At 39.8% G+C, this 72089-nt stretch overlaps 4 protein-coding genes across 6 annotated transcripts; 3 read left to right on the top strand and 1 right to left on the bottom strand.

Annotated features, from left to right (window-relative positions):
• The first annotated feature begins 1154 nt into the window (after positions 1–1154).
• slc1a2b (solute carrier family 1 member 2b) lies at positions 1155–20463 on the top strand. Its single transcript, XM_048158730.1, is given in 12 exon segments — positions 1155–1175; positions 2992–3131; positions 3963–4115; positions 6167–6417; positions 6913–7060; positions 7155–7281; positions 7374–7509; positions 7511–7608; positions 7816–8010; positions 11986–12120; positions 12297–12531; positions 17034–20463. Coding segments are annotated over 11 exon segments (1683 nt in total). The 5' UTR covers positions 1155–1175; positions 2992–3001; the 3' UTR covers positions 17109–20463.
• A 15309-nt stretch (positions 20464–35772) lies between these two features.
• LOC125247279 (CD44 antigen-like) lies at positions 35773–53480 on the bottom strand. The gene is made up of 7 exons (XM_048158545.1): positions 52999–53480; positions 43694–43862; positions 43468–43604; positions 43333–43386; positions 36902–36928; positions 36371–36450; positions 35773–35995 (listed from the first exon to the last, which is right to left on the bottom strand). Exons 1-6 carry the CDS (start codon positions 53063–53065, stop codon positions 36383–36385), a joined length of 522 nt encoding a protein of 173 aa, XP_048014502.1. The 5' UTR covers positions 53066–53480; the 3' UTR covers positions 35773–35995; positions 36371–36382.
• A 1215-nt stretch (positions 53481–54695) lies between these two features.
• On the top strand, positions 54696–57913 carry LOC125247250. Of its 2 annotated transcripts, XR_007180049.1 has the most exons (11): positions 54696–54749; positions 54927–55070; positions 55162–55287; positions 55375–55413; positions 55508–56431; positions 56518–56657; positions 56734–56935; positions 57022–57138; positions 57230–57431; positions 57513–57660; positions 57776–57913. XR_007180049.1 is itself a non-coding variant. In XM_048158514.1 (9 exons), exons 1-9 carry the CDS (start codon positions 54743–54745, stop codon positions 57307–57309), a joined length of 1779 nt encoding a protein of 592 aa, XP_048014471.1. In that variant the 5' UTR covers positions 54696–54742; the 3' UTR covers positions 57310–57504. The 2 variants fall into 2 exon arrangements, 1 of the variants encoding a protein (XP_048014471.1); XM_048158514.1 differs by lacking the exons at positions 57513–57660; positions 57776–57913 and having other exon boundaries at positions 57230–57504.
• A 43-nt stretch (positions 57914–57956) lies between these two features.
• On the top strand, positions 57957–63533 carry LOC125247257. Of its 2 annotated transcripts, XM_048158527.1 has the most exons (14): positions 57957–58488; positions 58615–58638; positions 58833–58939; positions 59097–59216; positions 59345–59392; positions 59511–59594; positions 59818–59883; positions 60930–60980; positions 61188–61232; positions 61327–61391; positions 61463–61550; positions 61752–61905; positions 62039–62146; positions 62275–63533. In XM_048158527.1, exons 1-14 carry the CDS (start codon positions 58338–58340, stop codon positions 62376–62378), a joined length of 1215 nt encoding a protein of 404 aa, XP_048014484.1. In that variant the 5' UTR covers positions 57957–58337; the 3' UTR covers positions 62379–63533. The 2 variants fall into 2 exon arrangements, with proteins under 2 accessions (XP_048014484.1, XP_048014485.1); XM_048158528.1 differs by lacking the exon at positions 59345–59392.
• The last annotated feature ends 8556 nt before the right edge of the window (positions 63534–72089 follow it).

Here is a 72089-nt window from a genome sequence, read left to right as displayed (position 1 = left end):
GTAGGAGTGAATTGCGGTAGGGAGGAGCTGTTCCAGTGGCAGTCCTGAAAGCAGTGTTATCCTTCAGTTTGAAGTGAGATCAGGAGGGGTGTGATGTGGGTCCTCTTTGCTGATTGAAGACCAGACACGATGCCACATTCTCTATCATCTGATGGCAGAAGTCCATCTTGAAGTCTTCCTGCTTCTGAAATTATCCTGATGTTGTAAAGCATGATCCTACACAATCCAGGCTGATGTTGATATGTGGGTAGAAAAACTTAGTTGGTCATCAAACTCTACCTCCATGTTCCTTGCTGTCCTGTTGTAGACAGTGTTGCCAACGGAATTGGGCTAATTTACACTGTTGCCGTGGGTTGTTTTTGTAGTCTGTAGGTTGAAGCGAACCATAGAGAGGGCAGTCCACATGTGCTCAATGAAGTCTGCAGGAATCAAGATCTCCAGGAGTAGGTTTGGAGACCCCTGCCCTAGTTTCTGTAGTTTCAATGAGCATGCTCAGGTGCGATGCAAGTGTTTTTTGCTAGTTTCAGCCCGACAGAATTATAATAATCATGTCCAGCATTCACATTGTTTAAATAGCAAATGCACTCACACTCATCTGTTCGCCCATGGCCGTGCTGGTCAGAAAACGAGGTGTGTTCAAGTGCATTATTGGCGCGTTGCTATTTTGAGGCAACTGAAAACAATTGACATTGACTTTAGACCAGGTTTTTGTTGGTCAGTGGCGCAGCATTTATTTATTTATTTTTTGCCAAATTTTAAAAATAAATTCCTCTCTGGAGAAGCGTTCAGTCTTTCCGCTTGCAAATTCCGCCATGTAAATAGCGAATCCGCCATGGTGCAAACACAACTGGCTTATGAATGGTTTATTGCACGTTACGGCCAAAACACACCCATTAGTCATTAAGAGAGGTACAACCCTTTTGGACCATGCGCTGACCATTTTTTCTGTTGTTAAGCGAGAAAAAGTGGATTCAGACACGCCCTAAGTGCACCTGCGCCGCACGCTTCAGACCATGCACTTAGATCGTTAAAATAGGGCCAAATGTGTTTAAAATTCATGAATTAAAATGGTGTGTTCAAATTCAATTCATTATTTTTATATGAGTTTCAGTGGGTTCTTTGCTTGAGTTTCTGTTGTGGAATAGAAAAGGGCCTTCCCAAGCTGTTGAAACAAGGTAATAATAAATAAATAAATAAACATAATAGAATGTCATTGTATGGTGTAGCACTAGGATTTCACAGAAATGACTAAAATAACCAAACCCATGGAACAGAATAGGAATCATATATCAGTTAACAACACACTGAACTTGGAAAAGGTAGCACTGATGAGATGTTTGGATGATAAATGTTTACTTGGACGTCAAAAATAACAAAACTTCATGATCTCCATCTGTGTTCCTTGAAGCTGTCGATGAGATCTACCCGTAGGGAAACCAGCATTAACTCATTAAGACAGACACATGTGCCATGCTGCCAGTTCCTCCAAACACGCATCCAATTAAAAATGTGTAATTACATAAGATCGCACATGATCAGCCAACACGAACATCAGAGTGTCGCGTCTGTGAGAGGGAGCAGTGCTAATGCGTTTGCAAGGTGTTCATGTGCATTGCTTATTTTTATACCATTTTTTTCCTGACCTAATTTATTTATTTAAACAGGATTTTATGAGAGCTCATTTCAAACTGTGCTGATATCTGACGTAACCTGATAAAACTGTTTGATTCAAGAACCCTATTAAGCTAATACCAACAGTGTTTAGCTACAGTATTAATAACACATCTTTAAAGTGTATTATGAGAAAAATGATTTACATTTAATTTACTTTTAATGTTTTAACTGCTAACAAACTAACAAAACAAGCTCTCCAATATGCAGTATTTAGGCTTGGTTATGATTTTATACTAGTAAAATAAATTATGTTTATCATCGCTTGATTTGCTGGACAAAACTGTATAAATCTCATTCCTTTTTGATGAAGCTCAAACAAAGGGTGATGATGTAATAGGAATATGTCAGTGGTCACATGGTCTGAAGCTCTATAGAATCGTGCCAATTCATTGGCTAATGGCACTAAAACAAAGCTCATGAGGAGCTGTCATAGCCTCCTTATAAGCTCACACATGGTGCCATTGATTTTTCTTTCTTCAATGCACAGTTTGTCTCAGCCTGTTGTCCTACAACTCACCCCGAAGTGGAATAATTCCACTTTTGAGTGGCGATGATGATGGCTTTTAGAAGTGTTTGCCTACTATGAGTAGGGCTAAGCTTCTGTCTAAGCCATGTAGACTAGCCTCTTCCTTACTGATTTATATTTTTTTTTTTACATGGCTTTCTGTAATGTGGATTCTGCCTTGCACACTTTGACGATTTTGCAAGCCTATCAAGCTCATTTCAAGAGAGACTTGAATGAAGGCACAGCAGTGGATGCCGAGGCTGTTGGTGCTGTAGATTTGGCACTGAGGGCTACCAAGCTTGAAGAACAATCGAAGATCCTGTTCACTGCCTTGTTGATTCAGTACTGAGTTTTGCACAGGAGCATCTTGGAGCAGATGCACTTCGACACTTAAGGTGTATGTAGTTCTGTTGCAGCAGAATGTGCGACTGTAGGTGGCATGACATTCACTTCAGCTTTTAGAGTGGAGCACGATGGCATGAGCTTTGGTTTCAGAGGTGCTCTCATGTCCGTTTTGGCCCCATCATCTGTGTCAGATAGGAGTTAATCTCATAAAACTGCCCTGCTTTAAGATTTTAGAGTTAGTAGTTCATCAGCCAATGAAACAGCATGATTCTGTAGGGCTTCAGACAACATGACCACTGACGTACTCCCATTGCATCATTACGCAGCATCTCGAACCAGGGTTACCTCATTAACCTAGATGTTTTGTTGTTATTTGTATGTTTTTTTTTATGTAAATGCCAGCTGCCCCCTCACATGCTCATGCCATGATTCCACTAATTTACTCTTTTGTCTGTTTTTCTCTGCAGTTCTGGAAACATGCCGAAGCACGTGGAGGTAAGAATGCATGAAAGCCACCTGGAGCCCATTGAGGCGAGGCCGAGCTCCAAATGGGCCACAATATGCCAGAAGTTGCGGAAGAATCTGCTGCTCACGCTGACTGTTCTGGGTGAGTGTTCTTCAACATTTCACAGTGATGAAAGGGAACAGTTTCACAGCAAACACAGCATGATTACACACTGAGCTACTGCTGAATAACTGCTGTCTGGACAGTAGAGGGCCAGAACACCGCAGGAAACAGGTGACTGTAAATCCTAGTATTTATTAGAAATCTTTTCTGCAGAGAAGAGATGATTGATTTACTGCGACTGGCGCATTGTTGAACAGAGTGAATACAGAGAAAGTCATTTTGACACTGTATTTTTGAAATAGCTGAATAGGTGAATATACGGTTAGCATCTACAGGGTGTGTGTAGCAGTTAGTATCTCTGTGAAGAAATCCGGAGTGGGCGGGTGTGATACATGTGTGATATGTGTGTGTTTCAGGACATAACAAACTAACTTCTTTGTAGGATTATAAAGCCAGAAACTAATCTGCCTGAAAGAGTGCACAATTCCCAGGGATGGAGTGTCTCTGTTCCAGAGCCTTCACTACACACAGATATGGATTATGACGCCTAATACAGTATAGTTCATCAACACGATATCAGAAAACATCCCATATGTCATGGTACATATGACTACCCTGACCTGAATTTACTTTTTTGACTAAGACTAAGACGTTGTTGTTGTGGTTGACTTCAGTCCACTTCTCATGCTGTCATTTTTTCACATTTATTTAACATCTGCCTTTGGTTCCCTGCCTAAGACCAAGAGGACCTTAACTGCGTGGTGTTGTATATTTGTTTGAAATCACGTATTTGAATAGACATTTAAAGTATGTTCAGGAATATTTTGTCCAAATTATCCAAAAGAAGAAATTCTCTTCCTTCCATCACAGGTGTGATTTTGGGAGCGGTTTTTGGGATGCTGCTGCGTGTTGCTTCTCCGATCGATGACAACATTGTCATGGTAATTGCCTTCCCTGGAGACATTCTAATGAGGATGCTAAAAATGCTCATCCTTCCCTTGATCATCTCCAGCTTAATCACAGGTAACACAGACCTCGTCTTTTAACAAGCTGTCAATGAGTTTGGAAATGTTAAATTCATTGGTGAATCCACAAACTACAAATTTCACTGAGAAATAATGCCTGACTGTGTTATATTACACTAACAAACAAAGAGAAATCCTTAACCCTCATGCCTTTTGCTTGTGTCTTTGATTTAATAAAGCCAAAATCCACTGATGCAGAGTGGCGTGAAAAGAACTGTGCTCTGTCTTTTTAAATGGCACTGTTCTCACACATGATGTTTGCTGTTGCTTCTGCTACATTGTTTACTGTATTTAAGATGTTATTTGGTTATTCTCTGTGGGGTTATTTACACTTGGTCACTTCATGCGCCTGAGTGATTGGATTGCTATCCAATTTGCACATTCCATTTTACACTTGGCCATATAAGTCTTCACAAAATCCAATCTTCAATTCCTATGTTTTCACTATATGAGAATCAACTGCTCACTTCCTGAAGTGAATATTGCAGTCTGTCTCAAATACATTTACACCTGCTCTCTTCATGATTATATATATTCCTGTAGTTCAAATAGTAAAGCATGGCGCTAGCAACGCCAAGATTATACGTTTGATTCCCAGGGAATGCATGAACTGATCAAATGTTTGGCTGTGAAGTAGTCAAGTGTAAACAGAAATCTTCAATTTGAATTCCTAATACTGGTAGGAAATGTTAACAAAAACTGTCCCTCAATGTCTGGGTACTCATTCAATTTATGTAAGAGATAAATCGTTGAAAGCAGCGTGAGAAAATGAGTCTCTCCTGTAGAAAAAGGCAGAGGAAAAATTAATTTTCTCAGATAGAGAAGTGTTAAGAAAGCACCATATTGTAACGAGGCAAGACTCAAGGTACAGTAAGATCCATCTGCAGGCTTTATTAAACAGAGTGTGTAGTAAGACAGGCAATGGTCAAACAGTGGCAAACAGGTATGGCAGAGAACAGGCAGAATCGTAGTCGAGGAACAGGCAATGAATCAGGGCAGGCAGGTATCGAAACAATAAACAGTCCAAAAGGTCCAAAGGGCAGGCGGCAGAGATTCGAACATGGGGAACAGACAGGATCCGAAACAGGCAGACAGACAGGGTAAATAACGCTCAGAAATTCTACAGAGTAAACAAGACCTCGCAATGTGTGTGTGTGAGTGAGAGTCCTTTATAGTCCAGATAATGAGCTTCAGCTGTATGTGGCAATTGATGATTGGTGGAGTGAGTGACGGTGATAGGCAAGGAGGATGCTGGGAAGTGTAGTCCGGAACTGACTGGATTCGTGACACCTATATATTTCTTATGGCTGTTTAAATATGATGAACATTTGGTTTTATAACTCATTTTTCATGCCCTCTGTTTTACCATCAATGGCCAACAGACATTCACTTTAATATATTTTTATTTAATGTAACAATATAAGTTTTATATAATCATTTTTATATAATTAAACCTCTCTAAACTTTAATTTTCCCTCATGCCAATTCAGATTAACACAAAATTATAAAAAAAAGGGTCAAGATTCACTTTAGTAGAGCGTTGGCATGTCTTTTTGGATAGTAAGGGTCAGACTATCATTCTGGCTATTTAAACCATGCATTATGCTGATATATATACTTGTATATTTATTATTTATAAGTATTATTAAATATATAAATAAACAAAGTTAGCATCCAGTAAATGAATAATTCTAACATTTTTAACCACATTTTTTCATTTGAGCATTACGTTTCAGAGCCCAAACTTAGGAAGGTGCTTTTACACAGACCTTCCAGAGGAGGTATAAATGGATTTACAATGGAATCACAATCACAGGATTCTTGTGCACAGCCAACAGAAATAAGATGTGTGCTGATTGTCATAATAGGAATGTTTAAATATGTTTAATCGATGGTTTCATACCCAATGCAGTGTTGACTGATTGAGCTAGAGTGATAAAAGCTATATATCAAAATAGATAATTGCGCTGAGAAATGAAAAAAGGCTTGAGCCTGTGAATATGAAACCATAACAATGTTAAAATAATATTCCACATTTCCCTAACCGAGGTCTGGCTGGTCTGGATGCGAAGTCAAGTGGTCGTCTGGGCTCCAGAGCCATGGTCTATTACATGACCACTACTGTCATCGCTGCTGTGCTGGGAGTCATCCTGGTGCTCCTCATCCACCCTGGAAACCCAAAACTCAAGGAGAATCTCGGAGAAGGAGCTAAGAACGATGAGGTTTCCAGTCTTGATGCCTTTTTTGACCTCATCAGAAACCTCTTCCCTGAGAACTTGGTTCAGGCTTGCTTCCAGCAGGTACGACACTGCGTCCCATGAGCTTCCACAAGAAACTACTCTGTGCTTGGACACAAAACTAATACAGCATACGTATTGTGTAAATATGGCTGGGGAAAATAAGGCATTCATTTCTATGAATGTTAATAGTTGCTGTTTAAGATGTTAAAAATAATTAATGCAGCATCTGCACAGCTAATTAAGTCATTTAGGCCTACTATAATGGATTCATGTGAGTACACTTAAATTAAATGTTATAATATAGTTATAAAAAAGATATTAAGATATAATTTATAAAAAGTTTTTATATATATTTTTTTTAATGTTCTATAATTGTTAATAAATGATACATAAAAAAAAAGGTTTATCAGTTTTTGAATGGCCATAGTTACTCTTTTAATCATTTCACTCTTATCCTAGTAGTTAGTAAAAAGATGCCATAACATATGTGCAACCACATTAAGAAGGCTGTTTTAAATGCTGAATGGTTTAAGTGGGTGATGTTCAAATGCACAGATCCAGACCGTTGTGAAGAAGGTAGAAGTTCAACCTGACTTCGATGACACCAACAGCACATCTGACTATCTCTCTAATGCCACCAAGCCACCGCCCATTTTCATAGACAAGAAATCTCTACAGTTCAAGAGTGGAATGAATGTGCTGGGTAGGGCCATCACACTGTCAAATATCTTTAGATGAATCCTTCCCTTTTCATTTATTTATTTCTTTTTTTATCTTTGTCTTTCAATGTGTTCCAGGTCTAATTGGATTCTTCATTGCCTTTGGAATTTGTATGGGAAAGATGGGAGAGAAAGCTAGGCTTATGATTGAGTTCTTCAACATTCTCAATGAGATTGTGATGAAGCTTGTCATCATGATTATGTGGTCAGTTGGACTTTTAATGTCCTCTAGCTGATTAAGAAGACTAGTGATGATGTTTTATACTGATGGACTCACTTTATGGACTGACTTTCTAGGTACTCACCCTTTGGCATTGCCTGCTTGATCTGTGGAAAGATCATCTCTATTAAAGATCTGGAGGTGGTGGCCAGGCAGCTGGGGATGTACATGGTGACCGTTATTATTGGTCTGATCATCCATGGTGCCATATTCCTTGCCATGTATCTACTTTGCAATTGTGAGGAAAAACCCCTTCTCGTTCTTCATGGGAATCTTCCAGGCCTGGATCACGGCTCTGGGCACAGCTTCTAGGTGTGAAATTACACTACGTGATCTTTGCCTAGATTATATATAAATTCGATGTAGTTTTATATCGATGTGAGAACAAATAAACCAACAAATCCACTGTTTTCTTTAAAAATGACATTCCATCTTGTAACTCAACTATATTAAAAAAATGCTAATTATTGCAACATAACCACAAGCATTATTTATTACCTTTTCTTCTTCTTCTTCTAGTGCTGGCACTCTACCTGTAACTTTCCGTTGTCTTGAAGAAAACCTTGGTATTGACAAGAGAGTTACACGTTTTGTGCTTCCAGTTGGAGCAACAATTAACATGGATGGAACAGCCCTCTATGAGGCTGTAGCTGCCATTTTTATTGCCCAGATGAATGGAATTGATTTAGATCCTGGTCAGATTGTCACTGTCAGGTAAGAATAGACAACTCACCATAATTATATTATGAACCAACATCCACCTATTTAATTCATCTACTGTGCACCAACGAAATGTTACAACTATTCAGTATACAAATAGGTGGAGCTGAGCATGAATCGTATTTTAAGTGTTTTTTTTTTTTTTTTTTTTTTTTTTTGGTGAATATGTTCAAAAATATGCATTTGTTCCACTTCCAGAGGTAGTCGAAAATGCATTAATTACTTTCCTTCTTTACTGGCACATATACTTATGTTCAGAATAAAAGTGAAATGATACTATGTGTTTTTTTTTAAAAATAACCCAGTTGGAAGCATAACTAATGAAAACAAAATTCTATTATATTGCTGAATATTAAGTGAACCACATAAATGACACATAATTTGCCACATAAATGAAAGAGCCAGTGGTCATTATGTTGCTGGAAAAAAATATACTATTACCCTCACTCATGAGCAATGGAGCAATTCACATCAAAGACTACTAAAATTTCACATTTTTACCCTCACTCATGAGGTCCACTCAATGCTGCGTCAGTAGCTGACACTATGGGAACACCCTCCAGGTGTGATGATTTTCTGAACCCGTACAGAATCACACTTAACCACACCATCTCTGTTTATTATCGCTGCAACTCATTTGGCACTTTTGGTGACCAAACTACAGTTGTCAAAAGTACCAACTTGGGTACCTAGTCGGTACTGAAATTTAAAAAATGTGACGCTTTGAGCGCTGTTGAGTGGATTCGTAAACATCTCTGATTGGCCATTGTGTTGACGCACTCATCAGGTATGTCTGTGATTGGCTTCAATGATCAACGCTGTATAAACGTAGTAAAAAGTCATCAATGACTCTCTTCACCAAGCGCTTACGCAGATACACACGGGAGCATTTGACAGCTGGCGTCTATCGCTAATAGACGCATGCTTTCATGCGTTCCTGCTCATGCTTTTAAAACGCTTTCAAATTCAAACACTTCCGTGTGCTTTCAAATGTTGCCGCACGTTGATCATTGAAGCCAATCACAGACATATCCGATGAGCCGCGTCAACACAATGGCCAATCAGAGGAATCCGCTCATCAGCGCTCAAAGTGTCACATTTTTTAAAATTTCAGTACCAGCGTCGGTACTTTTAACAACTCTAGGTCAAATATTCTGCTCACATGATCTGTCACTCCATGACTGATTTTGCATAGTCAGGTTATGTTGTGTTTCAGATTTCTGAACGTGATTACAAATAATGTCCTTGGAGCATGGGAGCAGTTCTCACGACCACAACGTGATTACAACAGAGTGTAATACTCTCATTTTGGGATGGGCTAGTCAGAGAATCGTGTCAGACTGTCTACACATATCTGTCTTTCTCTTCGCTGTACTTGGGATTCTGCTTTGTCAGTTCGGTTTTCAGAGGTTTCAGTAGTACCACGCATAACACAACTCTTGATTTCTCTGTCTCCATCGCCTTTGTGGAGAGACGCTCTGGTGCAGGAGTGTCCAAAGGCCTATCTGTTTGCTTTCCCGAAAGTATGCCTGTTTCCAAAGGCTGATGAGAATTCAAGAAGACCCCATGCAACTTCAGTTGGTGGTCCATTTTGGCCATCCCATGTGTGGTTCTTGATCTCTCCTGGAGGAGCCTCCTTGGGAGATTCTGATCAGATCAGCCTTTCTCAGGTTCATGGCACCATGTGGCACTCCCATTCAGAGATGTTGAATCTGAGTTTGACCTCTGAAAAAGCACTTTGATTAAATCTGGTCTTTGAACTGAGATGACCATTTTGAGGCATATTTACGTATTTGCTTGGTCAATAATTTATGAAGGTCCAGACTTTAATGCTCTTGATTTTACTGTCTGTGTTGTGATAGGAGCTGTTTTTGCAAATATTATCTCACTTTTGGAGTGTAGCAGTGGCATGTTGAGTGGAGAAGACAACACTGCTGTATAGCTGGAAGGCACGGTGGGGCTCTGATAGGTTGGCTGTTTAGTAATTGGTAATGGCACAGTCTCTACTGTTGTCACATACTGATGTGGAACAGAAGGTAATGTCCCAGTTGAAACTGATGAGTGCAAAGGGAGTGTACTAGCTGGAGGTATTTTAATAAATCCATGTTCAACCTGCTCTACCTCTGCAGTTACTGTACTTGCTTTCATTTGGGTGACGCCCACACGACCCAGAATTGTGGGATTAGCACACTGTCCTTTGGAATGTAACTCAATGTCAGGTGGACACAGTTTACTGGAGGTGAACAGGATGGAGGTGTAGCAGTCTTTACACTTTGATCATCCTGTTTGTCCTCTTCTTCCCTTTGGAATTATGCTATGTGTTCCACCTGTCATTTTTCACACTGTGTGTTTGCCGTGAAGCTGGGCCATGTCAGCAGCCTCATCTTTCTTCTTGTCAGATATAGACTTGAATAGTTTCCTCAGTGAACTGTCTGTGGAACTTGGGCTGTGAGTAGCTGAATGCTTACCCTGGCTGGAAGCTGGCTGTGCTTGACTAGTTATACCCCAGCAGGTGCTCCTCCTTTCTGCTCCTCTGACTCTCTTCCGATAAGGTGGGAAGAAAGGGCAGGTAACTGATGGCTATAGTCAGGGATGTACTCCTACAGGTGCTTGGGCATGCAACAATGCCTTAAGGGTCTATCTAAGTCTCAGTATGAGTGCAGCGGATTTATCTTCTGATGACAGTAGTTGCTTTGCCTTATGAGAATATAGGCTTATTCTACTAACTAAAATGGGTCTGGGCTGAGGAGAGGACCTTAAAGCAGCATCTGCCACTTAAATGTTGTGATTCTATATGGACTAGTCATTTCTGGGGGAGTTCCCCAAATGTTAGCTACTACTGCAGCATCTTGTCTCATGAAATGTCCCATAATGACATATTGAAAATACATAAAGTAAGTTTATTCACATATATGACTCTGTCTCTGAACTTTGTCAATACTAATTTTATATTCAGGCATTTGACTAAAAATACATTCAGTCGTTGCTCCCAAAATTAATTCAACGAGTCATCTTGTTAATGTTATAAATGAATTACGTCTCTGTTTGTCATTACCGATTAAAGAGTATCTGGCGCCACCGCATGGGTAAAATAAACACATTTGCCGAGTACATCGGTATTAAAAAGGGCTTTTAAAAACTGTTCATGATTCAGTTTTGGGGAGCGTGACAGAAGTTTGATGCTGTCGTGGAACAAGCACCAGCCGGCATTTTTCCTTCTCCCGACTTGAGTGCCTCATCTTCTTAATCTCCTCACGTAAATGATTACATTTCGATGACTTTCTTCCCCACCGCAGAAACCACCACAGGTTCATCAATGCCGTCAAAAGTATTCATTTTTCTGTTTTTGTTGATCGCAATGTACAAAGTAGAAAATCTAGGATGCCGGCTGTATTCAGAGCGCCGCCATTACTGTTTGCAGTGCGAGGAATGGTGCGCTGTGATTGGTTGAGAGGATATATCACGTTCTGCAGAAAAAGGAGACTGGCGTTTGTCGCATTTGGAAAGAAAGGGAGAAAACATGACGGAATAACACGACGGATATCACATTTTGTGCAAAATTAATAAATGTCTTTTCAATACCGACCAGATACAATACTGATTTTGGCAGAAACTCAGCTTTTTTGAAAATGCCGTTTATCGCGTTTTGGAACCAAACTCTTCATATATATATATATATATATATATATATATATATATATATATATATATATATATATATATACACAATTTAAATAATGCATAATACCTAAAAAAAGGCTCTTTTACCACATATTGAAGAATATATGGTTGCTTCTCCAGTCTTTATGGTTAGGTTGTTAAGCAAAATTCTGAACACCTTTGTCCAGGGGGCCATATTTTGTACATAAGCAGTCATGCCTTTTGCCATTTTGCTCTGGACAAGAACATCTACTAAACGTTTTGTATGTAAATATAATTGAAACAAGTGCTTGTATTCCCAAAATTTAGTCTTACAGCAACACTGGCCAGTGTTGGAGCGGCAAGTATCCCTAGTGCTGGACTGGTCACCATGTTACTCATTCTGACGGCCGTTGGGCTTCCTACTCAAGACATCAGTCTGCTGGTGGCTGTTGACTGGCTTCTGTGAGTATCTAGGTTTATTTTATCCTGACTGGGACTTTTTAATATTGACTGAAGGTATTTCCTGGAACTGTAAGTGTCATTTTTAAGCTTATCCTACTCTTGTTCTGAAAATTCCTTGTGATTGCTGAGTGAAGCTTTTTGTTTAGTGTTTTCTTTTTTTTTTTTTTTTTTATCAGGGATCGTTTCCGTACCTCAGTTAATGTGGTTGGAGACTCATATGGGGCTGGCATTGTCTACCACCTGTCCAAGGCAGAGCTGGACGCTCTGGACGCCCAACATGGGAAGACTGATGACATAGAGTTGATGACCAAGACCCAGTCCTACTATGATGACCTCAAAAACCATCATGAAAACAACTCCAACCAGTGCGTCTATGCTGCTCAAAATTCAGTCTTATTAGATGAATGCAAGGTACAAGTCACGCTTATGGACGTAGAGACATCTATTTAACACATGCCTGCATGCTCTGCACATCTCTTTACAGATATCTTTTGCATGTTAGCGTATATGTATATGCACACATATATATGTGTGCATGTTGCATATATGGTATGTACAGTATAATTGTGTTTGTGCTAATATTTATTTGCTTCTTTTCTTGGAGCATATTTTCAGCATTTTACAACATAATATTGTATGTTGTGAATGTGTTTATGTTGTGAAGTACATCAGAATCCATAAAAATCCAAAAAATTAAATACCATAAACTCTGCAGTTAGTATCAAAAATGCAATTCCAATTGAGGATGGTACAATTGCAAACTGTTGGCAAACCATGCTGTGTTACACCTGTAGTGATGTGTTAATGGGTGTCTGGTATAGTACAGTATTATTCTCAAATATCAAAAACTCAAATATCAATATATCACTCATATAATATTGTGTCAACAGTTGTTGCTTTTTCCTAGTCAGAAACTCTTAATTATGCTAATTCTGACATGAGGTGAACACAGCTTTATTTTATGTAGTAGATAGTTAAACACATTTGGCTCATGGATTCTGTTATTAAGTATTGTCTAACAGACAGAAAATCTGCTCCTGTTATGCTGCTTTCTGTTGTGCTTTCATGCTCTGGATGCAAATCTATAAATTAACAAAAACTAACAAAGTTGATCAAAAATGCAATCCATTGTAGAAGCCTTGCAAAGTAACCACTCATAAATGCTTGTAAGAACATTGTACCTTGTTTGTTTGTTTGTTTGTTTGTAAATTTTAATGAAAGATTTTGTGTTTTGTTGAATATTATAGAATATTCTGTGTATTTGTAATTGAATATTCTCACACAGGTAAAGCAGTCAAATGGTTTAAGTGTCAGACTGCATGTCATTGTTAAATGTGGAGACTTTAATATTGGAGCACAGAATTCTGAATGACAGAAACAACAGTATGACATGCAATGTTTTATTGTAAAACTTAAACACTGGATTTACATTTCCTGAATGAAATTAAAAAGTTTTATCTAAAATGAGACAAAAAAAGAGAAGAAAATCAGAGGAAACTAAGGCCTGGTTTCACAGACAGGGCTTAGATTAAGCCAGGATTAGGTGTGCATCTTGAGACAAAACAATGGCAGAAGCATATTTTAAGACATGTAAGTCCAAGTTCCTTTCAGTCAAAAAAGCTCAAACATGCATTTTATTCTGGGACTAGGCTTTAGTTCCCTTTCGAGTGGAACCTGACTGCTTCATGGCATTGACGCTATGCTTCTGTGTGAGCCAGTGTCTGGAGTACATGTCTAAACGCGCCAATCTTATTGGCTGAACATATGGATGTCATGATGTAGCATAGAGCATCACAAATTCCATAAAAAGACACCAGACATTTTCGTCGACAGCTTCTTTGTCTTCAGAGGCCACATGTTTTTTTGAAAAGTTGTATAGTGTGTGTGGATAATCTTTAGACCAGGAGTTAATCTGTAAAAAGTAAAGTCTAAAGTATAGAAGGTGTGTGATGCCATGCCCCCTCATTTTATGGCAGAATATGTGCAATATGTGCTTGTTTGTATGTAAGGTTAAGGTTCAATATCCGAACCTGTCTGGCTCTCTTCTCGAATATAAATGATGCACAGTGGCTTTGATCAAGGGATTGCAGTTTGAGTTGGTTAAGTGGAGTTTGAGATGGGTGACCCCTTTCTCTTGTTCTGTCTTCCGACTCCATGTCCCATTTTAAACTGGATGCTCTCTCCGTGAAAACTTTTTGAGGGAAGAAAGTCAGCAGATGCATGGCTTGGGTCTTGCGCTTGCCGGGGCAGCAATAAATGCAGTCGGAGAGAACAATGAGCAGACGGGTTTCCCCTTTCTCTCTCTTTTTTCTCCGATTGCGTGTATACAGATTATGAATGTGTTTGCACACGATGATCTCATGTTACCTGAAAAGCTTGCTTGATTACTTGATACTGGTTTTCTGATGGTATCTAACTCTGAGGATGGTATCTAACTCTCAGTCTATCATCCAGACCATATTATACTTGTCTGGTTGATTTTATGGCTGCATTTAGCTCTGGGAGTAACTCCTCAGAGCGTACCTCCCGGAGGAATCTATGCACTCCATGACATTGTGTGCCCAGCTTCCTTTGGGGCTTTCAGGGGGCTACTTCACTTATCACCTCTGGTGACTGTGCTCGCACCCCCTGTTCAGGTTGGTGCAGCAGATCCTGCTCTGGGCAGAGAAGAAACTGCTCACACTGGGGAAAGTTTATATTCCAGGGCACTCGAACTTTAGAGCAGATATCCTGTTGAGGCAGGGGCTACGGCCCGGGGAATGAAGACTCCACCCTCAAGTGGTGAAGTCCATATGGCACGACAAAGCGGAAGTGGAACTGTTTGCCTCCGAGAAGACAACCCACTGTCCCCTCTGGTTCACCCTCACACCTCCAGCTCCACTGGGTCTGGATGCCATGGTGCAGGCATAGCCGAGGTTGCACCTGTATGCCTTCCCACCAATAGCTCTGCTCCCAGCAGTTCGTGCAAGGGTTTGCCTCCTTCTAGTGGCTCCGTTCTGGCCAGCCTAAGTTTAGTTTGCTCTCTCAAGTTCAGGGGATGATATTTCATCCCTAGCCTGAGATCTGGAAGCTTTGAGTCTGGTAGCAGCTCATGGATTCTGGTCTTTCGGCTGAGGCCACTGAGACAATCCTCAATTCTATAGCTCCTTCTACTAGAAAGTTGTTTGCCCTGAAATAGAAATTATTTGTAATATGTGTGGACAGCATAAGGTGAACCCAGATAACTGCCTGGTTGGTCCAGTTGTGGAGTTCCTTCAAGAGCATCTGCCAGCAGGGCTGACCCTGGTTACCTTAAAGGTAGATGTGGCTGTTATTTCCAGTAGCCACATGCCTTTGGACAGAGCCTTGGTTGAGAGGCACCCCTTGGTGTCTCGGTTTTTGCACAGTGCCTGATGGTTGAGGCCTGTCTGCTAGTTGAGAGTTCCCTCCTGGGACCTAACATTGGTCCTAAGGAGCCTTAACAGAAGCCCCATTTGAGCCCTTGGAGTCAGTCTCAGAAGTGTCTCTCAAAGTGTCTCTGTTATTAGCATTAACATCACTCAAGAGAGTAGGAGACCTCCAGGCCCTTTCAGTAGCCTCCTCCTGCTTAGACTTTGCAGCAGGTGATGTCAGAGTTATTTTGCACCCCAGACCTGTCTTCCAAAGCTCTGGCGAAGGGTGCAACTTTATAGGATGTTGTGCTGTGGCAGGTTGGTCCTCTCCACACAAATTCATCAGGTTCTCCAGTTTGGATATGGATTCAATCCCAGGATCCCAAGTCCTTCAGGGTTGACCCAAGTCCAGTCCTGTTGACCCAAGTCCAGGGTTGACCCAAGTCCATGCCTGTACACAGGCTCTGTTACCTTGGACATGGTGACATTGGAATTAAAGTTCTCATAGTGTCAATGCCATGACACAGCATTCCACTCAAAAGGGGAATGTCTCAGGTTATGGGAACTAGAAGCTACGTCAAATTGACACACCCTGGTTACACCTGTGCATCTTCTTCAGACAAATTTAATCTGTAAACATGCATTTTTGGCATCTATTTATGCACTCAATGACATGCTATGTCACAACATCCAAACGTTTAGCCAATCAGATTGCCGTGCTTAGACACACTTTAGGTGGCTGATGCAGAAGCCATCGCCATGATGCAACATCTTGTTACTCTCTCGGGGAATCAGGTTACATAGGTAACCTTAGATGTTATAAAAATCATTCAAAAGAATCTGGTTAAGGATCTTCCAAACCTTCAGATCCGGATTCTTCAGATCCCAAAAGTAAACAGCTCACGGTGTGCTTTAGAACTACTGAAAAACCTACATACCAAAATCTCACTTGGTCAGACAGTGATTCATATTTTCTGAATCGTCAAAGAATATTGATGTCCAGAACTTAAAGTTTGCTATAAATTAATAGTGCTCATAAACAGCAGTTGAAATAGTATTCTAACTTAAAATGGAGTAGAAGCTTGCACCCAGAATCAATATTATTGGTTGATTATAGGTTGATTCATCACGACAATAGCAGAGTCCATATCTTAACAATAAGATAATGACACAATCCCTATGCTATTGGGATCACTTTCAGATAACTGAATGATAAAAACAATGGCAGCCAGTCATTCTTTTAATAGAGCAATAGCTGAAGCAAAGCCATTCAAAATCCATCGGACTTTAACATTTATATTTTTGAACTGCCACCTTGCAAAGACAGTATAAATCGGGGGTGGGGTGGGGAGTGTTACATTTGTTTTCTGAAAGGAGTCTATTTTAGAAGAAACCCCATACATTGAAAACTTGCAAAAACAGAGTGTTAACAATTTTGCTAGAAGACCCAGAATTCTTTGCTCCAAAGCTTCAAAGAGAACTCACATTTTTTGTTGAACATACACATGGATGTGCTCACAAATTTGTTGATAACTGTTTCAGGTAACCTTGGCAACCACAAATGGCTCAACTGCGGAGTGCACGCTTGTTGAGGAAGAACCTTGGAAAAACAATTAATGCAAGCACACAGACCCCGGCACCCAAAATGAGAGAAAAACCAACCTATATTCATGCACATAGAACAAATGGGTTTTGTAGTTTATTCCTATGGTTTCTATTCTTTTCTAACATGTTTAACAATACATATGTTCTCATGTAACACAAGAATGTGAGGCCAAAAGCTCACACATGCAGCTGAGGCAGTTACGTAAATTATTTGTGATGCTAATAAATATACATACACTTCCAAACCTATGAATTTTGAGGAGAAGGGGTGAATAATGAGGGTTTTTCAGAGGGATAACAAAGATTCTTCCAGAGCCATTATCACCCACTGCAGTTTCTATGAGAATATAACAGAAACCTGCCTCTAGTTCCTATGCCTCAACTGAACTACGTTGCACAACACTGTAGCACCTCTTTGTCCGAACAGATCTTAAACCACTTCTCAAAAGGGTAATTTGGTGTTGCTAGGATACAAAAGTAGGGACAGAGGCGACTGCACACAGATTGAACATAAAGCACATGCCGCGTTTATTTTGAGCCCCTCCTCCTCTGTATCGCTCACAGGGGAGGGATTTTTTTCTCTGTTCTGTCAAGGAAACGGATGAGAGGGTGTTGCTCGTATGTATGTTGGTGAGTCTGTGGCACAATAGCACAAAAACCTTTCAGGCACATTGCCATTACATTTACCATTCAGGTCTTACGAGAGCCCTTTGCATTACGAAATACTCTGAAATATGCAATGCACGCCTTATGTTTAGTTCATTTTAAAGCACAAATTGTCTATTTATGTTGTACAACCAAAACAAGGCCTGAACATGTGTCAGTCATACAATGAACGTACAGCTGATGGCACCTGTGTGAAAAATCACAAATTCCAAAAGTGCATCTTTTAAAATGACAAGGCTCTTTTTCAATGCTTTGGTGTGGTGATTGCTAAACCTGGTTTGGCATTATTAACAATTCCATTTAGATTCATGTCAAGCACAAACCATCTAAAAGATCTACATACCTTTGCCCAGATATACTATATATCCCATTTGTATTCTATTTGCTCTAAATTTTGGCTGTTTTTCCTTCCTCTGATGAGATGGAGAGATATACTCAGGCATATAAAACATAAAAATAGGCATTTTGTCCGGGAAAAAAACATTCCTAATGCAGACAGAGATGATTTGTATGAAGGCCCTGTTAGCATGCTGGAGAGAACTTTTTACCTGTTTTTATAATCCAAGTAGGTTTACACGTTTAAATACCTAATGCCTTCGTCTTTCACTTCTGATGTTTCACAGGTTTTGTTTTTTTATTTTTATTCATAGTTATCGTTTTCTATTTTTTTTAACGCCCCTTTTAAATGAGCTAAAGTTCTTACCTCAAAAATACATTGCCAAGGCTATTGTAAGTATTTTTACGCAATTTTTGTTTTGAGCTTTGTAAAAACAAAAAACAAGTAGTATTACAATGGAATGGTTTAATCGTAATAAAAAGGAGGCTTTTATAACTAAGCTGTTATAAACACTACCTCTGGATGTACCATCCTCTTCTCTATCTCTGACAGCGTCCTTCCCTCATACTGCAAATGACTGTTTCTAAGCCCCGCCATGCTGCAAACCCCTCACAGGCCCAACTTTCCATCACTTCCTGTCAGACATACCTCACTATGCCAATCAGAGATTCCGACAAAAAAAATTACTTTTTCTTTCAAATGAGTGATAAATCCAGACACCCTTTCTTTCTTCCCTGTGTGTGATATTTATCACAGGATGCTACAAACTGATGTTTTTTAATGTCTTTTACCAAGCTAAACACAGATATTGATAGAACTCTACCCCTAATATATATCTAATTAGTTTAAGACACCTTGCTAAGATGTTTTGCAAACTAAACAGCTCAGTGTTATAACCTTTGCCAAGAGAATAAATGCCATATGAACACAAGTTCTTGGTGCCACATTATATATTGTGTGGAATCATAATGTGAATTTTCGATGTTGTGAGTGTTGCCCATTAAAAGGCAGACATCTTGACACTTGAGATTGTTTGGTCATTGAGCGTTGAGCCACTGTTGTGTTTTATCTCACTGTTAGATGCATGGACATTTAGTGTTTTTGCGCCAGTTTCTTAAAAAGCATGACTTTTAAAGTGCCTCCCTGCACTTGGTGTATATATAGAAGGCAGGGGCGTCGCTAGTGGGGGAAAGTGGGACTGCGTACAGGGGGCCCTGATCTATTGGGGGGCCCTCAGCGTTCCCCCTTGAGGGGCCCCACAAATTCTACCATGGGAGAAACCCCAAATCCTACTGAGGGATATTGACCCAATGAAATGTACTGTACAGGGGGCCTATAGAAAACCTAGCGACGCCACTGATTGTTGGTGACATTGGTATTTTATTTTTCAGTTATAGAAATATTGAGATAGTGTTTAATTGATGTGACAGTTTTAATTGAAGTGTTTTTGTAATCCTGTAGAAACATATACCCTCTTTGTGCTGCTTAAGATAAAATACTATAGTGAAATGTATAGAAATGTAGGACATTGATTGATTTTAATTCAGACTAGCTCTCTCAGCAAATTCATATCCATTATTATATCTGATCTATGTTTGGAATGTTTTTCCCTACATAAATTTATGTGTCCCTGCATTTCTATGTGAGAGATTAAAATTTAAATCTAACATCAGACTCAAAAAAGGATATTTGTATATTATATATAGCATCTCAAAATATTCAAACTATATTTTTGAAGATGGTATACAATAATCATATTGTCTTTATGTGATAGTCTTATATATGATTCTGTGTTATATGTACAACAAAAATATGTAACATCTTAAATATATGATAAGATATGCTGAGATATGATCTTGACGATATAAAGCACACTGTATTAAGTCACATCCACAGTATCTGTAAAAGTTCATTTCTCAGTTTCATGCTCAGTTTCTCTTCTGTTTTGCACTTGACTTTCCATATTTCTTTCCTGATATATTTTGTACACGCACACAGACACACAAAGAAATTTACAGGCACAATTTTCATGTGAAACATTATTTCTAGAATAACCCAGGTGTATTATTCTTACTTAATTAAGTACATCTGAAACCATCTTTAGTAGATGGTTTACGTTTCTTACATTGGTCTTATATGTAAAACCCACAAGTTCTGCTCCATTTTTCTCTCATCCTTTTTGTGATGTGATTTTTTTTTTTTATGTAAAGGGAGGGGAAACTATAGTCAAAAAGAAAAGTGGTAAAATAAATGATTTCCTATGTCATAGCTGTGAAATAAAAGTGTGTTCATGCATATCAATTTGTGTTGTACCATTGGTGTACATACAGTTATTATAACTAATAAATGTTGATTCATAACTAATTAAAGTCTTTTTTTATTGACCTGACATATTATTAACACAGGCAAATAAGATGAGGAGGTAATTCAGCTGGGCTGAATATGTAGTGTGCACCAGATTATGTAGTGAGTTTTGGTCGCACATGTAACTTAAAGTGCTGTATGTAATTTTTATGACTGTACTAAAGCACAAAAATACCATAACATGTTTGTGAAGGTCAAAATTACAGTTTCAGTGCAGCTTCAAAGGGCTTTAAACGATACCAGGCAAGGAATAAGGGTCTTATCTAGCGAAACGATCGGCCATTTTCGGAAAAAAAATGTAAATGTATATGCTTTATATAAACAAATGATCACGTGCTTCCGCCAAAACCGCACTTGTATTCTTGAAAAAGCTTACGCTGTATGTCCTACGCGTTCCCTATTCTACTTACGGAAAAAACAGAACTGGTGCTGCGTTTGTTCCGTAAGTAGAACAGGGAAGGTGTAGGACATAGGTAACTAAATACATTTTTTAAATATAGAAATAGAATATTAAAAGCACATTTTAGTTCATATTTCATGGTGTCTCAAAATAGCACAGTTGAGTACACTTAGATGTTCTTAAGATTATCTTAAGTAGTACTAAAGAATTTTGTAGTATATTAAGTACAAAATTAGTGCACGACAATAGAGCACTTTAAGAACATTAAGTGTACTTTTTTTTTCACCTGGGTTAGGAAACATGCAAAGTTCACATACTTGTTTCTCTGAGAAACAATGCCACAGCCAGTTATTCTATCATGTCGAAATGTCTGTTTTGTTTTGGTCTGTGTGATCCCTCCCGCTGCCAGTATTTCAACACCCCAGGTTGCCATTTGATGGAAAACACAGCGTATTGTAGCCATGGAAGCCAGCAAACAAACTAGGTCAGATATCACAGATTCTACTCAACCTAAAAAGCCTCAGCATCCATCTATAAAGCCCTAGGTCCAGAGGCATATTAAAATGCAGATAAATCGACTCATCAACTTACAGTTTAAAGCCCCGTTCACACCGCCAGCAACTTTTTCGCTGCATGTCACTAGTCTCCTACTGTGAAGTCGTTTGTGGGCGTTCCTAGTGCTGTCGCTCTAATATCATTGGTAGACTGCACTTCTGATCATATCTATAGAAAATGCAATCATAAATGATAAATAAAACTAAGAAATCATTGTAATTTGACAAGGAATTAGGTTTAAAATAATTAAAAGTAACAATCTGCTGTTGTAGAGTGTTGTGACTGCAGAGCTCAGTGCATTAAATCATTAACTAGATTAACAATCGGTCTATCAACAAATTAAACTCACTCATACTGTCAAAAATACTAAAATTCGAATTTGAAAAATAATCAATTTTCTTGTCCCTAATAATCAACACAATGCAGGGGAAACTGTAATATGAACTGCAGCAGTGCTAAACTGCTCACAGCATCATATAATTAACAACACAAAATGTATGAATGAAACTCACAAGACTGCCAACAGTTTCTTTTCCACGCATTGTTTTATTATATCCATGTATGTACAGCCAAATCAGTGAAATCGCTCCGAAACTATTCCTGTCTGTCTTGCCTGCACTCAAGACGGTGACGTGAGCTCCAGAGAGCCTTCACTCCTATTGGTTGTCGCTCGCGAAATTCGCTCCTGATTGCATAAAGTTGAAATATCTGAACTTTTGTCGCTTGTCTCCCGTCGCTTGACATGCCTACATTCTGTCGCCGGAAGTCGCCAGCGCTCCATTGAAATGAATAGGATCCTGTCGCTTTGTCGCTGGCGGTGTGAACGGGGCTTAAGGCTTGATTGTCTTCCATAGTAGTTAAATACTATTTGCACCTCAATGTTTTAGTACAATATAAAACAGTATGCAACAATAACATATTGAGTGTAAATGATTATATTTATTAAATAAATGCTACCTTATTACCTCCCTACACCAACCCCTAACCCTACCCGATTTACACTTTATTATTAAATAACAGTAGGCACTTTAATTCTACTTTTCACATATTTTCATCATATTTATTAAAAATAAATGTGTTTCTAATCTGATATGCAATGAGAAATGGGAGAAGAACAAGTTTGGCAAAAGGCTGACTCAGTCGCATCAAAAGTATCTGCAACGCACCTTTACTCCATATGTCACTGATGCTGACAGGTTTCAGACATTTTTTGTACATTTGTCTGGCCCAACCAGACATTGGTGGGTGGAAATAGTGTAAATATCCTCTGCCAACAAGGCGGGCTATTTGCATTTAGTGTAAATAGACACTCCAAATTAGAAAATCATACACTGGAATTATACAACAATGTCAAGGTCTCTGGAAAGAGGTTTGGTTAAGTGATATTTACATTCCATGTGGTCGAGTGAGCAGTCCAATGGCGGTGACGTCTGGTTGTGTTGGGTGACAATGCATTGGAGAAAGGAGCCGGAATCCATTTCAACAGCCATAAACATAAAGCTCTGGGGATGCTGAACTCCTGGAGCACCAAGGAGCACCAAGAACCAGGCCAGTTAATTGGCCAATGGCTCCAGTCTCAGTCCCAATTATGGGCTGTCACGATATCAGATTTTCCACTTGTGGCCTTTCTGCGTGAGGGCGCCCTCCTGCGTAGAGTATGAATGAATGAAACAAGAATGAAACATGAATTGCATGTGAGAGTTTAGCACTCCATAAAGCTCACATCGTCCTATTTTGGGTGAAAAATAATGCTCTCTTAACATTTGAAGTAAACATCCATATGTTTTTAAACCGAATGAGGACACTTTTGGACTAAAAGCCCAGAGGGAAGTAAATATAACAAAACAAAAAGATGTCAGCAGTTAACAGGTTAATGTAACAATTCCCATTTCAAGACTAGCAAAATAACTTACTCTCTGTGCAGTGTAAATCTGCTAGATAACAGAGGCCGAGGTGGGTGAACAGGTTGGTGGTTTTTCCACCTTTTGCGCTCACTGTTGATTGGCATGTCATGTAGACTGAGCTGATTAACAAGTCGTTTTTACAGAATCCTATAAGTGTCCACGCTGGCGAGTGTATGTAGAGTGTCTCGTCTGTCATATCTGACAACATAGTTTTACACGTCAGTAACAGCTGCATGCTGTGTCTGCTTGTATTTTATGACAGGTGGTAACCAGCATTAAGGTGCAATACCGGCACCAACTGCCATACTGGCGCTGGATTATTTACGTGTCATATTATCATATGTGTACTGTTCATTTTTAAATATTACGGTTATCGCCAATACCAGTACATTGTGACAACCCTAAATTAACACAATAACAGCATCGATCCTCGCCACACACATACACAAATATATACACTATATTGCCAAACGTATTTAGACACCCCTCCAAATCATTGAATTCAGGTGTTCCAATCACTTCCATGGTCACAGGTGTATAAAATAAAGCACTAGGCATGCAGACTGCTTCTACAAACATTTGCGAAAGAACGGGTCGCTCTCAGGAGCTCAGTGAATTCAAGTGTGGTACCGTGACAGGTTGCCACCTGTGCAATAAGTCCATTCGTGAAATTTCCTCACTACTAAATATTTCATGCTCAGCTGTTAGTGGTATTATAACAAAGTGGAAGCAATTAGGAACAACAGCAACCTAGCCACTAAGTGGTAGGCCACATAAAATCACAGGTCAACGCATGCTGAGGCACACAGAAGTCGCCAACTAGTCAATAGCTACAGACCTCCAAACTTCATGTGACCTTCAGATTAGCTCAAGAACAGTGCCTAGAGAGCTTCATGGAATGGGTTTCCATGGCTGAGCAGCTGCATCCAAGCCTTACATCACCAAATGCAATGCAAAGCGTTGGATGCAGTGGTGTAAACCACACCACCACTGGACTCTAGAGCAGTGAAGATGTGTTCTCTGGAGTGACCAATCACACTTCTCTGTCTGGCAATCGGATGGACGAGTCTGGGTTTGGCGGTTGCCAGGAGAACGGTACTTGCCTGACTGCATTGTGCCAAGTGTAAAGTTTTGTGGACGGGGGATTATGGTGTGGGGTTGTTTTTCAGCGGTTGGGCTTGGTGTGGAGGAACTTGACTGGCCTGCACAGAGTCCTGACCTCAACCTGACAGAACACCTTTGGGATGAATTAGAGCGGAGACTGTGAGCCAGGCCTTCTCGCCATCATCACTGCCTGACCTCACAAATGAGCTTCTAGAAGAATGGTCAAAAATTCCCATAAACACACCCCTGAACCTTGTGGAAAGCGTTCCCCGAAGAGTTAAACTGTTATAGCTGCAAAGGGTGGGACAACTCCATATTAAATCCTACGGATTAAGAATGGGATGTCATTAAAGTTCATGTGCACGTAAAGGCAGGTGAGGGAATTTTGATGTCCTATTCGAAAGAGGCAAACAATATTTTATTTTGCTATACATTTACAAAGTAATGCCTTCCCTTAAGGCTTAATGTTACTGTAACAAAAAATGTCTGAATAGACTTGAATAGTCCTATATTGTTTCTTTTAGAAAAAAAGAAAAGTCTTTTCTTTTAGTCCCGGTTCATGGGACAAGGACGAGGGAGCCTACACCTTATCCCACACCTGGGATGTGGTCCTGGAGAAGGCGTCAGACAGTAGGGGGCGCAAGCTCTCCCTACTGTCTGGCAAAACAACATAAGCAGCCTATAAGACACGTCACAGCAACATCACGTGACGCTTCTGACGAAGGCTACAGGAAGTAGCCGAAACTAGTCAAGCAGGTAAACAAAAAACGTTCCTGTCTATCTAAAAGAAACAATATAGTACTTAACGTAAAGAAGACAATATGAATCTACTTGAAAGACTTGAATAGTCATTACTGTTTTATATATAAAAAGTTTGGAGAAGTGTGTCCAGTCATGTCTGTTTACATTTTTAATTTAAGTGTTAGAGATATAGAATCATAAAACATTATACGACACGTCATCATTTTCAGGAAGACATGAATGATGTCCTCCCATCTTCCATAACTGATCTGGGGTTAGATTTCCTTTTGTACTTAGAGGATGATTGTCCCATTCATCACGGAAAGTGTCCAGATGACTTTGAAGTCGTGGAACAAACACATACTGGCAACATAAGAGGTGCATACGGTTAAGACATATCCAGCTGTCCTTAACAGCTGGATATGTCTTAATGTATTAATTCTGTTACAATATTGAAAGTTGTATTTTGAATTAACATTTGAAATAGGTATAACAATAGACCATGTAACAACTTTGGTTGTGTACACTCTTCCCTGCAATGAAGCCACTTCTTCCCATACCTCGAACAGAGATCATATGGGCTGACCCTTAAAAAAGATTAGTTTAACTTCAAATTTTAATCGAACACACTTGGACCAGCTAATGCAGGATAAAGAACTGGAGCAGGCTTTCATACCCCTGCTCTAGAGCAAAAGCAAATGAATCAAAGCCAATATTCACCAAATCTCCCAACTGAGCACTGAAAGAAATAAAGGGTTTTTGAAGCCAGATTGTTGATTGTAACACCAAGGTACATTCGACCGAAGATCACAATTTAGTAGCTGTTTTGGAGAAAAGTAAAAAACAATGAAAATAAAAGGCTCAGCTAATAACATTTCTTTGACTAATTTAGGATGAGTATATATACCGATTGAGCTTATGATTTGTGCATCAGTGCTCTTGGGCTGGGCACGGAGTATGTTTGGCGAACTACACATCCCAACTGTGTCAGCCGGGAGATGATACCTGTGCTGTCAACTCTGTGCATGGAGGCTTGGATCCTTTCCCACTGCACTATATGTCCCTCAGCCTGCAGCAAACCCTTGACCATTTTATATCCTGCATAAGGATGTCTGGATTTCACTGCTGAGACTAATGTGTCCAGCTCCTCATCCAGAACCCTACCATATGTGTCTTTCACTGACAGCCCTATTTCTGACATTCTCCACCGTATGGTTCTTGTGCTCACTTCCAGCAATTTTGCAACACAGGGAACTGCTAGAGACATGGCTATCAGTTCCTCAATACGTTCCTCAGATAAAATTACTCAAGGCCGCCCAAGCTTGCCAGATTCAAATTCTTGTTTATTGTTCATTCACTGGTGATTTTGGTTGATCTCACTTATCAGATGGGATAGTCATGCATGGAGCCTATCTAATAGAGTATTCATCAACAGTTTCTTAAGAGAAGCATTATAACAATTAGCATCATACACATTAAGGCAGGAACACACCAAGGTCGGCCGTCGGGCAGTTTTTGTTCATCGGCCGACTAAGTTTTCTCAGTGTGTTCCACACTGTCGGCTGAAGTTGATCCTCGTCGTCTTTTTTCAAAATGTTGAATCGGCGTCGGAGCTCGTTGGTCCGTTGGGCCATCTGATCATTCTGATTGGCTGTTCAGATACTGCCATCTGCCGGTTTGAAAAGGCATTTCATCTCATGCAGGCGCAGAACGGACGTGCTACTTGGCCGTTGGCTGTCGAGCATTGGTTTGGTGTGTCAGACCAACTTTGGACACAGACGCTGACGACGTGAGCAAACCCCGCACTCTGCGTTCATCACCACTAGTTCGTCAGCATTTGCTTGGTGTGTACTGGCCTTTACAAGTTTTAATTGTCAAAGTTTGGGTATCAAAGGTTTTAATTATACAGTTTAGCATCAGCTCAATGGTCTAAGCAGATTATATGATATATATAATTTCAATGAAAGTGCCAAACCAATCCAATTTCTTAACACCAGCTCGAAAATAAGTATGAACACATGGGAATGGTACACAACTTATAAAGGATTTAAAAATATATAGGGTATAATATATTTATATATTTGTGTATGTGTGTGCATTAAAAGTACCATTTTGGCGGAGAGAAGGATGCTGAGCCAAATCAGAATCAGGATATCTTCTGGCGCCTGGTAGGTTTATTGAACCAATCAGATAAGAGTAAATCAAGTGTCAACGGGATCCTCGTTTGATTGGCTATGAGAAGAAGGTCCTGCCTTCACCCTCATGCTTGCAAAACTCAAGTAAGTGAAAGAGAGAATCGCACCAAACTATAAGCCCAGCTAATAGAGAGGTGGAACTGTACATATTGGGTTATTTCGGGAGCATTTACCCTACGCTCACAAGTCATTTAGACATTTGCAACAGTTAATTTTTATGCATACAGATTGGTTTTACACTTTCAATCCTTTTTGCAGCTCTTTAAACTCTTGCAAATCACTGTTCACAGGCTTGCAATGCTCTTGGCCATATTTCAGCAAAAAAAAAAAAAAACGTGCCAAAAGTGCTAGTGTTGAAGTCGGAAGAATACAGATCATATTTTTTTTTGCCTTAGCATGAAACTGCAGTTTCACAATACATGAATTATACTTCAAACAAATAGTAAAATGCTGCAAATCTTTTTTTTTCTACACTCGAAATTCAATTTACACCTTTACAAAGCGTCTCTTGTTCATGCAAATTTCATTTACGCTTGCAATCTTATTTACACTTCCACCAATCTCAACCTGTGCTTGTGATTCTTCATGGCATAATTTTACCTTCATAGCTGGCTCCCGCTTAGAATGCTCTGCTCCAGCTGGTCACTTTTTGAGGAGGGCAACCTGGCAAGCGTTCCTCGCAGTTCTGGTCCCACTGCTACTGAGGCACAGTGGCGGCTGCAATCGTGGGGTGCATATGGATCAAGCATAGGGGTTTTAAGATGGGTCCTGCCCCAATCTGTGCCTTCACCTGCTGGATCCAGTGCTTTTTCTTGGAATTTAGAAGCACACATTGTGGTTTCTTCCATCCCAGGGGAAGCACCTGTGCTTTAATTGTCTGGTTCTGAGGAGCTGGAAGTTGTAAGCATGGATCCTGGAGATGTTAAGGACTCGCTACCTCACACCCCAGCTTATGAGGCATTTATGGAGGTTATTACTCGTGATGTTGCCAAGTTAAACATTGAATGGCCAGCAGAGAAACAAGAAGTGCAGCAGAAAAGTTTATTTAATGAAAGATTTCTCCCATCTCGTGCACAACCTCAACGTTGGGGCTTGCCGTTTTTTTAAGTTTTCACTGAGATGTCGAGGTCGTGGAAGAAACCAGTTTCCAATAGAGTATATTCACCGCAGACTTCGATTACTCAAATATCTCAGGAGTTAAAAGTCATGGTTATGGTGCGATGCCGAGAGTTGAAGAAACGCTATCTAGCTATCTCTCCCCTGAATTCAGAATCATCCCTTAAAGCCCTGACATTGCCCACCAACCAGTCAGAACTACAACAGCGCTGGTGGGCAAAGAGTATTCGGTGGCTGGTCAGGCCACAACATGTCTGCATACCATGTCAATCTTGCAGGCATTCCAGGCTGAACAGCACAGAGACCTAGATGAAGGTGGGGGAGTGGGCTCTGAAGCTGTTAAAGAGCTGTGCATAGATACCGATTTGTCTCTTCTGGCCACCAAGGAGACGGCCAAATCCATCAGCCGGTCTATGGCAGCCTTGGTGGCCACGGCGAGGCACTTATGGTTAAACTTTTCAGGCATCAAAGAGCTCAATAAAGGATTCCTCCTCAATGCCCCTATCTCCCCCACTGGCCTCTTCAGCGATGCAGTTACAACTGTCATTGAGAGGTTCCAAGAGTCAAGGAAGCAAGCTGCAGTATTGTCAAAGTTTCTTCCATTAAGAAGCCCTCAGGTACATTGTGTTACATTTTAGGACATCCTCAGACCTCAGTCATACAACGAAAAAGTGTCATGCATCAGACTAAAAGGCTTCAGTAATTGGACAAAACAGCATTGCGCCACTGACTGAAAGGCTTCAGGTCTCAGTAAAAACAATGTCAGGTCTCATACAATTAGGCATCGGACAAAACAGCCTCAGATTAAAAGGCATCAGACAAAAAGGCATCGGACAAAACGGCCTAAGACTAAAAGGCATCAGACACAAAGGCATTGGATGAAACAGACTCAAAAGGAAGTGATTTGCCCACCTCAATGTGATTTCATATGCACATAGCTTTTTTAACTCTTAAATGTTATACTTAAAACATGTCCCACTGAGATTATTTTGTAAATTTGTATTATTTGCTAGTTTTATTTGCATGTTTAAAACATTAGTTTAAAAAAAAAAAAAAAACACAGCTTGCAATTTGTGTTACAAACTATTGTGAAAATTAACCATTGTTTTATTATAGTAAAAGTGTGGTAAAACAACTTGTTTTATTAGCTATCATGGAGAGCTGGAATCACTGGAATCATTTGTATGACATGTACATAAACTTTCCTGGCCACAAGGGGGCATTTCAACACAGGAAAATACCATATAAGAACATAGCTTCCTAAACACACCCCAAGTACATCTTAAGTAACTAGATGTCACATCATCAGTTATCTACATCCCCTTTCCTTAGTTCTATTCTTCTTCCAATCAAAAGTACTATAATTTCACAAACATCTTTGTAACATTATGTAATGCAAACTAAAATCACAACTGAAATAAAGTATCAGAATTACTCCTTACAATAACACATTCTTACATCAGATTTTCATGTCTAGTTAATCAGTGTACTTAGGATTGGGCTTGGAAATCCGACCATATCTAGTACGATATGGTAACTTTTGAGCAGTTGGCTCAGCTGGAATTCAGAATTTTCTTCAGCATGCAGTGCATCTTTAGACACATTGCTGTTGTCTGGCACAGATTTGAGTTGTGACAATAAGTCCTCCAGATCAACTTGTGTGCAGCGAGGGAGTGGTTCTTTTACAGGAAGTTGATGTTGACGATTCCTCCTGTAGTCTTTACCATCTGATTCCACAACATAAGATCTGGGCTCGGTGAGGGTGCTCCTAACAACTCCAATCTTGTCGTGTCCTTTTGCTGTTTGCATTCGTACCACTTGGGATTCATGCAGTGTAGAGAGTGGTTTGCTCCTTTTATTGAAGTACGCTTTTTGCATCTTTCTCTTCTTGAAGAGTTGAGCTTTGACTTTCACAGTGTCCTTTGACCTTGGCTTTAACATCTGCTTGCTGATGGGCATGTTGGTATGTGTTACCCTGGACATCAATCTTTGTGCCAGTGAACCCAGTATTGTATCTCAAGGAATGATGCGGATGTTTAACAAATTCAGATACAAGTCTGTCCCATCCCTCTTAGTGGTTTCGAGCAGGTGCTTTGCACTACGAACGGCTCTTTCTGCAAGACCGTTCGCCTGGGGATACTCAGGACTGCTAGTGATGTGACAGAAGTCCCATGAACTTGCAAAGTCTCTGAAGACCTGACTCGTGAACTGGGTGCCATTGTCAGTGATTAGTTTCTGGGGAATACCGTGCACAGAAAAGTGCCTCTTCAGTTTGTTGATGACTTTTTGCGATGTCAGGGTTCTAAGTGGGTTTATCTCAAACCACCCAGAGTAGGAATCTACCAGCACTAGGTACTGTTGGCTGTTCCAGTCAAATATGTCAGTGGCAACGACGGACCAAGGCAATTCTGGGATCTTATGGAGGTGCAATGGCTTCTTTTGTTGATGAGGTTTTAAAGCATTGCATATGCTGCAAGACTGGACGACGTTGTCAATGTCCTGTGTCATAGTTAACCATAAAATGACGTCACATGCTCTGCGTTTGGTCGCTTCGGCTCCTGCATGTCCTTTGTGCAAGATTTGTAGATATTCATGCTGTATTCACATTTCCTGTTGTTGCTGGGACCAGCACCAAGCTACATCCCTGTGGAGCAGCTGCCAAAGTTGTGCCGCCAATTCACTGAAATTTGGGATGAATTTACCCAGGTAGTTGGCCATGCCCAAGAATCGTTGCAAGGCAGCTTTGTCATTCAGCGGTGGCATCTCTGTAATGGCCTGTATCTTGTCTGGGTCTGGTTTTAGTCTATGTTCTGTGAACAGATGTCCCACATAACCAACTTCTTTGAGCCTGAACTTGCATTATTGTGGGTTTAATTTCAGATTTTTAGATTTCAGATTTTTACTTGTCGTGCTCTGTTTAGAACCATCCTCAAGTTCGCATCATGTTTTTTCTCCCCTTTTCCTTGTCTCCGGGTTGCATACTTCTCTGAATTTACGCTTTAAACATTCTGGATCTTCTCTTGAGTCCGCTGGTGTAATCACATCTTGCCCACTGGCATCCAGTATTGCTGGAGCATATGTGAATGAATGCTCCCTTTCAAGCTTTTTCATACCATATAAGAGCATAGCTTCCTTAACACACACCACAAGTATATCTTAAGTAACTAGATGGCACATCATCAGTTATCTACAGGCCGTATTCACAAAACATTTTATCTTACCACTAAGAGTTCTCCTAATAGCAATAAAAGTTCTTAGTTAAGAGTTTTCTCTTAAAGGTGCCATCGAACGTTTTTTTTTACAAGATGTAATATAAGTCTAAGGTGTCCCCTGAATGTGTCTGTGAAGTTTCAGCTCAAAAACAAAGTGCATAAAGTGTATAAACAAAGTTTACACAGCTAATATAACCCTCAAAATGGATCTTTACAAATTGTTCATCATGCATACTGCATGCATGCGCCAGATTATGTGAGTATTGTTTTTATTTGGATGCTTACATTTGATTCTGAATGAGTTTGAGGTTTTGCTCTGTGGCTAAAGCTAACATTACACACTGTTGGAGAGATTTATAAAGAATGAATTTGTGTTTATGAATTATACAGACTGCAAGTGTTTAAAAATGAAAATAGCGACGGCTCTTGTCTCCTTGAATACAGTAAGAAACAATGGTAACTTTAACCACATTTAACAGTACATTAGCAACATGCTAACGAAACATTTAGAAAGACAATTTACAAATATCACTAAAAATATCATGTTATCATGGATCATGGATCATGTCAGTTATTATTGCTCCATCTGCCATTTTTCGCTATTGTTCTTGCTTGCTTACCTAGTCTGATGATTCAGCTGTGCACAGATCCAGACGTTAATACTGGCTGCCCTTGTGTAATGCCTCATCATGGGCTGGCATATGCAAATATTGGGGGCGTACACCCCGACTGTTACATAACAGTCGGTGTTGTGTTGAGATTCGCCTGTTCTTCGGAGGTCTTTTAAACAAATGAGATTTACATAAGAAGGAGGAAACAATGGAGTTTGAGACTCACTGTATGTCATTTCCATGTGCTGAAATCTTGTTATTTAACTATGCCAATATAAATTCAATTTTTAATTCTAGGGCACCTTTAAAACCACAAAGCTGCTGAGACCAACTTTTAGTAAGGAATAGACTGAAGTCTTAAGCTAAAAGTAAGGGCGGGGTTGACCTTGTTGCTATGGATGATGTCAACATGCTTACTAACTATGCCCACAGTGATTGGCTGATGGGGGAGGGGTTTCTGTCAGTGATTTATTCATAGAAATATTGCAGAAAGTGGTATCATGTTGCCATATTCAAATAAAGATTTTGAAATAAAAAAAGTTGTCATTCAAATAAAGATTTTAAAATGTATGGTAATTGTCATTAATTAAACTAGTATATGTTCATCTAATTGTCAGCCTCTTACATGTCTGCATTTCGAGAGATTGCAGAATTCAAGCGACAAATTATGTTTTATAATCAAAGTGTGGGAGGAGCGCGTTCAAGAGGTCTATCTAATCAGCTTGAGAGGAGGCATAAATATGTACACAGCCGACTCACAGTTACCTCCCTTAGTAGATTTTCTGGCAGAGTGGAAAATTCTGCCAAATGTTTCTCAATGGGTCCTGCATACTTTAGAAAAGGGATAAAGAATTCAGTTTGGTTCTTGTCCGCCCATTTTCAATGGGGTCCTATTCACAGTAGTAGGCCCCAAGCAGGCTCTGGTAATGGAACAAGAAGTGAAAGCTTTGGTAGAGAAAGAGGCAATAGAACATGTTCCTCTTCCCAACAGAGAATCAGGGTTTTACAGCAGTTATTTCATTGTTCCAAAAAAGGATGGGGGATTACGTAAGATTTTAGATCTGCATTTATTAAATCGTTCAGTGAGCAGAATAAAGATCATGATGCTAACACTAAAGCAGATCATGTCTCAAATCAGGTCCGAGGACTGGTTTGTCACAATAGATCTGAAGGATGCTTACACATTTCCATCCTTCCACAACACAAGAAGTTCCTGAGGTTGGCTTTCAAGGGCGAAGCGTACCAATATTGTATTCTTCCCTTCGACCTAGCTTTATCACTCCACACATTCAGGAAATGCATGGATGCAGCTCTGGGTCCACTGCAACTCCAGGGCATTTGCGTATTGAACTATATAATGACTGGCTCATTGTGACTCAGTGAGAACAAATGGTGGTTCTACATCAAGATGTCACTCTCAACCACATGAAGAAATTGAGGTTAAGGCTCAGTTCCAAGAAAAGTATGCTTATCCAGCTCAAAGGACCACATTCTTAGGAGTAGTTTGGGACTCAACATCGATGCAGGCACGTCTTTCCCCTGTTTTTCTGTCGATTCTAGTAGACATTGTTCAGTAAAATTCTTCAATTTTACTGAAGAATAGTTTGCACTATAAACAAGTTAAAGCTAGGCCAGTCCATCACTGTAAAACAGTTTCAGAGACTGTTGGGTCTCATGGGAGTTGCGTCCAATGTGATACCTTTTGGCCTGCTATACATGAGGCCTTTACAGTGGTGGCTCAGGATCAAAGGGTTTTCCCCCAAGGGTCAACCCATTTCGGATGATCATGGTCATGTGGCAATGCCTTTGTGTCTTGGACGTGTGGAAGACATGTTAGTTTCTGTCCCAAGGTCCAGTGTTGGGAGCTCCTTGTCGTTGTTTAGTGCTAACCATGGATGCTTCCCTCATGGACTGGGGAGCGATCCTGGACGGACGCTCAGTACAAGGCTGGTGAAGGGGCCATCATCTCACATAGCACGTAAATTGTTTGGAAATGATAGCAGTGTTTTTTTTTTTTTTTTGCATTAAAACACTTCCTCCCAGACCTCAGGGGCCAGCATATTCTAGTTCATACAAACAATACATTGGTGGTCGCCTACATAAATCATCAAGGGGGTCTGCGCTCATGCCCGCTTTACAAACTGGCACACCAGGTCTGCTTGTGGGCTCAGCGAAAGCTCCTCTCTCTGAGGGCCATGCATATCCCTGGGTCGATGAATCAGGGGGCAAACGTCCTATAGAGGCAGGGGCTAGGTCCGGGGAATGGAGTCTTTACCCCGAGTTGGTGAAATTTCTAAGGGAGAAATTTGGCCAGGCAGAAGTGGATCTCTTTCCATTTTGAGAGACGACTCACTGTCCGCTCTGGTTCTGACTGACACAGCCAGCCCCCCTGTTGTTGGATGAAATGGTACAGACGTGGCCAAGGCTACTGGTTTGGTTTGAACTTTATGGTTTGAAGTGGAAACTGTTCACTTCATGGTGCGGGGGTCATCAGCAGGACCCAGATAATTTCTGACTCCTTGCTATCATGTCTCTCAAGAGAATTGGAGACCTGCAAGCCCTTTCAGTACCTTCTTCAAGTTTAAACTTTGCACCAGGCATGGTCAAAGCTTTTCTTCATTCTAGACCAGGATATATTCCTAAGGTTCCCTCTAATGTGGCTAGAACTATTACACTGCAGGCCTTCTTTCCTCCTCCTTTCAGTACTCCGCACCAGGAAAAACTATATCTACCTCGCCCTGTTTTGGCCCTAGATGCCTATGTCCACAGAGCTGCCCTGTGGCAATTCTTTGTCTGTTTCATGCCACCCAAGAAAGGGTGCCTAGCATCTAAGCAGAGGATGAGCGAGTGGATAGTCAAGGCTATTTCTCTTGCATTCGATTAAGCCAGCCATCCTTCACCTTTGGTGAATTGAGCACATTCGACTAGAAGTATGGCTGCTTCAAAACCAGAAGTTTCTTTCCAGGATGTATGTGATGCTGTGGGGTGGTCTCCACCACACACCATGAAGACTCAGACACAGTGTGAGTTTCCTTGAAAGGGAATGTCTCAGGTTACTCATGTAACCATGGTTCCCTGAGAAGGGAACAAGACGCTGTGTCGTGTTGTCATACTTCTTGCATGCCTGTGATCGTCTTGCTTCATCCTATTAGACCCCATTTCTTTTCCCAGGGCATCTGTCACCACAAAATGATCATGACAGATGCCTCATTGATATAGGCTATGGGAGCCTATATTGATTGCCATATAAACTGCCTAGAGATGCTGCTGGTGAATTTTGGCTTCAAACAATCATCACACCTGGAAGTCTTTACAAGACTTCTCTCTCTCTCTCTCTCTCTCTCTCTCTCTGTCTAAAAATATCATGTTTTGCCAATATCTGGCATTCAAAGTCAACACATTGTCATGTTAACTCTGTCTTATCTTGCGTTTGCAGAAGAGGCAGGGAATAGCAGAAAGCAGGAGACCAAGTGACAGAAACAACTGAGTTTATTGAACAATCTTAGTTGTGTCTTTCATCTGACAAGCACTGATTTCACCAGTGTTATATACCAAGCAAAGCCAAATAACTTCACTTTCTCTGGTCATGTTTTATAATGTTTTCTCTGTTGACTCATCCAGATTTTCTTCACTGTTGTTCTTTTTTTGTTTGTTTGTTTTTGCAATAATCAGAGTCCATTTCTTGCCACACCATCTGAGGGTAAATAAAATATGCACATTCAGTAAAACCCAGTAACACTGTTAACTTAAAAAAATAAATTACTGGCAACTATTTTCATAAGAAATCCAATAGTTTGCCAAAGTCAAACATTTTCTTGTTTATTTAACTATTTAGTTATTTCAAATCAAGTTCTTGATGTGCTCTGTTTTTTTCTTTTAGAAAACAGATATTTAAGTGCACTTGATTTAAATACATTTAGGCTGACAAAAAGTTACTATTAAGTTTTTATGACCACTCAAAAGTTATATAGTATTTAAATATTTTATATATATATATATATATATATATATATATATATATATATATATATATATATATATATATACTTAAGCATCATGAAAGACATACCTTTTTTGGTTGCTACAATAACACAGAGAAGCATAATGAGAAGAACTGCCAAAACACTGCCATTAAAATGACCAGCCAGCCTGTAAAAGGATTATAACAATGTTATTACCAATCCCATGTTATTTCAAACAAACTGATAAAAATCATTCAGTACAGTTGTGTAAGTCAGAGTGCAATCCCAGAAGGTGCTCTTTGGTTGGGTTTCATAAGGACAATCCCACATACAATTCCACTTCCACAATTATGAGTCTCTTCTTGACTAGTACTGTGTTCCATTTTCTGTAAATGCCTTTGGTTTTGCATGCAATACTAAGCCTGCTTATGTCAATAATATAGAGTATTTCAGGGGTGGTTTAAATTATATGTTAATTCAGACACAGCTGTTATCAATGTGGGTAGTATTAAGACTGCACATGTACTTTGACAATACCACAACCATACACTTTTACCATCACTTAGGGATGAGGATCAGACCCCCAATCCTGACAATTGATTTGGGTATGATTTATATTATAAAAGAGGCTTTCTAACCTGATGATATGGCCGTATCTGAGTGTCCTGGAGTAACAAAAACAGAAGCACACATACAGCACAGTTTAAATGAGATGTCAGATGTCATATCCTATAATAATTCTTAAAAAATAAAGGTTCCAATAGGTTTTCATAGTGATGACATTGAAGAACCATTTTAGTTTCCCCAAAGAACCTTCCAGTTGTCAGTTCTTAGGAACCATCTTTTCTTTGTTTGAAGAACATTTTAATAATCTAAAGATCCCTTTTCCACTATAAAGAACCTGTAGTGGTTCCATGGATTTTAAAGTTTCTTCATAGAACCATCAATGCCAATAAATAACCTTGTGTACACTCCACCTAGATAATGAACTGGTTCCGGTGGGGTCAAAGAGTGAATAGCTGCAGTGAGTGAGTGCTCTGTGAGAAAAGTATATTGTATTGATTGTATAACCATCCTATGGACTGATATTGATATGTGTGTTTAAATGTATATTGTATGATTTGTGTTCAACATCAAGTTTGTTCAACTCATTATACAAGGGTGATTTGCGAATCTGATCACTGCTGTTTAATGTGTTGTCAGCAGGTACATACTTCTCAATTGTGTTGTTATATAACTGTTTATATAAATGTTAGTAATTTAGATTCACTCCAGCCAAGAGAGTGAATGGCTGCGAACATGCACAAGGGTGATTTGCGAATTTGATCACCGCTCTTTAATGTGTTGAATAAAAGTATCTTCAAGTGTGAATTGTTGTCCATCCTGATGTTTACACAACACAACGCAGAGACTACCCCATTACACATACAATCCAAATATGGCAGGATAAAACAGTATATTACTTATTAACCTTTTGTCAAACATTACGGATAAACTGAGATTTGGCTAATATTCCTATAATGAAATGTCACCTGTTTTATTGGCTGGTGTTTCATGACTTTGTCACGCCCATTGCTTAGCCTGAGGTGTCTGTATTTGGTTGTAAAGTTGTGGACTCCAACTGTCAGTATATGATTATGTAATTTGCATTAGATCTTGCATAGCTGATATCAGTTAATAACAATATAATCTCTCAGTTTATTTGTTGATGTAGTGAACCGCAGACGTGATGGCACCGGAGCTTCACAACAGACATCCTTTTGTCCCACTTTGATTACAAAAGAGTGTGATAGGACCCTCAATGACAACTAAATGACTATTGAAATCAGGACTGCCAAAGGTGGAGGACAGGAAAGATGACATCAACGGCCCATTAATCATAGGCTAATCTCATCACGAGTTGCCTTTGTTCACCTCAGCCCTCCATGCCTGAGTCCAAGGTGTGAATGGCCATGGACTCCTAGGGCTGCTCCAAAAGAAAGACAATTTCTATACATATTGTCTGGAAACATATACATTTTTTACTCATCCAGGAAACTGTACACACACAGTGGAAACCGCATCTGGAATAAAAAGCCAATGCAGTCGCACCCACTGAGACAGAAATGTGATACTTCAACCAATTCACATCAAGTCTGGACTTTACAACAACTTTGAGAAAGGTTTAAAAAAGAAATAGAACCTGTCCAAGGTCCTAAAGACATTGTTTTATTTTGGGACAATACAACAAATTCCACAGGATGAAAGGTGGGCGTGTTAAGGGACAGACATCTGGAATGCTGTGACCCAATCACATCACCACATCAGGAAAGACTGGGATTTGTAATCCCCTCCCGAACAGGAAGGAATAAAAGCTTTCCTAATTGAACAAACCCTAGTTCTGAGTTTCTGACCTGACGAGGGAAGAACAATTGCACGACCAAGGTGATACTCTTGCGAGTAAACCTTTCACCGCACGTACCTTCAAGCAGCCCAACTGCTTCTGCAGAGGACTTTGGCTCCTGTCCTGCATAACCCAAGTACCTCCAAACTACAGAAGATCCTAAGGACTGACCACCATCTGACCTACAGTTCTCTGGATTACACAAAGACCTCCAGCACTCAGTGCAGCTCTGCAACTGTTGGAAAGCAATCCAGTCTCCTATTGCATATGGAAGAATACCTGTGGACAACGTTTCCCATTCCCGAACTGATCAACCAACTAAGTGAAATGTAAACATAAGTTAACCAAACCATTTCCCAAAGGCCTTGGCATTAGGTTGTTGCTAAATGAGATTGCTGTTTGTGTAGAGACCATTTATGTAGGGTCAGCGTACACAGATAGATACATTAGACATATTATCTGTATTCATAGTAAATGCTTATTTACTATTTCATACCAGCATCCAGAAAGACTACATTTGACTCCCTCATAGACTGCTATTTATCCATCGTCCATCGTTTGCTCATCTACTTGGCATTCAATTTTGTTAACATCCATTTGTGTAGTAGTTTGTAGTTTCTGTTTGATTATTTATTCCATTTTGTTAGTAGCATAGTCATGATTCCTTAGTAGTTTAGTCATTTTCCTTTGTAGTATTTAGTGAGTGTGATATTTTACTCTTGTATATCTTTTTGTTAATAAAATCATTTTATTGAAAACTGTGTCATGTGTTGATAATGTGAGGCTCTACAAGCTCGCCCGAATCTCACTAAATCCTTCAGATTGGTCAGATGATGAACTTCCTCTAGTTTATATAATTGTAATAAAGTCAACAATGTTCCATGATTTTTCTTTATTTTCAAGGTGAGAGTCCTTGGCTGGTGCCCCGAAATATGGGAAGGAATCACCTGACTCAATATTTATATTAATACAAAATATTAATATTAATATTTAACACCATAAATAACTACACATGTGGTGCCCTCGAGTGAGGCTAGTCCAAAATCACTACAGGTATCCAAAAATTGTACTCAAGTAAAAGTACAAATATTTCCTCAAGTAAAAGTAATAATCTTGATTCTGTCTTGACAGTTCTTGGGATATTGGTATGATAATGGTAATGGATATGACAATGTTAATGTATTTGGTCTTGGCAGAATAGATCTGCTACGCTGCTGCTCCTGCAGCAGAGCAAGTACAGAGACTTGTTACTGCCAATACATTCACTGACATTGCTGTGAGCATGTAAGACCAATGAATTGTCTGTAGACCTCAGAGACAGGATTGTTTCGAGGCACAGATCTGGGGAGGGGTACAGAAAATTTTCTGCAGCATTGAAGGTCCCAATGAGCACAGTGGCCTCCAGGTGTGTCACTGTGCTAGGTGTGCCAAGCTTGTAGCATCATACTCGAAAAGACTTGAGGCTGTAATTGGTGCCAAAAGTGCTTCAACAAAGTATTGAGCAAAGGCTGTGAATACTTATGTACATGTGATTTGTTCCTTTTTATTTTTTAATAAATTTGCAAAGATTTCAAACAAACTTCTTTCATTTTTTTATGGGGTATTGTTTGTAGAATTAATAATATAATAAAAATAATAAGATAATATTTCACAGTATTGCTGTTATATTTCTGTATTTTTGATCAAATAAATGCCGGCTTGATGATCATGAGACTTCTTTCAGAAACATAAATAGTAATGTGTCCAATCTTTTGACTGGTACTGTAATTTTAAATTTATGCCTATACAACATTTTGATGTGCAAAAATATGTGCATGCATAAGATCACAAAAATCATGTTTTCTGTTAAGAGTGGACACTATATTAACATTAATACAATAGCTCATATGATCCTGTTATCAGCATGCTCACTGAGGGTTATTTCTTTTATCTCACAGATTTAAGAATCATAGTGACCAGATATTGGCCCACACTGGACATGAATGAATATAATGGTGAGATCACTGACTGGAAGCAGAAAAGTTTTTTTTTTTTTTTTCTCCAGTGGAGAAACGCCAAACACCTTGGAATGAACTGTGCCCTCATTTTCTCAAAATGTGTCTCATTTGTATTATTGTAGGGAACAGCACATTCCAGGGCCCAGTTTATGGACGGGCCCCTCTCTGTCCGTAACAGTGGACAAAGGATTGTTACATTTTGATCGGATCTTGGTGGACTAACACAAACAAACTGTCCAACGTCATCAGATAAAGATGTAAGGACAACATCCGGACACCTCTTAGAGGGCAAGAAGAAACAAAGGGTAAACAAAGGGAGATCACAAAGATCCATCCAAATCCATTCAAAACTATGTTTGAAAACCTTAGAACTGATGCAAACTACACATCCATTTCATACTTATTCACAGAAATAAGTATTCTCAGTGACAGCTATTTGTAATGCAACATCAGACACAAATTCTACTGTTAATGTACAATTGAATGAATGCATGACAGTTCAATCTTTTCCACTCATGTTTAGTCTCTATTTGTTTAGAATATTGCCAAAGGTATTCTGGTGGTGTTTTGGAAAGTAAGAAATGCATTGGTAAACTTTAAAGACACTGTAAAGACTTCCAACTTTATGCAAATGAGTTCCACAGGGGAAAGAAGGGTGGGCCACACTGTGTGTGTCCCTTCTGATGCCAGCAGCCAATCACAGCACTCGAACGGAGATCCACTAATTGCAATCTCCTCCTCATTGGAAAGGGATAAAGGTACCCTTTCAACAGACACTCCTCGTTCTGGGTCCCAACTCTGTAACAAGTGAGACATTAACAGACATACCGTTCTGAGTCTCCCATCAGATGAGACACAACAGATATACCGTTCTGAGTCTCTGGCCATCCAGAGAGATAACAGCAAGTCCCACGATCTGAGTCTACAGCTTGTGAGGCAGCAACAGAGACGATCACGTTCTGAGCCTCCGGCCTGTGAGGAACAAGACGTTAACAAACACTACGTTCCCGCACTAGTTTCCATCTAGCGAGACAGTAATGACATTTTCAACAAGGTTAAGCTCAGGAGAGCAAACCTTCACTCCAAGGTACCTTCGTCTGCGTGTTCCAGATTGTTAAGAACCTTCTGCACCTACACCAGGGCCTCATCTGTGTGTTCCAGATTTTAGGACCCTTTGGTGCTCCAGGAGATCAGCATCCCACAGAGCTTCGTGTTCAAGACTGTTGAAACAGATTCTGGCTCCTCTCCCCACTGCATTGTCACCCCGCACAACCAGTGGAAGACGTCACCATCATTGGACTCAACCATGTGGAACATAAATATCACTTAACCAAACCTCTTTCCAGAGACTTTGGCATTGGTGTATATTATCAGTATATTATCAGTATATAATTTCCCAATTCCCATTAGACATAATATAGCTGATGCTAGTTAATAAATAAATAATCATTTATTTGTTTGGTGCATAATAAGGTTCTCTACCTTATTATTTTCAGAGAAACAGTTTATCTTTCCATAAGATAACGTAACTCTTCCATAGCCACACTCAACTTAATCACTTGTATTCTATGTATCGTATGCACTTTATTCCTTTATCATTCATGGTATTCATTTAGTAGCTATGTTGGTTATTCTTGTTTATCTTTTTGTTAATAAAATTTATTTTATTAATAAAAAGTTTATTTGTTTGGTAAATAAACTTAATAAAATTTGATACTTTGATTTTTTCTCACATAGCCCACCTGACTGAAAGGGCTCATAATGTGGGTCATTATGCAAGTCATTATGCGGGTCTTTGTCTTCATCATTCATGAAGATTCATGCCTCCTGCATACTGTCTTTCTTGACAAGAAGTGTCTTACGCTTATGTGAACGAGTAGGCAGGATAATTTTGACATCATTTTGAAGCAAAAATTCTAGTCTACAACCTCCAATACCTTGTATTGGACAATACCTAAGTCTTGTGAAAACATATTTATTATTTGTTTTGTGGCCTTATTTCAGTGACTTAAGGTAATACAAAAATACAAACATGTACAGACATGTTGCTCACATATTATGGTAGCCTAGTTTATGCTGAATACAGTGTAATGACACTTTTGCCATTAATGTGTTTATAAGCAACTGAAAAAAGCACATATGTTAGGGGATGTCAAAACTTCTCCAGGGCCCCAAAAATCCTCAGACTCCAGAGGGTTAAAGGTCAGAGTGTGCACGTTGTACCACGGTGTTGGACTGTTTTCCTTAATCTTCTTTAAAGGGGTCATATCATGAAAATCTGACTTTTCCCATGTTTAAGTGCTATAATCGGGTCTCTGGTGCATCTACCAGCACAGAAACTGTGAAAAAGGACAACCCGGTAACTTTGTTCTGGTAAGCATTTTTCTACAAGCATGAGAGAAATTGAGCCATTCTGATTCCGCTCCCCTTGTGACGCAGAAAGGGGATCTTATTATAATATTACCGCCTCCTGAATCTGTATGTTTCCACCCATGGTGCTGCCATTGTTTCTGCAATTTGCCTGCATAACTGGTCCTGGAGTGCAACGGCAGTCCCACAGTTTAGCTACAACCCTGAAATGTCTTATTGCACCTTTAAGCATGCCAAGTGTCCCGCTACAGGCTATTACACTCTCTTTCAGATAAAAGTGTCTTTGTTCTAAATGCATAAATTTCATAGACTTTCATACCTGTATTCATACTGTAAGGATCAATCTCAGCTGCACAGTTTTTCACTGACAAATCTGTTTAAAGTATAATGGTTTGTTAAAAAGACAGTTGATCATGAGTTGACTAAAACAGACACCATGTTGCACAAATCAGACCTGTAGCATCGTAACAGTAAGCATCATATTTCTTTCCGTCTGGAATCTTCTTGGTGATGCCGATTTGGCCATTAGCACAGTTTTCGTTTGACTCGTGACGGAGAATCACCAGCTTTGTGCCGTTTACCCAGCCATACCTGCAGAGAAAATACAGGTGGACCTGAAGTTGATGATGATCCTGCATGTTTGATGAAGTCAGTTGGTGATGTTCAGTTGAATGTCTGACCTGCATGTCTGTAGTCCTTTTTTATAGGCTTCCTCCACCTGCTCCATAGTGGTTAATGAAGATGATAACTCTTCACACAAGCTCTTGGCCATCTCATACGTCAGATTATAGCGTTCGCTCCCCTCGACATGAAACACTCCAACATAGCTGCAGCTCCGTGCATTCACCACTGAAAGACAAACAGGGCAGAAATAATATAAATAAATGAATTATATTTATATTGTGCCATTCTAGAACATGAGAATTTCTGAAAAGCATAAAAAAGGAACCTACTAGAAAACCTTCTAGTAATAGAAACCAGAGGTTTAGAGCAGATTTGAGCTTAAATCTTAATGGGGAAAGGAGCTGATAACGCAGAAAGAGACCTGCAGAAAGGTCAAGAGCTTCAGGACCAATTAATAACACTTCACATTAATCTAGTCAAGTCTAGAGGTTACGGTGCTGGGGTGGATAGAGTAAGACATGGATCTCATCGCAGGCTGATTTATTCAGACAAAAAAAGATGAAGACATTCCAGAAAACAAATAAAGCACAACAGTTTAAACACTAAAACAACAACCAACACATGTCAAATTAACCAGAGGGCTATAAATGCATAGAATAATGAGAAACTAAACAAAACTCAGCAGAACATTGTGTGTAACCAGGGGAACAGATCAAACCAGGAAATAAATATATGAAATGCGAAGACATAGGGTGCTTCTCAATACTCAAACTGAAGTTTCCTCGCTCCTCCGTCCTCCAGACTGTGACCCGGGAACCGATCAAAGAAAGACAACTTGAAGAACATCTCAATTTCCTAATTGCATTGTGAGGAGATGAGGAACGAGGAGTGAGAAAGCTTCCAAAGGAGCGATGAGCGAGGATAGACAGGAGTTTCCTATGTGGAAGTTGAGACGTAAGGAAAGGAAAGGAGGATGTACAAATAAGAAAATGAGAAGCATCTGTAATTTCTTCAAGCTGCATGCATGCTGGGAACGTGAAGTTGATTCTATTAGTGGGATGGCATTTGGAATGGAACTCAAATGCTTGAGTGTCTAATTGAGTATCTCAGTGGACTATTGAGGAAATCTGTTTGATCAGTCTTGGATTGCAGATTAATAATACTGTAATAATACCAATGAAATTGTATATGAATTAATTTTGTAATCAGAATTCAAAATGATTAACCCTAAAATGCATACCTCAGGTCTTTATGTTGCTGAGAATATGTTTGAGACCATGAATGGGCTCATATTCCTGACCTCAAACATAAAACTAGCCTATTATTTGCTGAATGTATAGGAAATGAGCTCTGATGAGGACAGTGATGATGGCATAAAACATCTGCTCAAACTGAGAACTTTCAAACTCCAAAAGGTAACAATATATGATTGATTTTATTCTTCTGTAATTGTTATTCTAATATCAGAGGAGTTTTATATCATTGCGACAGGTAGAGGTCCATCCATGTTAGATATAGATACAGGTCGATAAAGTAATATGTATAGAATGATTGGTGAAACAGTCATGAATTTAAGGGTTAAGGGAGAGAAAATAAATCTTCTCTCACACCTCCTTGTTATAAATATTATCAGTTTCCAAGACAATGATGCCATATTACATTTAATATTTTCAGGCAAGTCAGACAGTTCTCTCTTCTCATAGTGGATCAGACACCTAAGAGATCTAAGGCGTATATTGTGGGATTCACACTGTGTTGCTGTTAAACTGGATGTAATTTAAGTTCTGTTGCTTTTATAAAAAAAATAAATATAATGAACAAGACACCCAAAGTACTTTATTATTTCCATATGAAAGACATGTCTATCAATCATTTTTACTTTAATTACAGATGTTTATATATATTTTTTTATAAATATGATGACAATCACATCACCCATTGAGAGATTGCTCTGTCAGAGAGTTTGATGGTCATGTCAGCGATACTACTTAGTTTTTTTTTTTCTCACCAGTACGAAAGAGACTCAAAATACTCTGTCAATTTTGGACATACAAATAAAAGTTATACATCTTTCAAATCTGTGAAATGTTTTCTTTTATTTGTGAACACTCACAGTAAAAACAAAATGTTGTGCTTTTTGCAAAATAAAGAAAACGAACATGATGCACAATCTGTTGTCTCTTTCTGAATGAAGTCCATTCTGATAGTCCTCAGAAACTGAACTGTAACTTAGAGAATTCTTATCACACAAACATGAGACATATGTCTAAAGAAACTTTGAAATGTCAGGTAAGTCAAATCAAAATGGCTTAAGTTCTTTATTCTTCTTGTGATATCAACTAGTGCCTGTGAATATTAAACCACAAAAAGAATGTTTAAAGCTGCAGTCTGCAACTTTTTTTGTGTTAAAAATTTACAAAAATTATATAATGAGAATATACAACATGAATCCATTTTCCAAACCGTGTTTTTGTCTTATCCTGAATCATTATGGTACACGTATAATAAGTGTTTATGTTCTGACTATTTCAGACCGGACTGGTAGGACTCGCCGCAGAGTATCACAGTAACTGCGTGACTCAACATACACGGAGAAAAGTAGCTCCGGCTAGAATGTTCCTCCGCAAGACGCGTGCAGTTCTGTTTATTAACCACTAGAGGGCCAAAAATCGCGGACAGCAGCTTTAAATATTAATTCCTCCATGTTCTGTGTGTCTCTGTGTGAATGTTCGTTTACACAATAATGCCATATTGGCTTTTCCCAAACTATATTGCTATACTGAGATGAGTTAATTTCAGATTATGAACTGTGAAATAGCCTAGTGCACATCAATGAAGCTTTTGTTCGCAATGAATGATGAAAATTCAGCTTTTTATTTGTATTTTCAAAAAAATACTTCAATCAATCTCATATCAATATTTTATGCAGTTGTATTTTTTTAGTGTAAACATCAAAGCCGATAGAACACTGATAAGAATATTGCTTCAGAATAAATTCTATTTATACCACAAAAAAAAAAAAAATTGTCTATTTTTTTCCAGACAAGCATTTTTTTTTTTTTTTTACTTAGACAAGAGAATGACTTGTCCAGGCCTGCCCATTATCTCACCGTTGCCAGACTGGGATTTTAAACAGGGCTATGCTCCCTTGTAGATATCTGTATAGGTATAGAGTTTGACAGCTAGGAGTTTGTCGCCCAAGCGCAAACTCCAAAGAGGAGAGCAGGAAAGAGCGACTGCGAAAGGCAGTAAGCAACTCAAACCCACACACAGAGATGGGCAACCTGGAGAGCAGAACTCAGCTAAACGCTATGGACCCTCGTATGAGGGGAGTACAACCACTCATCCAAGGATCTACTCAGCCATTAACAAGGTGCTGAGGAGGCTGTGCGCTAAAGACCCCTGACCCAGGGGAGCACAAACCAGCCTGGGGGCCGGTCTAACGGGAGACTTCATAGAAGTCTACAACCAAACCAGCTTAGGGAGCTAAGCACAATTATGCAGTTAACCCCGAAGGGAAGTACAAAGCTCAACCTAACAGACAGACCGTAAAGCGGGCACGTAGTCATGGAGGCCAGGAAAAGGGCCTGCAACATAACCAGAGTTCACCAGAGAACTGAATGCAGACGGCGGTAGCCCAGGATGGCCTGTAGGGCCACACCCTATTGCATATCAAGGTGGAGCAAACACCAAGACATAACAGCTGCAAGTGCCCACAAGACAGCCTGTCCTAGGGCTGCATGATTAATCGCATGCTTTTGTCATGCGTGTCTCGTCAGTAAAGCCGGTTCTGTGATTAGCGGTAAATGTCCATCACCTGCTTTCAAATGGAGTGGCACTTAATATACAGAGCCGTAGTTCGCGGACAAGCTACGCAATATCGCGTTTGTAATCGAAAGCGATTAATCTGCGATTATGAACACGATATTGCGTAGCTTGTCCGCGAACTACGGCTCTGTATATTAAGTGCCGCTCCATTTGAAAGCAGGTGATGGACATTTACCGCTAATCACAGAACCGGCTTTACTGATGAGACACGCATGACAATCTCGTGCAATTAATCGTGCAGCCCTAGCCCGTCCAACACAAACCAACGAGCAGTGCACTCGGTGAAGTACCTTTCTACTCTTTAAGCAAGAGGAGTACAACATACGCCATCATGCGCTAAGGAAAGGCCCCGTGGGCCTATAATCCCAGCCGGCACGTGGCATCAGCTCGTGGCAGTGTTATCAGGGTTCAGGCTGAACAGACCGACTACACAGGAGGTCATAGTCAACCCGAGACCCAGCCAGCCGGCGAAACCATCCCTTTTGCTGTCGAAGGTCAGCACGCTCCACAGGAGGCCCTTACGGCCTACCCGTCACACGCGACATCAGCCAGCGGCCACTAAAGTTCTAGGAGCAAAAATAGAACCCGTTAATTAGACAGGGAAAATATTTTAGCTCGACTAGAGCTAAAGGGAATAAACGCACAAAATACTCAGTAAAAACATCTTTTACTCTCAGCGAGAGGAGTATCAAACTAAACTCCGACATGCTAGCAAAGGAAGGCCTGAAAGCGGCCTGTAACCTTAAAAGCGTGCGGCGATAGCTAGTGCATTTATTCAATCATGGAATGATGCCCGTACACGACCAGCATAGCTGGGCCAACAGGAAGCTATAAGAGAAGCCTGGAGAGGCCTGCTGCTTAAAGAACCATGTGGCACCGGCCCGTGGTCATGACAGGGCCCTAGCTACAAGGAAGGGCCAGTATAACCTAAAATGACAAATTTAAGGGAACTAGCTACACAACCTGAGCCTAGGTATACACATTCCAGCAGGCAATGTAAATCATGCTAAACAGCGTGAGCGTAACCAGCATCATAGACCAACAGCGCTGTATCCAAACAAGCTGCATACAGAGAGGCTAAAAACAAATAGCCAACAATCAAACAGCAATGAACCCCAGATGCTGTGGTGCAAACGACCGGGAGAGGTCGGGTAAACAAAATTCCCTACACTCATCCTGAGTGTGCGATCCAACAGGTGATGCACTCAGTGAAACACAAACCCTAACCGGGGAGTACAACAACAACATTGTATTCATATATAGAGGCCGGATAAAGCCTGCTATCATAAAAAACAGGTGTAACCTGTGGCAGCACAAGCACGCTCACATAACACGCCTGCATAAACATATGAAGGGGAAATATGGGCAAAAAACGGCCAGCAACTTCCTCAGAAGGAGGCCAGAACTAGGAACTATACAACCGCAGGGGGATAGTCATAACAGGGGGATGTAAACAAACACACACCTAACCTAGTTCTAGCCTAGCTGCTAGCTAAGGACTGTATGTAGACCACTCGGGCTACAAATTCCCAAACACACGGAGAAAGCAGCGCGAGCAACAGCATTAGGTGGCCGAAAAACCGGCCAACACATAACTGACAATAGCGAAAGCTAGTTCTAGCTATACACAGTATCAGCCGAGAAACTACACCAACGCTAAACAACAAAGCGGCCATAAAGGGCCTGCCAGTCAGCCTAACATACAGTTATTTGCCCAAATAGCCCCTTAAAAACATGAACAGATGACAACTATATGCACGGGAAGCTATACAGGAAAAGCAAGGTCTATATTGAGAATGAAAAATGGACCTGGCTTACCTCCTGCGGCTCGTAGAACGCAGATTCCTCCCCGATTCGTCACACGGAGGGGAAAATCCAAAGTCCCATAGCCCAAAAGCACTTTCACTATCAAGCCAGACGGCGGGCCGTCAGGAATATATTCATCATAGGCCCGCAACATCAGCCCGACTGTAAAGCCCGCAGCATATAGATGTCACAAACGCTACCGGGAGGCGAAGGAAGAGCGAGGGCAAGAAAAAGCCCTCGCGAGAGAGGGGATTGATTACCGGCGCTGCTGGCGCCGCTCCTCGATCACCTCCCCCAGGTCTTGCTTCTTCCTTCTAGCGTCTCGCCGTCTCTGTGATTTACTCCGAGGAGGAGGAGGCGCATCGAGCGGCGACACTTTCCCTCTGGGCCTGCCTCTGAGCCTCGGCTCGAGACGAGCGGGATGCAAGATCTAGCGCGTCTTCGCCTCCCTGATCAAGATCCGTAAGCAGATCAGCCTGGTATGCCAGAAGCACCGTCATAGTGTGCAACGCCACACCAGGCTGACCTGCAGCGGCGTAAGCCCTGCCATTCAAACGTGACATCACCTTCAACGCTTTGGATGGCAGAGCCCTCGCCGGAGTTGCCGGGCCATGGGTAGAGAGAAAACGATCGTCTAACCTGCTGCGAGCGGGTTCCCTCCTCACGCGCTCCCAGGGCAGCTGCAGTCTGCTCGAGGCGCGTTCCATAACCTCCAGCAACTCCGAAAGACGCCGCGCAGGGAGGCCGAGCGGGAGCCGCTGGCTCGCCCGCTTCTCCCACCGCTGCCATCTTCTGCTCTCCGGGGCTTTGGACCAAGAGAGCACTCGCTCCTGGGTCCGAGGATGTTAAAGATAAAACATCGTCATCATCCGCCAGAAGCGCGTCCTCGTCAGTCGCTTCAGCTTGAGAAAGACAGACACCCCTCTCAAATTCTTCAGCGAGTTCCACCTGCGAGCCCCATGATTTCAATCGCCGCTGAGCCTCAGCACGAGCGGGGCCGGAACCACCAGGCAGCGGTGGTGGCGCTTCTCCCCTTGTGAGTTTCATAGGAAAACGCTCACAGTTAGCACAGGCAGCACCCTCGAGTACTGACCGTGCGTGCTCCTCGCCCAGACAGAAAACACACAAGTTGTGTGTGTCCTCCGGTGTCAGAAAACCTGGGACAAGGATCAGCACACTTCCCGAACGATTTAGCAGACATATTTTCTTTTGGCAGAGTGAAAAAGGCACGAGCAAAAGCAGTCGCGAAAAGACAAAAGGATGTCGGCTGTTTCCCCAGGCGCTCCCTTTATACGTCACGGTTCGCGCCGTTTGACGTGATAGGCTGTCGCCGGCCAATAGGATTGGAGTGTGGTGATTTTTGGCATTTCGAGCACGGTCACGGAGGACGTTCCCCATAGCGCAGTCAGCGCAGAGTAGAAGTTCCCTTTCGAAAGGGAACATGATTTTATATATTGTATATATATTAAGCTTACTGATATTTTAAATATAATTGTGGGATTCAATAGATAATAGAAGGATCCTAGTAAACAACATTTGTTGCTGTTGTTGTTGTTGTGGGACAGCAGTTTTTGCACCAATCCTGTAGAATGGCCCATATAAGCAATACCAGTAAATTTTGACATTGTGGGGACATTTGTAAGTCCCCATGATGAAACAAGCTTACAAATAACACAGAATGATTTTGTTTGAAAATGTAAAAATGCAGAGAGTTTTGTGTGATGGGTAGGTTCAGGTTTGGATATCTTTGTATCTGAGGGAGAAAATGATTGTTCATTTAAGCCTCATTGTCCTCCGGATTCTTTCTAAACGAAAGTGAAAGTGTTGTAACTCTTTATGTTTGTGTATAGTGTTTCCTTCTGCATCAACAAAAAGGTTTTTGTGTACTTGTTTATGATGCGGGCCAAGAGAAGATTAATGTTATATCTTTTAAAATTTCAATTATAGTTTTATAGAAATGATATATTTTTGAGTGAAGATTGAAAGTTAAAATGTTTTTCTTGCCCATGATCATTAATTTAATGAATAATATTATAATCATTTGTTGTTTTATGATTTTATGGCAAATGTGCATTTTTTTTTTTTTTTTTTTTTTTTTTTTTTTATGAAAAAGCCTTTTCAGGGCTTCATTCCTGACTGGTATGTTTTTTCTAAGTTTGCTGCACATGTACACTCTTTCTGAAAGTTTCCTTTGGAATCTGTAAATACAAGAGTGTTAAAGTGCAGCTATTTTTAAGGCTATGTCTGCAGAAGTAGACGTGTGCATGGGTCAAAGAATACACTTTTATAGGTATTTGTTATCATAGATGTATCTAATTTCCACGAAAAGAGGAACTGATATCTCGCTTGTCCATCTAATCCTTTCACGATCACCTGTGAGTACCCGTGATCACCACCAGAGGGCACTCCATCCTAGACTGTTGTCACTGTTTCGGACTCCATTACCCATAACTCTCTGCCCGGTCTATCAGCCATGATTGTTTGCAGCTGTTTGTCCATAAAAGCCAGATTCTCTCACTTACTAATCGCTAGATCTTGCAGTTGTTACCTTTGTGTTTCTGATCCATTTTATTCTGTTCCCTTGTTTCTAGTCTTGTTACTTCAGCTATGGGTAATGGAGTCCAAAACAGTGACAACAGTCTAGGATGGAGTGCCCTCTGGTGGTGATCACGGGTACTCGCATCCTTTGTCAGACTACACTTTGAACTTGTGAAGTGCAGAGACATCTGTATTATTTTTAATTCACTTTAATAGCTTTTGTGTTTTAATAATGTCTGGTTATTGGGTATAAAGAAGGGCCCTGCTGCTTCTGTATTTTCAGTCTCTCGATAGTGACTCAACTTCTGCTCTTTGCATACCAGCGAGATCTCGTCAACTCTGTTCTTCTTTTGACTCAGACTTATAGATCTAGATTTATAGATTTATACTTACTTTTAATACTTAACTTTTGATTAACATCATATTTGGATTGGATTAAGATTACTAAATTTTTATTAAGATTTTACTAAAGTTTGATTAAGATTATTACTCTTTGATTGTACTTGTATTTTGGACTTCAATATTTCAGAGATATTGAAAGTTGGTTTATTATTGTTTGTATTCTGTTATGATAATTGTCATTTATTAAACTCACAATCAATTTAATCATCTGACCTTGGATCTCCAAATTGCATCAGTTTAACAGATTGTTTTGTCAAATCTAGAGGGTTTCAATTTTGCATTTGTACTGATTGTAACTAATTAAGAGATTATTAAAATCAAATTTTAGAAACTTCATTATTAGAAAAATGTACTTACAAATATATTTAATTATATAATAGTGTACATGTAAGTGACATTAAAGTATATTTTAGTTAACATTAATTGCCTGTCAGTACATTTGGAAGTACACTTTCATCATTATTCAAAGTTCATATAAAGATGTACTAAAGTCCCACTTAAGTGGTTCAACAAATCACTCAAAAGTTCAACTTTTTGCATTGAATATGAACTTAATCTGTGATACATTTGAAATTAATTACAAATAAAATGCACTTAAGCGGCGAAAACATAACATTTAATTCACACTTAAGTATGTTGTTTTAAAGTATATTATTTGCGCAATAAGTAGTACACTTTCTAAAAGTATACTAAAGTGCACTTCTTTTTCACAAGGGCAAGCAGCAGCACTGCTCCATTCATAGTCAATAATACACAAAGACATGATCCCTCTGACGGGTTTTCTCACCTGCGGTCGCCTCTGATCTGGAGGAGGCCAGTAATCCAGACACGAGTCCCAGCAGCACCATCCACATCCTGATGACCGGCAAGGTTGCTGTAGAATAGAGCTGGGACAGAGTTCGCTGTGAGTTTGGAGTATTGTGATTTGAGATTTCAGTGTCGGCTCTAATAGAGATGAGAGAAAAGGGTGGTGTGTGTTTGAACACTCCCTTCTACTCCTCCTCAACCGCTCTCTCTCTCTCTCTCTCTCTCTCTCTCTCTCTCTCTCTCCTTCAGTGTGTTCAGAGAGTGAATCTGTTTTTCTACAACATTGACTGTCATGATTCCTGATTCATCCTTCACCTCATGATCTACTGCATCTACTATAAGCTACAGCTTTCTCTCCTCACAGTTCACATGTACTGTATGTGGAGTCACATGAAATGAAAGCAGTGCACTAAATGAAACTGAAGTTCCAGAGAAGAACAGTCAGATGGGAATTCATGCAGTTCATGAATTCATTAGTAGTTGCAAAGATGAAAAATAAAAAAAATGGCCAGTTGAATGTTAAAGTTTCAAACTACTGTCAGCTTACAAAATAATACTATTAATCTCACAAAAAAAAAAAAAAAGAAAAAGAAAATATCCAGGTCACATTTCTATAGATCAAAACAAAAAACAGAAATTAAAAAAAAATATATATATATAAAATATCAGTGTTTTCATTGTTTATGTTTGTGTTTTATTTTTCCAAGATATTTGATGCAAATCATTTTTGGATATTGTATTTTCACAGACAAAATTATCTTCCGTTCATTCATGTTTTGATTTGATATTGAAATCAGAAAAATGAGAAAACCGCACATTTTTTCATTTTTCATTTTTAAAATGAAAACGAAAAAACAAAAAATTGGCTTGATTTTTCTTTTTTCGTTCTGGGGTTGGAAACAAATAAGCAGTTTGAAAATTCGATCTCTACATGTGGGCGGGAATGAAACGCCTCTTTCCGCTGATTGGTCAACCAGATGTCAAACCATGTCGTCATCATTGTTCATCGGTCAGCAGGGGTTTAAATAAAAAATCGGCAGCTGGCAGCAGGAAGTTGCTGCCATTGACAGCCGGAAGGCAGTTACTGGCAGTCGGAGGGTAGGAGGGGCCTGCCACTCGGTAGCAGCCAATCCATATCGACCAACGTGGACGCAACCAATCACATATAACTACGACAGCAGCCAAATGCCTCAGTAGTGGCGTCGATTGATAGAGCGGTAAGTTCGGAAATTAGTGATCGGAGTAATGAATAATTCTTGCGTTGTAAGTTTGATTTTAATTGTTATCTTCGTGAACTACAATGTGACTTTGCCTATTTTAGTTTAACTATTCAATTTAATCTAATTAATGGTAGAAACGTAGTTTGTATACCATGTTACATCATGTATCGTTGCTCTTAGTATGTTAGGGGGCTACCTTTAACTTCAAATATTACGTTTACCATTAAATATTAACGTTTGTTAACGTATTAACAAGAGTCTATTGAATAATATAAAACGAATGCTGTTTGACTGGAATTATAGAAGATCCACGTGCAACACTATCCATATTTTTTGTGTGTTTAATTTTTCAGGTGATTGTAATATATCCATCAACTTATTGATTCTTTTTTCGTTTTACTATAACGATTGACCAAACAGTTCTTTTAAGAACTACTCTCCTATCGCTGCCTTCTGCCTTTCTTTCTCTTATGTCTTCACCTTTTGTGTACCTGACTATCAGTTATGACAGGTAAGAAGCCATTACATTTCCAAAATCTTACTAACTTGAGTGAATTTGAACAGAACATGCAAAAACTTATCCATGGGAAAATGTTATTCAACTTCTGAACTGTTCTACCTTTTTATATGTGAGTTTGTTTTGCTGATTTTGAAGTATGTTATTTTCTCTTATACAATGCATGTGCAGGTGTACCACTTTCTTTTGGAATGGATGAGGTCTATTCTGGGACAGGCAGTTGTCCCTACTGTACATCTGGGGTGTTGTCAAATCCTGAACACTTTCAGGCAAAACATTTAAAGTATGCCATATATTTTGAGGATAATGGCATCCGTAAGCATTGTACAAACCACACATGCATTTTACACGTGTGTTCATGTTGACTGTAAATTTAAAATGTATTAACTTTCTCTTTTCTTTCTAGAAAAATATTGCATTCCTTGCTTTTGTTTGAGTTCCCGACAAAGTAAGAGGTGCCATTGGCATTGCCCTAAGTGTCAGCACATCTTGTGTCGTGCCCCTGACTTTAAAAAGCACCTTCATAATCATGGTATGTGTAATGCAATTAGTTAAATTGTATTTATTTTGATTATCCATGTTAAGATTAACTCCCCTCATCATTTTGTATCGTTTACAGATTTTGCAGTTACAGACAAAGTTACCAACAGGCCAGATAGTATGTACTTTTGATACTGGTATTTATCAATGTTTAATATTTATTGGTCTTGGTCTACATATATTTCTTTACATATTTAAATATTTTCCCTCAGAAGGGCCATCTGAAAACCCTAAGGCAAGGCAGCATGTCAGGCAGGAGCAACCACCAGTCATTTGTATTGATGAGAGAAATGGGATTTTTGTCACCCCAAAAGATGCCCATGGACCTAGAGTCCCTATTCACGTAAAAAAGCAAATGGTCTCAGGGTCTATTGCCTGTGAATCTCCTCTGTGTCGTGATTTTATGAGGATTGGAGTAGAAAGTGGCAATCCAGGCATGGAGTGTGAACACCTTCAGAGGACAAATAGAGCTGTGTGCTATTCTGCACCACCAGCACTTAGGGAGGACTCTTTGCAGTCAATGGTAGACAGTGGCCTGATGTCCAGAACCCGTCAAGATGAATGTTTGCAGCTCAGAATCAAAAGTATTACTAGTGGTGTTGATTGTGTGTTTCCTATTTTTTGGCATGAGCAAACCTCTGTCAGGTTTATTTATTTTTCTGTCTTTACTGGGGTAAGAGACAACTGGTGTCAGTTTGAAAGGACAAGGGTTTCTTTTGATAGCCATGTGGGCCAGTGGCGCTGCCAGTGCCGCAATAAAATGAGAAGCTGTGTGCACCGGTACTTGAGCATGTGGTGGCTGTTTCAAGAGAAACCCCACCTCCTTTCTTGTCAGACTGACCCAAATGCTGGAGACAGTGATGTGGATGAAAGGGTCAGAGATGTTGCAGAGACAGAAGTGGCAGCACTGGCTTCTGCTGAAATACAGGATTGGACAGATTATTTGTGGAGGAAAAAGAGGGTGCCAGAAGACCTTCCAGAGGATTTGTCAACAAAAGAGCGCCAAATCCCAGACTTGTTTGAACCCCTGGAGTCCAACTGTCCTTATTGCCCTGGCCCAACTCCACCAGCTCTGGGAGAGAGGGTGCTAATTACACGGCATGGGACGGTGTATGGCGTATCCTCAGTGACTCGAGGTTAATTTCAGAAATGTGTTTATATCTTTATGAATTTTCACATTGTGTTTTTAACATGACTTTTATTCAATTTCCGTGTTCTCCAGGTGTGCCAGTGTATGTGAAGAACTGCCTTGTTTGTAGACGTCCAGTGAGGTTTCAGGAGTATCAGTCTGGATTTCACAATTATGAAAACAGGACTTTTTTGACCATTCCTCTCTGTTCTCTTCTGACATCTGGACTCGCAGTGAGTGACAGGAAAACATGACTTGCATTTCACATGCTTCTACATGTTTATGAATGTGAGTTCTTGTTTTTTATAGAATCATATTGCCCTTGGACGTTTTTTGAAAACAATGGAAGATCATGCCAACATCACTGTTCCCCACAATCTGATTCGAAAGGCGTTTTATCATTTCTCTGCTCTGAGGGAGTACTCTTATAGCTATTCATGTGTCCGATGTGGTCACAGCCCTCCCATTTTGATTGCAGATGGAAACTGGAAAATTGCTTTCGATTTACCAGGTAAAACAGAGTGAGGGTGTATTGTGTGAATTTTGTGTTGTGAATGCAGATAATGACTAGTCTTTATTTGCTTGGTTGTATATTAGCACATCTGTTTAGGCGGCCCAACTTGGACAATATCAGCCAAGAAGACACTGAAGTTAATGTGAGGACAAGATGGGAGACAATTGAGCAGAAAATGATTGCTTCTGGGTTCTGTGATGGTAAGAGCTGTTTTGGGGGTGAAGTGGGGTTACCCATAGCTAAAATCTTAAATCCATAAATGGACGTTTATTTTCCTTTTTTGCATTTTAGGAAACTCACTTGCCAATCCTTATGCATGTCCCTTGACATACACTGCCTTACTCCATGGCTGGGTAATTGCTCTAGGATAAGTGATATTGTTCCAAAGACTGAAGTGTTCAAGGGTCTGTCTCAGAAAGATCGTGCATTCACCTCAAGCTGTGGCTTGGAGATGGATGAAGATACAATTTTACAAGTGCTGGAGTCCAAAACCGTATGTACATTACATTATTCTGCTAATGTTTTCTTTCACCATTTTTGTTTCTTTATTGACCGTGGCTTTTTAAATATTTAGCCAAAGAGAGAAGATTTGGTGAAAGCCTGCAATGCCCTTGGAGTATCACATGTAGGTAGTACCACTGACTTAATAAACAGACTTGAGGAGCTACTGCTTTACAAGGATTTGTACCCCAAGATGTTCATCAAGCTTCAGAAAGCTGGTGGTAAGACATTGTGGTTATTTGTTTAATAGTAATTTTTTTTTTATTTATTTTTTTATTTTGTCATGCATAAATATGTTCTGATGTTTTTAACCATTTCTTGTTTTGTCAAATGTAGGTGGTGTTTTGCACATGACTTGCACACACTCTGTTGTGTACTACCAATCAGCACTGTGGTGGCAAGAGTCAGCCCGTGACCATGGAGATGCTCTGTTGAGCTTTAAACACCCTCCCACAGTGTTTGTGTCAGATATTGCTGGACGTGTTAAGACACGTAATAATCGCACCAACCAGCGATTTTTTTTTTTTTTTTTTTTTTTTTTTTTTCCCAGCCATATGATGGCCGGCTTTGTGCAAACACTCCTGAGCACATCCAGGCTGCAGCAGAAAAACGACTTGAAGTCCGGTTCCCATGGGTGACAAGTGTTGGCTTCTCATCAAGAACAGTCTCTGGAAATGAGACCGCCAATTCTTCTGACCGATTCTCCTTACTGCATCCTGTGACAGGAACCAATGCAAGATTCTCCTTGTATGATCGCTTCCATCAGAAAAATCAAAGGAGACAAGAGGAGATTTTGAGGAGTTTGAAATTGGCCCCACATTTGGCTGCTCTTGTCAATTCCTCCGTAGCAGAACAGCTAAACCGGGAGTTGTCTTCTAGCAAGTACTCGTTGTGTCAAATGAAAGATGAACATTATATGTTCTCTCTTCGACTGTACTTTCATCTTCACAACAAAAGGATTAATGACAAATACACCCAAACTTTGAAGATGCGAGCAAAGCAATCCGTCCACATTGGCCTACATGGTAAACTGACATTCAGGAGTGAAGGTAGTTGTTTTAGTGTTTAGTGCCTTTCATAAAGTCATCCTAATGCCTTTTAAATTGTCTATAATGACTAGCCATAGACAACTGTTGTCATATACTAATTACTTGTCCTTTTTTTGCTCTCTACAGGCAGTACCACAGCAGTTCCAGAAGGTAAAGCTGACTTGAATTGCTTTGTAATTGTAAATCTTCAGCTTTAGTCTTAAGCTTTTTACACATTATTTGGTAGCCAGTAAGAATAGTGCAATGTTTTAATACAAACCACCTGATGAAATGAAAGCATTAATTATTTTTATTTTCCTTCTAATCAACATTACTTCATTATTCCAAACACCTGTATTCTGTAGTTTCAACAAGTTCACGAGAGCCTGACACTGACTGCTGGGGACGGACAGATATACGTGCCAGGATGGAGATCCCAGATTTCCAGTTGCAAAACCAGCCAAACCCACTGGTATGTTTTCACAAGGAAAATAATCAACTATCATGTCTTGAACAAAGCTGAAAAAAGAATACTGGATTAGTTATAAATATGAATCTTAATATTAAAGCCTTTATTGACCTTCTAATTCTTGATGTTTGTAATTTTATTATTAGTTTTTTTTTTTTAGTTGGATCATGTTTTGGATGAGACCCAATCACCGGAAGAGATCATAGGTGCAGTGGGTACCACAGTGTTGAAAAGATTGGATTTGATGTCTTTAGGATTGAACCAGGAAGTGGAGGCAACAGTTAGTGGATATTTTTGTTACACAACTTTTATTTTAATATATTTTTAGTAGCTTATGATCAATTTCTTTTTCTTTTTTTTCTTTTTTATTTTTTTTAAACCTAAAACATTGTGATCCTTATGCAATAGGTGGTGAATTGTTGCCTTTCTCAGTTAACCATAATTTCTGCACAAAAGGTAATACAGGTATCATTAACAAACCTTTTTAGCAGTAACTAATATTACATAATATTTGTGCTTTTGTGATAAGTTGTAAAATGTGTTTTTTTTTTTTTTTTTTTTTTTTTTTTACCAGGGCAAGGATGTTCATGCTGTCAATTCATATGTAGTGGCCACTTGGCAACCACCTTTAAATTGTGACCCGTTTCTGTCCCTGCCTATAAGTGATTTTAGAAACTTAACTAAACATAGTTTCATTTTAATGCACTGCTTTAATGTTATCATCACTTAAATGTGACATAGGTGATTCTCTACAGAAACATTTTGTTATGCTGGTTGAAAGTCTCCTTGTATCCTGATAGCATTCACTAAGTGGTCTAAATGTAATTTTATAAATGTATTTAGTCTGTGGGAAACTTATGTTTATGTTGTGTCTCCAACAGGTTGATGCTTCCTCAAAAGACTGCATCATTTTTCCTCTGTGCAAGTCAAGTCACTGGACCCTGTGTGTAAGTTGTGGTTTGGTTGTTCTTCAAATAATGTGTTTTATTTTATTTTTATTTTTTTATTTTGGAAATGTCTTTTGAGAAAATCTATCGTTTTCATCCAAGGGTTTGTCTGACTTTTGGTAATCATAATATGGCTTATTTCCCCCCTCTTTATCTAGATAAAGGTTGTATACTTAACTAAACCAAGAAATAACAACTTTTATTGTAGAAACTTTGTGTATTTTACAGGTTTTGCTACCGAAACTTAAAAGGATACACATCCTTGACTCCACTGACCCTAGTGGTTATGGAGATACTGACTGTGTATCCATGTTCAGGTTTACATACTGTATAATTCTGTTCCATGAAGTTTCATGAGGGAAAAAAAAAAAAACTGTTCTGTGTTCCAGTTGAAGTTCTAAGCATGTGAATGCAAAATACTTACAAAATTTAATGGAACTGTTCATCGCTCCATAACTTTTAGGCCTGGTTTCACAGACAGGGCTTGGATTAAGCCAGGATTAGGCTGTGGTTAAATTAGAACATTAAGTATCTTTTACAAACGTGTCTTAGAAAAAACATTACTGGTGTGCATCTTGAGACAAAAGCATGGCACTGACATATTTTAAGATATGCTTTGTTAAAACGGCTCAAACATGCATTTTAGTCTGGAACTGGCTTAAGCCTTGACTGTGAACCCATGAGTTGAAGTTGTAAATATTAGTCCAGTGGTTCAGTTCAACATTTTGTTCTCTGGCTTTAGGCATGGGCAGTAGCTTTAAAAAATAACTTGCTACTGTCTATACCTACAAGGTTAAGTGGTTCAACACTGAATTTCTCTCTTGCTCTCGTATATGTATATATTTATGTGTGTGTGTGTGTGTGTGTATGCATGCATGTAAAAAATAATAATATTATATTATATATATAATTTTTTTTAAGCTCAATCGCAATAAAGATGATTCCAGGATCTTGGAAGCTTGTTAAAAATAAGGTATTTATTCATGTCACATACACACTTATAATATATGGAAAATGTTAATTTTCTATTTTGATTTATTTTCCAGGATGTTCCAACACAGTCAGCATCTGTGGATTGCGGTGTATTCATGCTAATGGTAACAAGTGGTTTTATTTCCCCTTTCACATTCATCTTGGGCATAACCCCACATCCATAACAGTTGTCATCAAAAGACATCAGGCTGATCCCAGTGAAAAAATATTTTATATGTATATATTTATTTATTTATTTATTTTATTTTTTTTTTGTCTAATGAACTGTTTGATTTATATTCAAAATTGTTAATGTGTTTTCTGTTTGGCAGTATGCATTGTATATGGCACTTAACTGGAAGTTTGACTTCACTCAGGTAAGCACTATCCTTTTCTTTTCTATATTGATGAAATGTATTACTTTTTGACATCTTAAACATCAATTTTCCAAATTTGTCTTTCGTTTTTTAGCATGATATGTCCCATATCAGGAGGTGGTGGGTGAATCTGATCTTATCTAAAATGACACATGGAAGGTATATGTGAATAAAATGTTTTACTACATAAGTAATGTTTGGTAATAAATTACGTTTGTTTTTCTTTTTAGAAAGAAGCGGTGCACATCAGCCATGTTGGAAGCATTTAAGGAGGAGAAACGGCAGGAGAAAGAAGTGCAGAACATCGTAATCTTGATGGTAGTAGCACATTCAATATGACATGACTTAAAAGTCTTTATCCTCACTAACTATTATAGGCTAGTAGCTTTATGGCAAATGCCTTATAAATGTTTTAAGTATTACCTGCTCCCATAGGATGCACATTCTGTTTTTAGGGAGGTTAGGCTGTGATGTTTGGAAATTGCAGTAATTGTTTGCTTTGTTTATAATACCCAATAGTTGCCAGATGCTGTCCTGTTGGATATTCTTCTTCACGTGGTCCTGGAGGAGGGCGATGTTGCGTTACTGAATCCGTCTTTGGTTTGTTCCAAATTCAGAAGTCTGGTGGATACGGACTCCTTTCGAAAGAGGGCACACTTCTGCTGGCTTGACAGTATGTATTTTCTTTTACATATTTGATTAAAGACATTTAAAATGGTGCCATACCATTCAATTTCTCTGTTAGCATGTCTGAATGTTTATCTTTTGTAATGTTATTTTATTATGCTCCTCATTTCAATATACAGGTGTAACTAAATGGAGAACAAAGTCTGAGCCATTCCCGGAATTTTACAAAATGTACACACTGCAGCCCTGTAGACACTGCAATGAGGTTTACAAGAACTGCTTACCAGGTGTGCACATTATGCATGAAATTGTGATGGCAAAATGCAGTAGGAATAATCATTCATATGGGTGTGCATGCTTGTTTACTGCTAAGGTAATTTATGTATTAATGTCTCAATTTTCTTGAATCCTCTAGGCTATGTTGGAAGAGGAAAACGAGGAGAGATGCAAGGCTTTTACTCGGAAAACACCCATCCAGGGTTTTGCAGTGATTGGTGCATGATGCTGGAGGAGGAATAACTCTGTATAACTCATCAGTTCTGTTCTGAAAGTCTTGTAAATACCTCAGGATAGGTGTTTGTGATTTCTGATTAACCTTTTTTTTTTTTTTTTTTTTTTTGTCTACTTGCTTACTGGATGTATTTTATACTGTTTACAAGGTATGTTGTCATAGTCAGTGCTATACAAAGTCTGTTACAAATGTAATGGATACTTTATTTTTATATATGTGTCACGATCACCGTCTGTTCCTGTCACATCCCGGACTACATTTCCCATGATCCTCCATTGCTTATCACCTGCACTCACTTCACAATCACTCCACACTAATCACCACACCCAGCTGCCACACATTACCTGGACTATAAAGGACTCATACACACACCACCTCACCGCGAAGTCTTGATTACCCTGTGTGTCAATTCTAAGCGTTTCCCTGTGTTTATCCTGTTTCCCTGTCTGTTCCTGTTCCTGCCTTTGACCCTTGCCTTGCCATCCTGTTCTGTGAATGTTATCTGCCTGCCTCGATCTACTGCCTGTACCCTGACTACGATTCTGCCTAGCCCTTGCTGTTCCTGTTGCCCCTGCTTAGACCCTGCCTGTACGACCACGCTTACCACTGTAAATAAAAGCTTGCATATGGATCTTACCATGAGTCCCGCTTCGTAACAGAAGACTTCGCCCACTACGATCCAGCAGCTTCTACAAGCGTTTCCAGCCTCAGAATGGACCCAGCTATATGTCTCATCCACCTTCGTCAAGGTAATAGTTCCCTGGAGGACCACATTCAGAAGTTTCTGGATATTGCCCATTATGCAGACTGGCCTGACTGTGCTCTTATAGACTTTTTTTGCGATGGCATAAACCAACCCCTTCAGAATAAACTGAGACAAGAGGGACCACGTTCCTCACTTACTTGTTTTATGGACTATGCATTGTTGACTGTTGGTTCTCTGTTTACTGTGGGTGTCGCGGAGGAACGCGATTCCTCGTCTGGTTGTGTAATGGCCGCCGCGCCAGTTGACACTCACAAAATGGCGGTTACCACAATAACAGAGCCAAGTCACGCCTTCGCTGATCGCCCAGAGCAACGTCACGTCTCCGCTGATCGCCCAGAGCAACGTCACGTCTCCGCTGATCGCCCAGAGCAACGTCACGTCTCCGCTGATCGCCCAGAGCAACGTCACGTCTCCGCTGATCGCCCAGAGCAACGTCACGTCTCCGCTGATCGCCCAGAGAAACGTCACGTCTCCGCTGATCGCCCAGAGCAACGTCACGTCTCCACTGATCGCCCAGAGCAACGCCACTTCTCCGCTGATCGCCCAGAGTCACGTCACGTCTCTAGATCAGTCAGGGAGCGGAGAGGGTTGCGTTCCAGCATGAATGATCCTCCAATGACTACAGCACGAGCGGCTGGCATTCCGAAACCCACGCCGGCCGCTTCGCTCTCAAGCCTGCCGGCCGCTTCGCTCTCAAGCCTGCCGGCCGCTTCGCTCTCAAGCCAGCCGGACGCTTCGCTCTCAAGCCAGCCGGACGCTTCGCTCTCAAGCCAGCCGTCCGCTTCGCTCTCAAGCCAGCCGTCCGCTTCGCTCTCAAGCCAGCCGTCCGCTTCGCTCTCAAGCCAGCCGGCCGCTTCGCTCTCAAGCCCGGCGGCCGCTTCGCACTCAAGCCCGTCTGTTTCAACGCTCTCAAATTCGTCTGTTTCAACGCTCTCAAATTCGTCTGTTTCAACGCTCTCAAGTTCGTCTGTTGCAACACTCTCAAGTTCGCCGGTTGCTATGGACTCATGTTCGCCGGGTGCAACGCAGTCAAGTTCACCGGTTGCGACGCACTCAAACGCCCTGGACGCGATGAACAAGATGGCTGCTTTGCCAGTGCCTACGGGCAAGATGGCCGCCCCTTCAGTGCTCGCGGAGGTAGGGGGTGTTCCAGCCATTGAGTCCGCTCCAGGACCCGCTTCAGTCAGTAAGTCCGCTCCAGAATCCGCTCCAGCCAGTGAGTCTGCTCCAGTCCCGCATGCGCTTCCTGTCAGTCCCGTCATGGCCAGAAGGACTGTGTTCGCGTTCTATGTTCTGGCTGTTTTGCGGGCCTGGAGAATGCACTCAGGCTCCTTTGACCATGGACCAGTCTGTCAGTCCGAGCCCGTTGCCGTCCCGGAGCAGCCCGAGGCCACTGCCGTCCCGGAGCTGTCCGCTCTCCCTGACACGGCCACGGAGGCCGTCACCGAGCTGCCCGCTCTCCCTGACACGGCCACGGAGGCCGTCACCGAGCTGCCCGCTCTCCCTGACACGGCCACAGAGCACCCCTGGTCGGCCCTGACACCACCGCCCAGGCCATTTGTCCTGCCGCTGCCGCTCAGGCCATCTGCCCTGCTGGCGCCACCCGAGCTCCTTGCCCATGAACCCGCCAATGCCTCCGTTGATTTCCCCAAGAACTTTTTGGGGGGGGCAGTATACCTAGGGGTGGGGAGCTTGTGGGTGGGGACCTTGCTCGATCACTGCCGGCATGGGCCTTTGAACTGTTATGGCCACTAATGGACTCTGACCCGCTGGGGTCATCTATGGACTCTGTCCCGCAGTGGCCGTCCAAACCATCTGACCTGCCGTGGTTGCCCGAACCACCTGACCTGCCGTGGCTGCCCAAGCTACCTGACCTGCCGTGGTTGCCCGAACCACCTGACCTGCCGTGGCTGCCCAAGCCACCTGACCTGCCGTGGCTGCCCAAGCCACCTGACTTGCCGTGGCTCTCCGTGGCACCTGACCCACCATGGCTGCCCGTGGCACCTGACCCGCCATGGCGGCCCTGGAACCTGCATTGGAGACTCCGTTCCTGTCCGCTACTAGAGCTCCAATGCACCCACCCCCCCTCCCTATTGGTGTCATCTACGCCGCGAGGACGCGCCTTCCGGGAGGGGGGCGTTATGTCACGATCACCGTCTGTTCCTGTCACATCCCGGACTACATTTCCCATGATCCTCCATTGCTTATCACCTGCACTCACTTCACAATCACTCCACACTAATCACCACACCCAGCTGCCACACATTACCTGGACTATAAAGGACTCATACACACACCACCTCACCGCGAAGTCTTGATTACCCTGTGTGTCAATTCTAAGCGTTTCCCTGTGTTTATCCTGTTTCCCTGTCTGTTCCTGTTCCTGCCTTTGACCCTTGCCTTGCCATCCTGTTCTGTGAATGTTATCTGCCTGCCTCGATCTACTGCCTGTACCCTGACTACGATTCTGCCTAGCCCTTGCTGTTCCTGTTGCCCCTGCTTAGACCCTGCCTGTACGACCACGCTTACCACTGTAAATAAAAGCTTGCATATGGATCTTACCATGAGTCCCGCTTCGTTACAATATGTTTGTGTGTGTGTGTGTGTCTGTTTCTTGAATTACTACAAATGTTAAAATAACAGCAAAAAAAAAGAGCTTTTAAATAAAGGTCATTGCTGAGACGTATCTTTTTGTCATTTAGTCAGGTCTTTGTGTGTGTGTGTGTGTTGCCTGTATAATAAATATACAACATACACCTAGTAGAAAGTGCCTCTCATATAAATACAAACTTATCTAGGTGTTTGTATGCATATCTTTCATTATTTCACACAAACATTGATGTACACGCATATGCATTCATAAATATTCGGCTGGAATTTAACGTTTAGCCAAATCATATTTTTCTGTTTATATTTGATAAACCTTTTTAATCACATAATATTGACATTTATACTTATTTAAATGAGTATTAGAAATTATAATAATTATTAATTTGTCTTGCTGCCGCTGTCAGCCGCCTCCGGTTTCGCCGATTTTTCGCCGAACCCCCTCTCTCATCGGTTCAGCTCAACAGAATAAAAGTCCCTTGCTCTACAGCTGTACAGATTCTTAACGCGTTTATTCTACATTTAATCTCGTTCTATTGAAATATTAATTAAGTTGGCTTGAAAAAGCCAACTTATTGATCTACGTCTTAAGCTTATTATTATTCTTCTTAGACTAAATTTCTAAATGCTACTCCTCCTAGACTGTTCAAGCTACAACCACCAAACTCGGACTAGACCTTCAGACTGTTCTGACTTAGTGTGCTATATCTTTTCAGACTGATCCGACTTACGGTTTTCCTAAAAATGCTGATTAAAACTGAAAAAAACTCCCATTGACTCCCATTGAAAATCTGAACATTCCATCAAACTCCAACTGTCAAAAATTCAAATCTAAACACACTGAAGCCCATTAAACTCAATGAAGCTTCCATTCTATGTACTATTACTGAGCCATTCAAACTCATTCAAACTCATCTATCTATCTATCTATCTATCTATCTATCTATCTATCTATCTATCTATCTATCTATCTATCTATCTGTCTATCTATCTATCACTTCTCATCTATCAATCTATCTATCTATCACTTCTCATCTATCACTTCTCATCTATCTCTCTTCTCATCTATCTCTTCTCATCTATCACTTCTCATCTATCTATCTATCTATCTATCTATCTATCTATCTATCTATCTATCTATCTATCTATCTATCTATCTATCATTCAAACTCATCTATCTATGTATCTATGTATGTATCTATGTATGTATCTATCTATCTATCTATCTATCTATCTATCTATCTATCTATCTATCTATCTATCTTCTCATCTATCTCTCTTCTCATCTATCTCTCTTCTCATCTATCACTTCTCATCTATCTATCTATCTATCTATCTATCTATCTATCTATCTATCTATCTATCTATCTATCTATCTATCTATCTATCTATCGATCACTTCTCATCTATCTATCTATCATTCAAACTCATCTATCTATATATCTATCTATCTCTCTTCTCATCTATCTCTCTATCTCTCTTCTCATCTATCTTTCTTCTCATCTGTCACTTCTCATCTATCTCTCTTCTCATCTATCTCTCTTCTCATCTATGACTTCTCATCTATGACATCTCATCTATCTATCTATCAACTCATTCAAATTCATAAACTCTATCTATCTATCTATCTATCTATCTATCTATCTATCTATCTATGATCAACTCTCATAGCAACCACCCAAAACAACCTAGCAACCACCCAGAACACCATGGCAACTGCATAGCAACCACACAAATCACCCTGGCATCATCCTAGCAACCAGCCTGGGTACAATAGCAACCGCATAGCAACACCATGGCAACCACCCCGAGTACCCTAGCAACCACATAGCAACACTTTAGCAACCACCTTGAGTACCCTAGAAACCACATAGCAACACTTTAGCAACCACCCCAAATACCCTAGCAACCGCATAGCAACACCTTATCTATCTATCTATCTATTAAAACTCATGAACTCAAACTCATCAAATTTATCTATCTACTAAAACTCATTCAAACTCATAACTTTAAAACTTTAAACTTTATAAACTACTTTAAAATTTCTGGACAAACTTTTTCAAGCCAACTTAAAGTTTGTCTACAAACTTTTTTATCTAGTTTACTTTGCTGCTGCACACAATTACCCCCATTCTACAACTTTAGCACACTGCCTGTTTTATTGAAGTGACCAACAATAAAAATCTAGCGAAGCTGCTCAACGCACTGGGCAGCGAATGTATAGGCACACATTGAATTAAAAAGTGCAAATCAGTAGCCGATGTAAATATGCAGCAGTCATAACTTTTGTTTTAGACAACACCCTGAGTTTTGGACATGGGATGAATTTGAAATATGACAGATATGAAAATATATTACATGCTATTAGTTCATCAAAGCGGTGCTATAGAGAGATGGACATAAAATGCGAATTGGATGATTTATGATGGAGGTGAACTCGTTTATGCCAATTTGAAATAGGCTATCACACATTTAAAAAAAAGTAAAATAAATAAATAAAGGGAAAAATGTTAAAACAGTGTTAAAAAATAACCATTATAGTGCTCTCTTAAGAAGATATCAATTATACTTTATCAATATTAGGCTATATATCAAAACCCTGAAATAACACTAACAATAATGAGATAAAGAGTATTTTTATAGCCTATTTATTGTCATCTGTCTGTGTCAGAAATTAACTGTAATTGATTTAATTGATTTTCAGGGGATTTTGGGATTTTTCCTAATCTTATTAAATATGTATGCTTTCTTTTATGTTAAGTTCTTAAATTTAGTCAATTAAATTAGAATAATATGACGCTATAGGTTGTTACCAGTTAAATCAGTATCAACCAGAGGCTTGCAGAGGTGTCAAAGAAGCACCATCTGAAGTTGCTTTTAGATTTATGAGTTGTTAGATTGCTCAGAGAGGGCAGTATATGTGTAGGAATTAAAGATTAGTCGGCAGAGAAATTAAAACACCGGTTTGTGTGACATTCATTAATACTCAGTATTAATGAATAATGAAATAAACTCAGAATATTGCCTTAAACAAAAGTTATAACTTTAAGAAAAGGAAAAAATAGCATGTTGCCTATTATATATATATGATACACAAGGATAACTGAATATTTGACATTTGACATGTCCTACACTTCTCTATGAAAAAAAAAAAAAAAAAATAGAATAGGCATAATATTCATAGCCTATCTATCATTTCATATCCATCCCATGTTGTGTAAAACAAAAGACATTTTTACACTCAATGTTTCAAAGTTGTAGGCTGGGGGTAGTTGTGTGAGGCTGCAAAGTAAATGAATGGCTATTTGATGAGAAAGAGATTAAATATAGAATAAACGGGTTAAGAATCAGTACAGCTGTAGAGCGAGGGACTTTTATTCTGTTGAGCTGAACCGATGAACAACTGATGACGACATGGTTTGACGTCTGGTTGACCAATCAGCGGAAAGAGGCGTTTCATTCCCGCCCACATGTAGAGATCGAATTTTCAAACTGCTTATTTGTTTCCTACCCCAGAACGAAAAAAGAAAAATCAAGTCAGTTTTTTGTTTTTTCGTTTTCATTTTAAAAATGAAAAATGAAAAAATGTGCGGTTTTCTCATTTTTCTGATTTCAATATCAAATCAAAACATGAATGAACGGAAAATACCCTGATTGAATCGGCCATTTTATATTAATTTAATTAGAAATATTTGTAGTTGCGCTGCTTTTGAATCAGGGTATCTTCCGTTCATTCATGTTTTGATTTGATATTGAAATCAGAAAAATGAGAAAACCGCACATTTTTTCGTTTTTCATTTTTAAAATGAAAACGAAAAAACTAAAAACTGGCTTGATTTTTCTTTTTTCGTTCTGGGGTTGGAAACAAATAAGCAGTTTGAAAATTTGATCTCTACATGTGGGCGGGAATGAAACGCCTCTTTCCGCTGATTGGTCAAGGAGACGTCAAACCATGTCGTCATCAGTTGTTCATCGGTTCAGCTCAACAGAATAAAAGTCCCTCGCTCTACAGCTGTACAGATTCTTAACGCGTTTATTCTACATTTAATCTCTTTCTAGTGAATTCTAGCCAGACTAGTGAATGGCTTGACACAAATCGTTCTGATGAAGAGTCAGGGCTTAATTCTGTATAGACATTAATTCATCACGTGAAATATTAGTTTATCTCATAAATATTAATTTACTTTGCAGCTGCACACTACCCCCAGGCAGCCTACAACTTCGATACATTGAGTATAAAAATGTCTTTTGTTTTACACAACATGGGATGGATTTGAAATGATAGATAGGCTATGAAATATATATATATATATATATATATATATATATATATATATATATATATATATATATATATATATATATATGTATGTATGTGTGTGTGTATTTTACAGTCACAGCATATCTATTAGGCCTATTTTGAGTTTTGTTTTCATAGAGAAGTGTAGGACATGTCAAATATTCAGTTAATCCTTCTGTTTCATAATACATGTATAGGCAACATGCTATTTTTTCCTTTTCTTAAAGTTATAACTTTTGTTTAAGGCAATATTCTGAGTTTATTTCATTAATATTGAGTATTAATGAATGTCACACAAACCGGTGTTTTAATTTCTCTGCCGACTAAACTTCCAACGCATATCAGAAATGTTGTGTGACTGACTCGTAGCGCACAGAGCAGTGTTTCATTCCTGAATGAATCAGAGTCTTTGAACAAATCAGTTGACTGAGTGATTCAATGGCCTAAAAGATTATAGAGATCCAATTGATATATTCTTGAATGAATCAGCGTTTTGAACGAATCGCTTAAATAAACGACTCAATGATTAGCACAATGACTTGCTGACACCTACTGGTGACATTAATTTCATAATCCAGTTATCGTTTAATTTTGTCATTTAAAATTTTCTGTATTCAAAATGATGTTTAAAACATTAATATGATTACATTATGCAATTGTAATTCGTACACATATACTGCCCTCTCTGAGCAATCTAACTCATAAATCTAAAAGCAACTTCAGATGGTGCTTCTTTGCTACCTCTGCAAGCCTTTGTTTGATACTGATTTAATTGGTAACAACCTATAGCATCATTTTATTGTAATTTAAATGACTAAATTTAAGAACTTAACATTAAAGAAAGCATACATATTTAATAAGATTAGGAAAAATCCTAAAATCCCCTAAAAATCAATTAATCAACTAAATCAATTACAGTTAATTTCTGACACAGACAGATAGCAATAAATAGGCTATAAAAATACTCTTTATCTCATTATTGTTAGTGTTATTTCAGGGTTTTGATATATATCCTAATATTGATAAAGTATAATTGATATCTTCTTAAGAGAGCACTATAACGGTTAATAAAAAAAACGGTTTTAACATTTTTCCCTTTATTTATTTATTTTAAAATGTGTGATAGCCTATTTCGAATTGGTATAAACGAGTTCACCTCCGTCAAATCATCCAATTCGCATTTTAAGTCCATCTCTCTATAGCACCGCTTTGATGAACTAATAACATGTAATATATTTCATATCTGTCATATTTCAAATTCATCCCATGTCCAAAACTCAGGGTGTTGTCTAAAACAAAAGTTATGACTGCTGCATATTTACATCGATAGGCTACTGATTTGCACTTTTTTAATTCAGTGTATAGCCTACTATACATTCGCTGGCCAGGGGTGAGTTTCCCGAAAGCATCGTTGGTGAACCATGGTCGTAAGTCCCATTGAACTCTATTGGTAACGACGGAACTTGCGACCATAGTTCGCTTTGGGAAACGCACCCCAGTGCGTTGAGCAGCTTCGCTAGATTTTTATATTTGGTCACTTCAATAAAACAGGCAGTGTGCTAAAGTTGTAGAATGGGGGTAATTGTGTGCAGCAGCAAAGTAAATTAATATTTCAATAGAACGAGATTAAATGTAGAATAAACGCGTTAAGAATCTGTACAGCTGTAGAGCAAGGGACTTTTATTCTGTTGAGCTGAACCGATGAACAATGATGACGACATGGTTTGACGTCTGGTTGACCAATCAGCGGAAAGAGGCGTTTCATTCCCGCCCACATGTAGAGATCGAATATTCAAACTGCTTATTTGTTTCCTACCCCAGAACGAAAAAAGAAAAATCAAGCCAATTTTTTGTTTTTTCGTTTTCATTTTGTAAATGAAAAACGAAAAAAGTGCGGTTTTCTAATTTTTCTGATTTCAATATCAAATCAAAACATGAATGAACGGAAGATACCCTGATTCTTTTGAACACCTTTCCTGTGGCATGCTGTGATTTAATGATTTAACTACAGTGAGGATTGCTTGGCACATGATAATTCTGCTTTAA

This window comes from Megalobrama amblycephala, linkage group LG15, assembly GCF_018812025.1.
Source record: "Megalobrama amblycephala isolate DHTTF-2021 linkage group LG15, ASM1881202v1, whole genome shotgun sequence".
In the NCBI taxonomy this organism is placed as follows: Eukaryota; Metazoa; Chordata; class Actinopteri; order Cypriniformes; family Xenocyprididae; genus Megalobrama; species Megalobrama amblycephala.
The sequence above is the reverse complement of the archived record's forward strand: the minus strand, read 5'-3'. Positions and strand labels throughout refer to the sequence as shown.

What these genes read in the sequence shown, in the direction of transcription:
- LOC125247279 (XM_048158545.1), bottom strand. Translation starts at nt 53,065, where the DNA reads ATGTGGATGGTGCTGCTGGGACTCGTGTCTGGATTACTGGCCTCCTCC. An exon ending in TCCTTACAGTATGAATACAG is followed by an intron (nt 36,929 to 43,332) that starts GTATGAAAGTCT and finishes TTGTTACTCCAG; the next exon opens with GACACTCAGATACGGCCATA. An exon ending in AGATACGGCCATATCATCAG is followed by an intron (nt 36,451 to 36,901) that starts GTTAGAAAGCCT and finishes ATCCTTTTACAG; the next exon opens with GCTGGCTGGTCATTTTAATG.
- LOC125247250 (XM_048158514.1), top strand. An exon ending in AAAGCACCTTCATAATCATG is followed by an intron (nt 55,288 to 55,374) that starts GTATGTGTAATG and finishes TATCGTTTACAG; the next exon opens with ATTTTGCAGTTACAGACAAA. An exon ending in AGTTACCAACAGGCCAGATA is followed by an intron (nt 55,414 to 55,507) that starts GTATGTACTTTT and finishes ATTTTCCCTCAG; the next exon opens with AAGGGCCATCTGAAAACCCT.
- LOC125247257 (XM_048158527.1), top strand. Translation starts at nt 58,338, where the DNA reads ATGAAAGATGAACATTATATGTTCTCTCTTCGACTGTACTTTCATCTT. An exon ending in ACCAGGAAGTGGAGGCAACA is followed by an intron (nt 59,217 to 59,344) that starts GTTAGTGGATAT and finishes CTTATGCAATAG; the next exon opens with GTGGTGAATTGTTGCCTTTC. An exon ending in CAAGTCACTGGACCCTGTGT is followed by an intron (nt 59,884 to 60,929) that starts GTAAGTTGTGGT and finishes TTTATTTTCCAG; the next exon opens with GATGTTCCAACACAGTCAGC.